Raw genomic sequence first — 72,089 nt, forward strand, 5'->3', positions numbered from 1 at the left:
TCCAACCATGTTTAATTGAGCGAAAACGTTTGTAGTTTCTTCGGATTTTCATCCCTTATGGTTAAATAATTACATTACATCTTAGATAAAATGAACATTTCGACTGTTAATTTATGAGTTAAATAAATGATCACAAATGTAACTTTTATTATTATTACTACAAATTTTGTATTTACAAACATAACATGGTCGATTGAGAGGTAGATTATAATTGTACAAAAGAGTAACAGGCACCTCTCATATTTTATGTTGGGATTACATCATGTTTAATGTTCTTCCTTAACCAGTCAAGGTCGTGTTGATGGCAGTTAACCAAGGCATTTTTCAAAACATAACAACATGCATTAATAAAAAAAGCGAAAATTTTACTTTCCTGAACTTATTTTTACAGTTAATTCTGTCCTGAAGTTTATCCTTCTGATGTTTATAATATCGTCTTGTATTTTTAAAAATGTAAAAAAAAAAAATAATAAAATTACTACATACATCAGAACACTTAAATTAAATGGGTTGAATTAGTGTCCAATCTTGAGGAGTCTACCGACCAGTTCCATTTTAAAAGATAAAAATGATTGATTGGTCAGTCGATTGAAAAGCGCACAAGAATATTTAGTTAATTTACTCGCAACCAAAATAAACAAAACATGTACATACAAATCAAATGAATAAGCAAATCAGTGTTCAATTCGCGAATAGTCGCGAAACTGTAATGGATTTAATGAGCAAAGTTTCGCGTTGTATCGTGCAAAAAGGTGTAATGAACATAAATGTGTTCGATGGCCTTAATTAACTTTAAAAATAATATTAACGATTATTATATAGATTGCAGTGATGTTCCCAGTGTAATTTTTTTTTCGATAATTCACACTGTGAGATGAAGTCGGTAATTTCACTCTCGCGCTTTCTCCCGCCAAATCGTCACAACGAGTTCCGCACACTCGTTAAATACAGGAGTTTTCGACACTCGTGATCATATTTTGGTTATTCACTCTTTCCAATTAATTATCCTATTAATATAAGCTTTGATTCTCTAGGCACTGTTATATAACAATAAGTCTAGAGATCTCAGGTTCCCTTTATGGTATGGATTTCCTCAAACCTTTATGCTATGAATTTGCGGAACAACTCTTAATTTCGTTATTATAATAACCCGTATACCATTAGACAAATTCATGAAAACTTGGGAGTACTTACCCGTGAAAGATGGCTCTTATAGAGCTGACGAAACGAGTTTGTCATGTCACCTCGAGTAGTATAAATTAGTGAAAAGATATTTATAACGATAAAATTAATTCTGCCACCATAGTTGAAATATTTTTCTTCAAAATTTCGATCTTTAGATTTTATATCAGCTTTCATATAATTTGTGGAATGGTTGATCTAACCACGAAGCTACATACATTATATTAACCAACCCTTACAGCATACATTTTAGAGGCAACGCTAAAGATCTCGTCACTTTGGCAAGTCCCAATGATAAAAATACAACTGAAGACATGAAATTTCAACGAAAAAAAACTGTGATCAAAGCTCACTTGCTGATACCCCCGTTCCCCTCCACAGAAACAAAAAATAAAAATCATTTAAGTTATTCAAATATATATAAGACATATAAACAATTATTATGTGACACACATTTTTGTGAAAGCTCTAACATCATAGTCTATTCAGCGTTAAATTACGGTTTAGATATAATTAGTGAAGATATTTATAACGATTAAATTAATTCTGCCATCATAATTGAAATAGTGTTTTTTAAATTTCAATATTTAGATTTCATATCAGCTCTCATATAATTTGTGGAATGTTCAGAAGACCCATTCGGACGACCTTTGACAAAGTTTTGCATCAGAAAACAAAGATCAAGAAGAAAAATTCACTCGTCAAAGCATTTGTTCATAATTTTACTCGTAAGTGGGTCCTTATCCCTGAGTAAAGTAGTTAAGCAGTCTACAGCCTACATAATGTCTTTTAGTAATTCACTAGTATACATATACATACACTGCTGTATTAGTATCGAAATATTTTTTTTTACAAACGATGTGCTGTAAAACAGATTTTATTGAACTTTTAAAACGATATGTGACAATGAAAGATTTTATTCTACTGAAAATACCGTTCGTTAGTTGGACGTTCTTGCAAACATGACAATAAGTTGTCGATTAGAAATACTTCCATTTAACTACTTTTTTACGATGCCTTTTTTAATTGACCTTGTACTTTTGCAAAGAGAAATACTTTAGGTTTTACACCAGCTGTGAAACAATATTTAGGATGCCTCTTTGATTTAAACATTGATTTATTTAATTAATAAGTCAATTAATTATTAATTTTTTCAAGAGTAATCAAGGAAACCAAGGTTATAGCGGTAATCAAAGAGTAATCAAGGAAACCAAGGTTATAGCGGTAATCAAGGAGTAATCAAAGGAAACCAAGGTTATAGCGGTAATCAAAGAGTAATCAAGGGAACCAAGGTTATAGCGGTAATCAAGGAGTAATTAAGGAAATCAAGGTTATAGCGGTAATCAAGGAGTAATCAAGGGAACCAAGGTTATAGCGGTAATCAAAAGAATGTAATCCAGGGACAACGACCAGACATGGAAAACAGACATACACAACAAAGAACATAAAGTAACTAAAATCATACATACAAAGTAACAAAAGTAAATAATCAACTCGGACTCCACTAAGAACTGGGAGCATGGACCAGGTGCGGTAGGGCAAGAGTCAAGAGTTTAAAATGAAATATTTTAAATCGTATTTGCGTTAATGTGTGCACTGAATGATGTAATGCGACTGATTTATCTGACAGTCGTTCTTTCATCTCCTAATTACTAACATTAACTGCATTTTTTTATTATATATACAAAATCATATCAAATTCAGACACTGTCAATTGTAAACGTTTTTAAGGTGTAGGAAAAACACCAAACACTTGATGTTTACCGGTCTACATACGCCATATCATAACGTATCTATATCGTTTTCTCTCTAAAGAAATGTGTAGTTTGGAGTAAATTATACATTCCCACTCTCTGAAATCAACTAAACTAAGAACAACAACTGTTTCTATGTACCAGTTGCATAACCTAACCATATACATTTATTTTCACGATAGTGCAGAAATCAAATGACAAATTCGGGCTGTTCATGCTGTGTGTAAATGCTTCTTTAAGTGAAATAAAAGGGAATTTGTGGTTGTGTGCAATAATACTTCACATCATATCTAATATTTACAAAGACGAATTCAAAAACTTGATATTTTTTTTTTATTTTTGTCGAAGATAGGATACCATTGGTCCATTATCTAACTTTCTATTTTTGCCTTCCTCCTGAATGTTCTGCTTCGTCATAAAACTATAACACCATTAAGTACGTGCATTATAGTTAATGCATATTATACATTTCAAGATTTTTATACTTCTCCCTATTAACTTCATATTACAATTTAGATGAACACTACGCAATGAATTATTGCGTTGTTACAATGTAAATACGTAGAAATTTAATTCGGTAGATGCAATTTATTGTGCAGCTGCTGACGGAAGATTCGCGGAAATTGTCCTTGACGTTTTTTTTTTCTCTTGGTCCTTTCCTAGTCTTTACTCCTTCAGAACATATATTTAGTATGTTATAAATTATAAAAAAGACTTAAACCCTTGCTTACATAACATACAAGGAACAGTAAAATGTAATTTATATCTTTTGTGTCGGCCATTTGCCATTGTGCGATCAAAAAGAACACATTTACTAGGTTAACCAATCCGTATTTAATAAAATGTTACAAGTGTTTGGATATATTAATCATGAAACAACACATTTGTCTTAAGAAAATGCATGTTTATTATTTTTCTGAATGTCCTTTATGATAACTGTTATCTGTCTTTTACGAACCCTTTTTCCTTTGTTTTTCAGCACCGCGAATGAACTTTCCTGAATATGCTTCTAAGTCAAAGGTTTACATTAGTTTTATTTTCATTACTACAAACGTCTACATTTTGTCATCACAATTCGGGGGACCGAAATAAGGGCAATATTTCTTTATATATCTAGTTCAAAATCACCCGACACTTAGCAGATATTATTCTCTTATAATGTGACAAGGCTGGACAAGTTATCGGTCTAAAGCACCTGATGTCATCCCAATTGTTAGGACGTTTATATTGCAAGTGCTTTAGTTTCTTTTTTTTTTTTTGTTATTGTACTGTAATATGTCATCTTCATTGTGTATATAGATTGTCTCTGTTTCCTTTCATATAATTGATTTTTAAGTAGCTGTCTTTGTAAGAATCATGCATAATCTGAAAATGTGATACACTCCAAAAAAAAGCTTCATATTTTTATTTTTGTAATTAAGTTGTCTTATGGGTCTATATTATGAAATGTGTAATTATTCATTCCAATCTGTCTGCTCTTAGGAGATAATCAACACTGAATTTCCAATGGATTCCATTGTATTTGAGTGTCATTTAGAGAGTTATCTCCCTTAATTTTGAAATCTACAGTGCATTCTATCTAATTTTTATCTAGTAAGAACACGGGTTATATGAAAAACCGAATGTTAATTTCTGTTTAATATGGCAATTTAAACAAAATATCAAAAATTAAAAAATGTAGGCTTTTCACTCATGAATCACATTTTGCATGATTCTTAACTGCAGTGCTACTTAATTGTCTCCAGGTAAAAGTGTACCAGTGTAAACGGGTGTCCAGGTAAAACCAGGCACTGGCTGGCACATTACAAATTTTAATTTTAAAAATTGTTCAACCATTTCATATCATAAATGCACCCTATCTCAAAAATGAATGTTAATTTTGGATTAACCTCAACGATAAAAGAGAAATTAATTGCACAGAAAGCATTGAAATTAATTGAAAAAAATATCTCTTTAATTTGAGCAAAATATTATGCTTTGCAATGAAACTTTTAAATCATTTCCTGATCAATCCATTGTCGATTTAAAACAAACGTCATACTTTTGACATGCATACGGTACATTCATTACATTGAACCAAACAATCAATGAGACATAATTTATGCTGTGCCTGTGTCATCTATGTTGCAAAAGTCAATTGACAATTTTTGACTGCCATTTTAAGGATGGGGGGATTACCTTATAACTTTGCCTGCTGTATTTTCCAATAAACGCCATGTCGTCATATGTTTAACATCGTTTGTATTATGTGATTCTTTAAATTGACAATTATGTCGTTTTCGAGTACCCGAGTACACCCCGTATGATATATGCTGTTGTTTTTATTCATTTGTTTTTGTTTTATTTAGACTTTGTTTTATCATTCTTTTGTAACTCCAGTATTGCTTCTGTTTTTTATTCTATCTACGACGTGTTGTTACACAAACTGTACAATATTCTGATAATGTTTCGGCGATGTAATATGGTTAATCTTGGAACTGTCTTTCAAATTTTCAGTAGTATACAAAGTTAGTGTTGTATTTCTAAAAAGTAACAAAGTCAGGTTAAGCGTACGCTAATCATAAAACATAAAACTTGAACCCTAGCATAACCGAATCCTGAATAAACCGAAAACTTGTCTGAACCAGAGACTTTTAAATGTTTTTAAATCGTGGTTAACCATAAGCCTTTTTAACCAAACCCTTGTTAAAGTCCGAAATTTGGGTGTTGCACAATCGGATTTACTCACTTACAATCTCGGATGCTGACAGAGGTAATTCGATTCAGCAAGTGGTGTTAAAAGGATATTTATAGAAAGACAAAAAGGTTATTGTTTAACATACCAACCTGTTTGAACTATACTATGAAAGTATTGTTGTTCGTGGGGTACCAATTTTCGTAGTTTTCGTGGGTAGGCCAAACCACGAAATTTGGTTTCCATCGACAAGGAGATTTCCATTGAAATGTATACTGATAACCCCAAAACCACGATTTCAGGAATCCACGAACTTGTTTTTCTTACCTAATCCACGAAATTGGTATTCTTTCACAGTAATTCTGAAATGGGACTGGTCAAATTCTGGACAGATTTTCTTGCCTTTATTCATACAGGGTTTATAAATAAAGAACAAATCAATGCTAATAATCAATTCCAGTTAATACTGATTATACAAAAATCTTTTCTTTTTTCATACCTACAGAGTACGAGAAATTTGTGGACACCCACAGCACGAAATGCCAAACGGACAAAAAAAAAAGGAAAAAGAAACCAAAAAGTGCACACCGAGAAGAGTAAATAGTTCCAGTTTCTCGCTCATGTTTAAAAGGAAAATGTCTAATGTACGTTAATATTTTTTTCGTGCACACTGGTGGCATACGAACTTGTAATTATCTAAGTATTTCTCATATAACGCACAGACTACACATGTAGGCAGTATGTATCGACAATATCTCAATATTGTTATCCTACAATCGAAAAGCGATAAAATGGTTGTTTTTGTAATATAGACAGATATTTGATTTATCATGGTTATTCTTATTGTGTCCCGCTTAATTGGTTTCATTTTGAAAACCCACATGAATGGCAAATCCCCGGCTCCATAGTAATTTCAAAAAATGACTGGAGTGGCATTAAAATAGAGACAAAAATAACATGCACACAAAGTGCAGCATAGATGAATTTAGCACCTTGTATAAGTAGACGATAACTGCAGGATAATATGATATAGTAATTTTATTCTACGTTTTTTTTTTAATTGGACTTTTATGCATCAGTATTGTGGTTAAGGTTTCTTTGTGAAAGTACATATATGATAGACAAATCATATAAACCACCGAATATAAGACACGACTTATGTAAACGAAACAAAAATCAACCTAAGAATACACATATTTCTATTCATAGAAATGGCAAATTTTCAATTCTGTGAAAATGAAAATGAAAGGTGTAGTACACTGCCCGTGGCGATATCTATAAATCATTTGATAACAAGGCCACAACAAAGTGACAGGTACAGAAGATAAACACATACTTTCTGCTTGGGAAAGGGAATCCCTTAGTGAAGGTGATTCCCTGGATAGTAAACCTACTTTTAAATTTTAAAAATAGACATTTTTGACTGCCATTTTAAGGATGGGGGGATTACCTTATAACTTTGCCTGCTGTATTTTGCAATAAACGCCATGTCGTCATATGTTTAACATCGTTTGTATTATGTGATTCTTTAAATTCTATTGTATCATGACAATAAAATTACTTAAAGTTAATACTTTTATCCTAATGGTTTTTATATAATTATTAAAAATGCGATACATGTGATTAATGTAAATTCATCATACAATCAATCCGATTTAAACTCTGATTTTAATTGCATTACACATGGAACTCATTTTATCATATTATTTGTATAATGTAGTGGTAAAACCTCATCAACAGAATCTAATGGTTGGCATAAAATCTCACTATTTCTTTTGTTGTGTCTTCTTTTTTATTATAGTCGCTCTTCACTGGCAAACCTTACGTTGACAGTGAAACAGTTTTACAAAATCAATGCTTCATTCTTTCTAGATAAATACTGCGTAACGCAGACAAAATGAAATAACAAACATTAATATAGCATTTAAGAGTGTGTCCATTCCTGGATCAACCATTTGGTACATTCGTTCATGTTAAATGTTCTTTTTTTATGAACTGCTACCATAAAAGAAAAAAAATAAATTACATAAAAAACATTTAAGTGGATTGAAAAAGGGAGATGACTTTTTTGTGCGATTTGTAGTTCTTTGTTAGGAAATTTTAGATTCCTTCAAAAGACATCCATTGTGGATTAAAATAATTTCTTTTGTATAGTGTACACATTACATTAGAACCAAAATTTCACTGAATGTTTGAGGACGCTTACCCTACCGGTGCACCTGGTCCATGCTCCCAGTTTTTAGTGGAGTCCGATTTGCTCATTTGCTTTTGTTACTTTGCTCGTATGATTTTAGTTACTTTATGTTCTTTGTTGTGTATGTCGGTTTTCCATGTCTGGTCTTTGTCCCTGGATTACATTCTTTTGATTACCGCTATAACATTGGTTCCCTTGATTACTCTATGCCACTCATATCATAGAATTTGTTTTATTTTTATATAGACAACCTCTTAAATGGACTCCATGTCAATGTATTATTTCCTCTGATTAACATTTGTCAACATAAGTGTCAGCTACTTTTGAATTTCAATTAATGTTTAAGAAAACAAGCTTTCACGAAATGCATGTTACCAAGGAGTCACATAAAACGTGCTATTGTTGCAGAGTTTTTATAATCCGTTTTGAAAACGCTATTTTACAATGCATTAATTAAATTTGTCTCTGGTACAAAATCTTTGAAAAAAAATTGTTTAGGAAATTAAACTTTTAAAATGTTGAAATATTTCAGATAAAAAACAAATAAAAGCAAAGTGCTCGTATAATTGTTGGGGCGCAACCCCTTGAACATATGAAATATTTAGAACAAATAGAAATGGAAAACAATGTTCCAAAAGTTCGTCTTCGGTGAGGACTGAAATGTAAAGATTCAACTCCGTACAAAAAAGCACTCTCTTTAAACCCTCTTTTAATGCCCCTTACAGTTGGTAGAATAAGCGTTATCTCAGCTTAATTCAAATACAATGACCAATTCCTTACGAAATGACCATCTGTGTCAACTTTTCTGGTTAGTAAGTCTCAACATTTAAATTTAAAAGTGTGTTCAACTTTGATGATCTAAACACTTTTTTTAACGTATGAAATTCTGTTGTCCAAAGGAAGTTCGGTTCAGACAGGTTGACCGTACATACAGAAGAACAACATCTTATACTGTTTTAGTGTCAGTCTCTGTTAGAACCAGGCAGTGGTTGAAACATGACACGAAAACAAATACCATTTTGTATGTGCGATGGATCGTTACGGTGTATCCATCTGCGACATAAAAACTTATTTTTTCAACGTGTCATAGTTTTTCTTTCCTCTTTCGTCTACCACGGACTTGATATTTTTATGAGCAACTCGGTTATAGCGGTAATCAAAAGAATGTAATCCAGGGACAAAGACCAGACTACGAAAACAGACATACACAACAAAGAACATAAAGTAACTAAAATCATACATACAAAGTAACAAAAGCAAATGAGCAACCTGCACTCCACTAAAAACTGGGAGCATGGACCAGGTGCACCGGTGGGGTAAACGTCCTCTGCTTTTCTAGAAACACCCGCCGAGTTGTTCATAAAAGGTGAAGTCCGGGGTAGACGAAAGAGGAAAGGAAAACTATGACACGTTGATGGATACACCGTAACGATCCACGAGTTCATGATGACGACCATAAATCTTTTGTTGTGATGACTTCAATCTTGTAGCAACATAACTCTGTTCCAGAAGCGTATTTGTTAGAATTATAGTGAGATACAAAAAGTCTGCGTAGTTTTGGCAAGCTCTGGCATAACGCATGAGTTGTGATATGAACACTTCATACGCAGGTGCTGAAGGGATGTTGCCACAGATGAAAGGAAAGTTAACAATTCTGAATGGAAATTCATCACGTTTGTTGCAAAGTTTGGTCAAAAGTGTACCTTTACCATCGATTTCTTAGTGTATGTCAAGATATGAGGCTGAATGCACAGTGTCTGTAGTATCCTTTATCTCAAGTTCCCGAAATTAGGATTGTTTAAAGATAATATGTCATCTATATAGAGGAAACTGAGATTATAGGATCTAGCTAAACGATATTCTTTCTTCCAGATCAGATCAGCTATAACGTAAGCCTCATAAGAGTGAAGTAATAGGTCAACAAGTAGAGGAGCACAATTTGTTCCCATTGGAATGCAAACCGATTGTTGAAAAACGCGTCCGCAACACACTACAAAAATATATTGTCGATTGAAAATTCCAGCATCCTCTTCTGTATATTACGATGACTGTTTGTACCATAAGAATCAAGAAAAAAGACAAGAGTTTTGTAAACTGAGTTATAATTTCATTGAAATGCACTAAGATGAATCTTTCAGAGCAGACAACTCTGTCGGAAACCTCATTTTTCTAACTTTCTATTGAAAAAAATCTGAGCAAATACAATGACTCAGAGATCAAATAATGGTAGTTCAAACACAGAAAGCATTATTGGGTGAAATGATATTGTCACATCACTGAGGTTGTGACATTTTCTCATTTTGCCTGAATCTTACAAATACTTACATATTAAAAGTGAATAGAATATTTTGATTTTTTAACCTGATAAACAGTTATTGTTAAAATAGAATCAATCACAACTTCACGTTATTTTTTTTTCAATACAAAAATATTCTAATTATAACAGGTGTTGACAGCTTATTGAAAGAGTTATACTGTAATATCATAATTATAAGACTTTTATTTTTGTAGGCGATTTAATAATGCTACTGGCAATGTCACGGACTTCTTTAAAACACAAGCTTTCAAAGTAGACTAAAAAAGACTTAGAGGTATAGGTATCAGCATTGGCGACGATAATTAAGTCACTGCTATGCTTAAACATTATGGATTTTTAGAGATATTTAAAATTTTGGCTGCTTTAAAGATTTAATTTCCGTTTTTCCAAACGAAAAAAAAATCAATAATAAAAATATAAAATTCTGATAAATTATGTCTCTTGTTCGTAAGTTAATTTTACTGACTCTTTCATAGTATTCTTGTCATTCCGGCATCATTCAAGGACAATGTGTTATGTCTTATCTCACATTGATTGCCAGCGATTCAGAAAGTCCATCAGCGGATGCCCGACCGGTTGACCATCCAGACCATCTTCATTACTAGAGTTACTAAGAGCATCATTAACTCAAATACTTTGAAGACCTACCAGACTGCATGAGAGTCACTTCATTTCGAACACTTTATTGCTTAGAAAATATTTGGCCTATTTCCAATTCACATTATCTTACATGACATTTCATATCTATCGAACTTAAATAATGATACTTCTACAATAGTTATCTTCATTTATGCTATTAGTCTATGCACAAGATACAAATTAAAAATACAAATTTGGAAGTGGTTGATAAAGCTAAATCTTTTCATTTTAAGAACTAGATAGAGGGAAACAATTGAACAACCTCTTAATTCAGACAAGCGCATGTTTACCTCTTTTTGTTTACAGAAGCAGCTAATTCCTTTTCTCGATTTTTGTGTTATCGAAATTAAATTGTCGACGTTTTTCTTCATTTATCTACTTGTTCTTAATTTTTCAGTTCATTTCAGAATGTTACTGAATCATGATTTTGTTCGTGCTGATTTTCATTTTTAACGTTACAGCAGTTTCTCAACAAATCTTTCACCTTTTCATGAATACACAGCTAGTTGCTCTTTGTATTTTTATCTTACCTACATTAATATTAGTATATGTTTTTATGAACAAACCTCCTAATCTTTTTTTAAATAAAGTATATCTCATAATTAGCTAGCATCATGGATGATGCAAAAATATTAGTTTTTTAAGATAATTATTTTATGAATTGGCAGATAGTTATATTTATTTATATTCGTACATTTCAACATACTTCGGTTGTCAAGATGTCATCTTAAAAGTAAACAAGGTCATTCTGTATATTTTTAATGTAGGTTTATATACGTTTGTTCTCCCCTTCCTGGTTCCCCTAACTTCACAGCTATTTTTAGATAGACATGCACAAGCCACATGACCTACGCATGATGTCATGGAATATTTTAGGCTGAAGCAGCTGGACCCCAAACAAATTTCAGTGAATTTCACTTGATGGAAAGTAGCTTTCCAAACTTCATATTTATTGGACTTCAATAGCCGTTGTTTTACTTTTATTTTGTGCATCTATTCATAGCATGTGTTACGGAAATCACGTAACAGTTTTATTATAACACACGAACGATGCCTCCGAAGGCAAGCAACAGGGGTCGCAGTGTGCATCGTTATTTACCGTATAATTTATCATTACCAGAAAATGGGACTGCTGGTCAGCTTAAAACAGAAATTTCAAACCTTCGAATAAATTTTCCTGAGAACGCGCGCCGATCCCATTTGATTTCATTGTATAAACAATATGGTCATACACGGGAGGTAATTATAACTGCTGAAGATATTGGAACGGCTGAAACTATACCTGTGAAGCCGTCAGATAGAACAGCTGAGATAATCATGGCCAGAACGGAACTTCCGGTAGTGCATGGAAAGAAAAATGATATAAACAATGAACTTCTCAGTGTAATTCGAGAATCGTAAGTCAACGCATTAAAGAAGGACATGAAATCTGTTACGACTGACATTCAAAGGTTAAAAGGCACCAGACACGTGTCAACGGCTGCAGGAAGCCCAGATCTGGCGGTGACCACAGAGCTAAGCTTAAGGACAAACATGACTATACAGCTCCGAAGAACTCCAAGAAGACACAACACGTAGCAGAGCATATTTAAATCTTAACTGTACAGACAATTCAAATCTTACCAACACACAGTACACAAATCCTAATCAACTCGTCAAAACACAGTTCAGATTTGTAAAGGAATCCTTGCCTTTTGTGGAAACAGTATCACTTCTGTTACGCAAAGTGTACTAGAAGGTAAGGATGTTAATTTGGCAACATTGCACATACCACATTTTAGTTACTTTAAAGAAAGACAATAAATGTCCCGACCCCAGGCTAAATAAACAATTCTCAATAGCAGAATTTGTTAACTCTTTCGGGATACACAAGAGCATTAATGTGTGAGGTTTTTCCACATAGGCGTGCTGAGCTTGATCTTCATGACAGAGACATTATAGAAATGGCAAGCCGGTATGTTGGTAATGGATTTTATGAGTACCATAAGCTTTTTAGTGCTAGTGTTGCAGCCCACCTCAAATATCAAGGATTGTCAGTAGATTTGTCTGTCAGAAATAATACATTATTCTGCAATATATTTGCATATGAAGCCAAACATTTGTTTAAATTGTCAGAGTATAAACCATTCAGTAGCCTTTCGCCCTAACAATGTTAGGAATTCTATTTTTTCTATGATTGCACAGCCAATTTATAGAGATTCCAACAAAGTTCTGAATGACTATAGGCATACCGATGCTTATGGAGACTTAAGATTACTCATGGTGGTTTAGAAATTTGTAATAACTTTAATGCAGAGAAATGATGTACCCAACCAAGGTGTAACAATTTACATGTATGTGCTATATATGTAAGAAAGCCGAACACGGGAAATCACAATGTCTCCATTCATAAAACTTGATAGCTCCAAGTGCCATTCAAACCTTAGACACAAAAGGCCCAATGTCTACTGCTTTAAATATTGACAATTTAAAAAAAAAAAACTATTATGCAACCATCCAGATAGGGAATTTGTGCAAACTTAGTGACAGGTGTAAACTATGGCTTTGATAGTGGTATTTCTCCATTACCGTCTTCCTCAGTTATATGTAAAACAACTGTTATCAGCTAGATGTCAACCGGATATCACTTCAAAATATATTCAGTCTGAATTAGACAAAGGTTTCATCTATGGTCCATTTATTGATATACATTACGACTTATACCGCATTAATCCAATAGGCATCGTCGAAGGGAAATATCCCGAAAAGAAAAATAAAATGGTAGTGGATTTATCGGCACCCCATGATGATTTCGATAACCTTAGTTTAAATGACCTAATTGATAAAAAAAGATTTGCTCTGCAGTATGTTACTATTGACCATGCCATCCATATTATTAAAATGTGGGATAGGTAGTTGGCTATGCAAAACCGATATTTCTGATGCATTTTAGCAGAACATTTATGGTCATTTCACGATATTCATTGGGAGAATAAATATTACTTTTATTCTAGATTAGTCTATGTTAGTCGGTCAAGTCCGAAAATGATATTTGACCAAATATCTCTTGCAATATGCTGGATAGCTGAGAATGTATTCAAAGTGAATAACATTTTACATTTTTAGATGACTTCCTTACAATTGACCCACCAAATTACGAAGCTGATAGAAGTATGGCAATATTAAATTATATTCAGGTAGTTGAATATTTCAATTGCACCCCATAAGACTGTTACACCGACTCATTGTTTGGAATATTTGAGTGTAATAATAGATACGCAATATATAGAAGCTCGGTTACCCAAGGAGAATCGAAAGGATTTATGAAATCATGGAGAAATTTCTGACATTAAAATTATGTACAAAGAGGCAATTACTCATTTTCTTTTCGGGTCATCTACATTTTGTATGCAGAGTAATTTATCCTGGACGTTCATTTATTTCGTATCTAATTAAGTTTTTCACAACTGTTAAAAACTGCATCTCCACATTTATCTTACCAAAGATTGTAGATTGGATATACTAATGTGGCTGACATTTCTGTTTAGATGGCATGGCGTTTCTTTCTTTCTAAATTATAATCTTACTCTAACATCTGATTTGCATTTATTCACTGATGCTACAGACTGCACTTTTGGGGGTATTTATGGTACCGTGTGGTTTCAAGGGAGGTTTCCGTCACAGATTCTGCACAACAAAGAAGCTTCTAGGGTCTTATTTGAGTTGTATCCCATAGCTATGGCTATAGCATTGTGGGGTAGTACAATGTACTTTGGGCTAGGCATAGAACTGTGTTTCATTGCGACAACATGTCTACAGTAGCGATTATAAATAAAGACTGCAAAGTTTCGACAGCTAGCACCATGGGCTGATCAATTTCAAACACCTTGTATTCAGTGGAAAGATTTTATGATACATGTATGAGGGAACTGTTATGGAACGCTTGTATTACATCAAATACCACAGCAGCTTAGAAGACTGGTTTTGAACTTTCTGCCAATTTGTCACCTTGTATGGTATAGCTAACCAACCAGGAGACCTGCCTACTATAGATGAAGAGTTGTTAATTAACTTCGTTACATACTGTTATCAAGCCTTAGATCTCAAATTAGCCACTTGAAGATTTATCTATCTAGAGTTAGGCTTTTGTACTTTAGAAAAGGTAGAAAAGATCCACTCATGTATAATAATAGGTCAGAATGTATATTGAGAGGTATCAAAAGAATTCAAGGTTCTGATTTACATGTAGCTTTAAAGAAAAGACTTCCAGTAACTCTATTTTTTTGACAGACAGTGATTTGTAAAAATTATTTAAAAAAGGGTTTTGCCCCCTTTCAGACAGGGTGTAAATATTTATATCTTGAATCTAAAAGTATCAAATGAAACCTGTACAATGTATGAAATAGTTCATTGAACGTAGGAAGAAACAAGTGCAGCTAGTTCATCACCTCTTTTTATAGACTGTAAAGGAGCACCATTGAGTAGAAACAAGTTTATTGACTTTTTTAGACATGCATTATCTTCATTAGGTATTGATGATTCCAAATACAGTGGTCATTCCTTTTCGTATAGGGGCAGCTACTACTGCAGCAGCTGCAGGAATCGAAGATCATTTGATTCAACCTTTAGGTCGATGGTCATCAATCTGTTACACTAGGTACATTAGGACTTCAGTAGCTACAATTATGCATGCACGAATCAAATGAATATTTCCATCCGGTGTTTATTGTTGACTATAGTGGGTTACAGCACCTACATTTAAATGTACAATTCATATTAACAGTGGAGCAATCTCCTTGGGGGCACTTCTTATACTCATTTTGGCGTTTTCAATTCCATTTTCTGGAATTATAATCCCAGGTACAAAGATAAGATTGTAGGCGTGTCTGCTGGGCTACCCCCAGACACTAAGATTTAGGATGTAGGCGTGCCTGCTGGGCTCCCCCAGGTACTAAGATAAGGTTGTAGATGTGTCTGCTGGGCTCCCCCTAGACACTAAGATTTAGGATGCAGGTGTGCCTGCTGGGCTCCCCCAGGTACTAAGATTAGACAAAATTTATACAGTATCTGCCGGGCTCCCCCCAGATACAATGTACTTTTGTTTTCTTTCATTTTTTAGCTCACATGTATTTTCATTTTTTACATCTTTCATGTATCTGCTGGGGCTCTCGCCAGACACAGATTTCTAAAATAAGTTTGTTTTCTACGAGTAGCTCCCAGATTGCCAAATTATGTTTTATGTTTTTTTTATTATTGAGTATTGTGTTTATGTAAATAATTTGTACCGTTGTTTTACTTATTTTAAATGTACATGTAGTTATTTTAATAGATTTTTTTAATTTCATGTGTTTGCGTTTACAAAGATGTTATAGGTTTTGACTATATACACTCACTATCTTGTTAACTTGTAAGATACGAATGTACATTAAGATAAGATGCACGCACACATGTACATGTTTTTACTACATGTAGTTTTTTTTTCAATTCCATGAAACTTACACAGAGGTGTTGTCAGCAAAATGATGGAAAAGATGTGACAGAAGTTTGATATGTGTTGAGCTTGCATAAACGGGCACCTTAGGAAGTGTTCCTCTGCTAAGTATGAATTTGGTTTCTCGGTATGATAAAATGCATACAGATGTACAGAATAATTGAATGCGTTTCATGGTTAAGACTGCATTTGGGAAGCTGTGTATCATGTTCTTGAGAGTATATAAGAGAAATAAAAATGAAAATGTCCATGCCATGTTAATTCTGATGAAAATGTACCTTTAACTCGGATAAATACATATTGTGGCTGGTGTCAGGGGGAAACGAACAAACGAATAAAGAGGCTGGGTATGTTCAGTTGAGTAATTTTGTAGTCTAGCATAACTTCCATGCTTCCAGTTTTTAGTGGAGTCCGAGTTGCTCATTTACTTTTGTTACTTTTTATGTATGATTTTAGTTACTGTATGTTCTTTGTTGTGTATGTCTGTTTTCCATGTCGGGTCTTTGTCCCTGGATTACATTCTTTTGATTACCGCTATAATCTTGGTTTCCTTGATTACTCTTTCGATTTACTTAAACATAGTGCTATACATATAAAAATTGATATGTTTAGTTGATCACTTATATTCTCACTATTGCATTGCATGATATTCTAAACACTCTTTGCCTTGACATCTGTTAGCACTTGTATTTTCTGCCATCAAGTAAAATACACTAAACACAAAACATGATCATAAAATCATTCTCCTAGGCAAAAAACACAGAATGCCACGGACGACTTCGGAGTTCACTTTAAAATTAAACTTTTAAAAAATCATCAGAATTATAAGTCGACCATGGCGAGAGATAAATTGACAATAACATTTCATTGGCTTGAAACTAACAAAATATACGGAGTAAAACGCAAAGCTTTGCCGAGCGTTTCCCGGTTCGTACCAAATTCGTATATTGTTTTTATTTCTAGTAAAAATGCTGTCATTGTTTTATAATACAATACTAATTATTTTCACATTTAGTTTAAATTTTCATCCGACGTGCTCATTATATTTTCTTTAGCGACGCTACAATAAACAGGCAGTTCATACAAGGTAGGAAAGAATCGGAGCCAAAGTGTTATATGTACTGTCAGTGACTGCATATTATCAATAAATACACTGTCCATGCATTGTGGTTACTCAAATTGAACGATTGCAGTATGAATAAAGTTTGGGCGTACTCTGTCTTTATACATCATCTATTTACAAACTTCCGTTGTTTACTCGCCATTTGTTTGGGTTTTTTTTGTTGTTGCGCTATAGTTACAATTTTCAGTTTCTTCTACTCGACCAGTCGTATATATAATTAGACAGATGTAGTATCCCTGGCAACACTGTTTGTGACAACCATCTAAGGATTTTGAACCTATTGATGTCAAAGTGATTTGCGTGTGTGTGTTTTTTTTAAGAAACAGGAACAAATGTATGAGTCACAAGCTCTTTGAAGCAGAGTCAATAATATCAACTCTTTTGAAATGCTAAGTTACTTCTAACTTTTTGTATTAAAATGTGTTAGAAATTCTATTTTACTGATGACATGTGTTTTTGTTTAAATTATTCAACATGACCGTTTTTGCAATAACATATTATGTTATCTTGGACTTTCCAAAAGCCTTTGTCAATTAGCAAGTGATTTTTTTTATATATTTTCAACATGTACTGTCTACTTAATTATTCTGCATTGTTTATGACTCTTTGAAATGCAAGTCATGTATAAGAAAGTGAGACAAAATAACATAGCTACATGTTTACGGCCTTGAACTTATCATGAATGCAGAATCGAAATGAACAAATCATTATCGAGTGGTTAACTTCATTAACAAATATACCAATTTATGATTAAATACCGTATTTTTAAAAAGTCATATAAGCATTATAATTATCTCGAACACAATCAAAATCTGTAATGAAGGAAAAGTGGACTTGCGAAGATTTTTGTTTTTTCTTCTTCTTTTTAATATTGATTGGATTGAAAAAAAAGTCCTTTTTGTGTACCAACCAATTTGATCAGTGTGTCAAGTCAAACTTGTACACTTTTAGTGACTTATTGCCTGTTGCCTAGACTGTGTTTTCGAATTGAATTGTATTGCTCGTTGAAAATGATGCTATGGAATTCGTTTTGTTTTTATTTATTGCATTTTAGAGCATTTTTGTTGTCGTGAAACAGCATTAAAGCATGCTTCAAATATCAAAAAAATAGATATCTTGTAATACAGATTAACTACAGGGAAATAATTAAAAAGTCACTAAGAGATGATTTCATATATGTACCTACCAATATGCTTAAATTTGACTGGAATATTAATTCCACGCGCATTCAACCAATACAAGTGTCCCAAGTCTGGAATTTCTGGCCTATGTATATTTTTTTCGTTTTCACTTTTAGTATACGTTTATTTTTCTGGATGATAAAAGGCATCATTTCGCCGTACCTGTGCATAATGTGGCTTTGGGATCTGCTGAAGCCTACACAGTGGGATGAGGGTTTCCTCGTCGTTGATTGAATACCCATGGGTAGTTTTGCGCTGATATTTTTCATTTTGGTAGGGTTGCTGGCTCTTTCACCATATCCATTCTCCTTATATGTATAACGTACTCATATTGCCGACACACTAATATAGTTGAAGTCTTAAATCTAATACTGTATATTTTTTTTTTAAAGATAAAACTCTACAATATGTCGCGAAGATTATTAATTATTATCAAAATATCTCTCATCCTCGCAATTTTGAATGAAGACCTTCGTTAAATACACGGTTTATTCAAACTAGAACAAAATCATTGGATACTATTGTCTGATGATATTGAAATTACATTTGAACAAACTAATGACAAAAGACCAATGAAAACCGACGCACAGACATTCCGAAAGCAGGATTTTAAATTTTACCGAATAAGGATTCAAAAGCAGAGGTAATGCATTATGATAAAATTATATACATATATATATGTGGATACTTATGTTTAACGGTAATTGCACTTGGCAAATTGATCTGACGACAAATGATTATTGGGTCATTTTGCAATAGACAGACTCTACTAAATTTCTTATGCAGCGAAATATTCATTTTAAAGAGTAATCACGGGAACCAAGGTTATAATGTAATCTAGGGACCAGACACGGTAAACAGACATACAAAACAAAGGACACAAAGTAACTAAATGAGCAACTTGGACTCCACTAAAAACAGGGAGCATGGACCAGGTGCACCGGTAGGGTAAGCGTCCTCTGCTTTTCTTTAAACACCCGCCGAGTTGCTCATAAAAGTCAAGTCTGGGGTAGACAGACGAGGAAAGGAAAACTATGAACCGTTGAATAAATCAGTTTTCATGGTGCAGATGGGTACACCATAACGATCAACGAGTTCATGATGACGACCATAAGACTTCTGTAGTGATGACCTTAATCTTGTAACAACATAACCCTGTTCCAGAAGCCTATTAGAGTTCTAGCGCGATACAAAAAGTCTGCGTAGTTTCGGCAAGCTTTGGCATAACGTATGAGTTGTGATATGAACACTCCATACGCAGATGCTGAAGGGGTGTTGCCACAGATGAAAGGAAAGTTGACAATTCTGAATGAAAAGTCATCACGTTTGTCGTAAAGTTTGGTCAATAGCTTTGCTTTACCATCGATTTCTAAGTGTAGGTCAAGATATGAGGCTGACATTACAGTGTCTGTAGTATCCTGTATCTCAAGTTCTTTGGGGTAGATGCGATGTATCAAATCCCCGAAATTAGGATTGTTTAAAGATAATACATCATCTATATGGCGGAAACTGTTAAAGGAAGCATTTAGTTCATACAGTAGAAACTAACTTACTCGCGGAACATTCACTTCACTGTTGGTGCGATACTTTAAATGGATCTTCATCAAATCAATCATCTTGCATCAAATAAAAATAGTTTGTATTAAGGGTTTTCTTAATAAGGTTTTCTATTCATCCCTATATTGAAAAAAAAATGTTAACAATGATTAAGTCACAATCAAAACAAAAAATATTTATTCAACTTACACATGTCTAAAGTTCATTATGTCAAAGATAGATATATAACACTTCTTTCAACGACTTGTTGGTCTCTATGTAGTCATTCGTGAAGGAATGTGGTACATGTAAATGGTTAAATCAAATTTGTTTAAAGTTGAGGTGAGCACCTTTTTGGAATATCAGACAATAAAATGATATATAAGGACAAAACCAAACACTTTGATCAATGAGAGCGCTAATAGACAAATGGTTCTCTTAAAGCCGGATGACATACTAAGAAATCCTATAAGCGAAACGCTTCGGAAAATGTTTCTTGTGATACACCAAAACGACATTTTACACACGGTCTTGTTTACTTTGTTGCTATCAATGAATTAACATGTGTCTTCCTGGTTGACGACTGTCACTCAGTGCAATGCCTTCTTATCTCACTGACAATAGTACTATAATAAAATTACATGTAGGTTGAATTACGTCTAAAATAAGCTCAAATCACTTCAAATAGGTTAAAACTTGTAAATCACACATAATATAAAATAATGTTAAATTTCGCAGACTTTTTGTACCACACCTTTTAATTACTGAGAACAAAATTTGGTAACTCTAGGTATATGTTACTTACCAGAATTTAAATATATATAAATGTTTATAAAAAAAACAATGAAATTTTTAACCATATGATAAATTATAAGTAATGACGCGTACAAGAATAATGCATATTGTTATATCGCGTTATAGTCCTTCACAGGTGATATTAGCTCATATTCCCTGTCAGTATTATGCCATGAGGTATAGAATAGTTACAGACAATATGATAATAAACCCACAATGAATATCTTGTCAAGTAAGTAAGTTTGACCGGATTATTTTTTCTATTAATTTTTAAAAAAAACTTTTTGTATTTATCCAAAGCAAGTACTTTAACGTCGAAGAAATCTATGGCATCAACGCCTACACTCTAGTCCAACGCTCTGTGTCACTCTAGGCTACATAAAAATATAGCTTTTGTTAACCGAGTGATACTTCATTGTTATTAAATCTAGAGTGCAAACATTAGCACATGACGTAACTGAATAGGACAACCTCTAATGGTATCGAGTAAGACAGTAGAGGTTCTGTAAATTATATAAATACAGCCACACCAAGTATATAATATATATAAGCAGTCTAATGGGATGTGCAAATTTCACCATCTTACTTGCTTACTTGCCAGTGCGTTACTATTTAGATACACAGCATGCACGGCGAGGATCAACATAGAATGTCATATAAAGAAAAATATCATAGATAATAACAACAACTGGTCAAAAAGCAAAATATTGTCTCGAAAAAGCTTTTGGATGAAAAATTACAAACAATTTCCCCAGATGGAATAAACGAGAAAATTCATTGTTAGGTCCTGGTCTAAAGCTGGTACAGCAATATATGAAATACATCAATACGCTGTACTACTATAATTTGTCTTTTCTTAATTGTTTTCCACATTTAATTCATTTCTCCTTCTCATTCGGATTCCTTATCATTTGCTTCCGTGTGCCTTTGATAAAGGTACAATCACCTACAGTGTGATTCAGCTTCAGAATATTCTTTGATCTTGAACTTTGCAAGTTTTATGCTGACGAAGGATATCTTTTATCCGAAATATTGAATGTAAATTTTACCATCATTTGGTGATATTGAACATATTTAAACGTTTATCAAGTCTAAGGTACACCACGACTCTAGAATCGATGCAGGGTTGCAAATTTGCGGTACAAATTTGGTCGCTCCCTCAAAGGGATTTGAACCCCTTCTCATCTCCGATATGCCCCGTGCAGGTCCGGGTGTTAAAAGAATAGGCCTGAAGCAGCGCTAAGCTTGTCGTAAAAGGCGACTAAATAGTGCTCAGAAACCTAGCCGGGGGCTAGGCGCTCTGCCCACAGAGCAACTGGGATGTGTGCCCCAGGTGGTGGAATGGGGTACCCCTGGCGTGTTACATGCTGGGGTTGTCAGGCTATAATACGGAAAACCTGACCGCAAACCATAGTGGTGCGCCGTGTTGGGAAAGATGCCACGTTCCTCGCACGTTAAAGAACCCTGCTGTGGTATTCGATAGGAGTAGGAACCTTTGCGCTCCGCCACAGGAGGCTAAATTGTCCGACCTTACCCATCCCCCTTTTTCCAGTGGCAATCAAAATTTGTCGACCCTATTATCCTTGTGACCCATCCTTTTTTTCATTTCATGTTCATTTTATCATCCATTTCATGTTCATTGTCTGAATATAGCTGAAATATTGCTGCTCGGACGTTAAACCCCAACAAACAGTCGACAAATTTTGCCACTGGAAATAGGGAGAGGTGGGTAGGGTCGGACAATTTAGCCTCCTGCGGCGGAGCCCTATGGTTCCTACTCCGGGAGAATACCACAGTAGGGTTCTTTAACGTGCGAGGAACGTGGCATCTTTCCCAACAAGGTGCACCACTATGGTTTGCGGTCAGGTCGACAAATTTTGCCACTGGAAATAGGGAGAGGTGGGTAGGGTCGGGCAATTTAGCCTCCATACCACAGTAGGGTTCTTTAACGTGCGAGGAACGTGGCATCTTTCCCAACAAGGTGCACCACTATGGTTTGCGGTCAGGTTTTCCGTATTATAGCCTGACAACCCCAGCATGTAACACGCCAGGTGTACCCCATTCCACCACCTGGGGCACACATCCCAGTTGCTCTGTGGACAGAGCGCCTAGCCCCCGGCAAGGGTTCTGAGCACTATTTAGTCGCCTTTTACGACAAGCTTAGCGCTGCTGCAGGCCTATTCTTTTAACACCCGGACCTGGACGGGACAATAATATTCTCAGACATGAGTATTTCTTAACTCTTGTGGTCCTTGGTCTTGTACCTGGTTTTTCTTGCATTATTTTATCATTCATGTATTCTATGCTACCATACTACCATTGTTTCTTTGGAGACATTAATAGGGATAGTAAATTGTCAATATGTTTGTGATACAGATGTTTGTATAATTATTGATATGTTCAGCCGAACAAGTTCAAATCTCGACATTTAAATACTCCTCTGTCTAAGAATCAGGCAAAATATGTATAAGGTGTGGCGCATGAAGAAAAAATACACAGAGATTTTATTGCATTATCCAAGTATTTATACCTCATAACCCCCAAAAAATTAATGTCAAAGTGTTTGTAAAATTTGCCTTTTTAACATATGAATAGGTTAAATTTATTTGTAATAAACTATGGAAAAATGGCGGGAAATTTTTCCCGCACCTTTTCCCTATATAAGCATTAACAAAATATGTCACAGATGCTTCAGGATAAATTTAAATAGCTGTTTAGTTGTTTTCTAGATGTATTAAATATGTTTAAGGCAAAAAAAAAAGACCAAACTGAAAATTATGATGTGCCAACCATTGCCTAATTCTTACACAGAATGGTACTTAAATGTACTACAAAACAGTTTAATTGATACAAGACAACATGTACTTTTGAAAAATTGTCACGTATTGTATTGTATTGATTGGTTTAGATATTTGTTTCACTCAGTACTAGTGGTGACGCTGCAATGCCACGCTTGTGTCTACAATATCGGTTCTTTATGAGATGACGAAAAGTAATATTTTAACCGCAGTGTTTCCCAAAGTAAACAAATGTTGAGGAAACAGCACAAGTTAGTAAATAGATAAAACATAGACAGTAAACGTTTTGTTCCTGATGTGAAGGTGTTCGTGTACTTCCTCATTCTCTGGTCTATTTGTTTTCGTTTTTTTGTTTTTTTGTTATTAATGATGTTGATTTTTGCATTTATTTCATCTGTACAATGCTTGAATGGAAAAAAATCCCATTCTATGGTATATGGAGGATGGGGAATAGGGACATGTGGAAAGGGGATAGGCAATAGGAATAGTGTACAGGAGGGTTGAGAAATTACTTTTTAAAATTTATTGTTATGAAAAAAAATGTATAAGATTTAATAAAGATAACAGGTATTTTTTTTGTTGTTGAATAATTCAAAAATATAAAATTCAATTTGATTATGTAAAAAATGCAAAGGTTATTTTATGAGGATAGGGATTCTTTTCATTTGGGGAAGGGGGATTCTCAATGGGGAATTGTGGAGGACGGAATATGATGTAAGTGGAAGGGTAGTATAATAATATTTCTTATTTCATTCTTTTTTAAATGATTATCACTAGTGTTTTATGTGATTTTATAAGTATTCTACCATGATGACATGTAATATAGTCAGAGGCTGGCTAAGAAATGCAAAAAAAAAACAAAAACAAAAACAAAAACAAAAAACACAAAATGTCAAAAGTACCTGAAATGATAAGTATGAATGAAATAAATATTAATAATCTAGGTGACCGACGAACATTTCCTGTGTACATAGGAATCTCTGCTCTCTTAGAAATACGAATTACACCCTTTTTGATTTAAGTATGGGTCGGTTTAAAAAAATGACAGGGGTGAATCATCATATCTCAAGATAATCGTTGAAACTGTTAAAAACAATTAGTTATGGCCTCAAAAACAAAGGATATTGTTTTTATTTCTTTGGATCTTCCATATACCCTGAAATGCTTTTTGACAGAATAGTGTATACTGTACTTTTCTGTAATAGAAAGCAACTAAGTGTTATGTGTTTAAAACATCTTCACTAAGCAACTGCAATTTTGACTGTAATTGTCGAATGCAGTTTTTTTTTAGGCCTGAAGGATTTCCAATCAACACAATTTTGAGATTGAGAAATGCATGAATCACTAATCATACACTTCTGCCTAGTTTTAAGCAGAGCTGTACTTAACTGACCACCTTCGTCTTGCTTTATGTTCGCTGCGTGATAGAAAGTTGTTTGTCCTCGCAATCATAAAAGTTATGAATTTTTCAACATAGCTGAAACGAAATCTCGTTCAAAAATTGATAGTTCTAAAACAAATGTATGAACTAAAAGGTTTAAAACATTATATTACTTGTTTTCATCTAGTATACAGTCAATCTAGTCAAGAAGGAATGAAAGGTTAAAGGCCAATTGTTTTCCAACAATGTAAAGGTCTATCCCGTTAAGAACCCGTCTTTCCGTCACAGAGATGCTCTTAAAGGATACAATTATATAAGCTATGATAAGTAAAAACTTCTTTATAGGCAAGGTGGAGTCTTAGTGCAAGTGAAATACAAATAAAAGTGATTAAACGAAAAAAGAAGGCCCAAATTTGTATTTAGTTCCTTATTTACCGTTTTAAAGATGATTACTTTTTACTTATTTATTATTCATGTGTATGGATAGCTATTGTGAAAAACAATTGTTCGTGGGGTACCAATTTTCGTGGTTTTCGTGGGTTGACCAAACCACGTAGTTTGGTCCCAACGAAAATGAGATTTCCATTGATGTGTATACTGAAAACTTCAAAACCTCGAATTCAAGAGTCCGCGAACTTGTGTTTCTTCCATAATCCATGAAAATTGGTAACCACGAATTATAGTACTTTCACAGTATACAACGTAACAAATTTTATTATAATTAATGAACTGCATATGCTGCCTGGTGCAAAAACATCACCATTTAAAATACTTTTTTGCCACACATATCAAATGACCACTACTTTCGACCTTTAACCTTGATTATCACAGCAATTAGGAATGTTTCATTCACGAAACATGTGTGTTAAGTCAATTAAATATTGGTCTGGGGCACAAACTTACCGGGTAGAAAATACAAAATGGAAACCTATAATTTCTCGTAGATTTTGCTATACTGAATATATTTGTTATTTGTATTCCTCTGTCTATAATAGTTGTATATAAGCAAACAAAAACACATCAAAACATAAATTAACTCTGAAAAGCGTCATCAAACTGTTACAAATAACCACACTGAATGTAGGTCTAACCAAGATGCACAATAGAGTGTCCAACATTTTTCATTCTATTACCATTGTTTGGTTACAAGGCAATGTAAAATTTCAATGTTACCGATGACCTTTAATCTTGACGTTTAAAGTTTACAAGTTTTAATACGACCAAACCAACCGACACCGTTTCGTTTATGGCCCAAAAATCGCATAATCAGGGAGGTTTGGAATTTTATCTAAATCATATAAAGACATTACTGTCTGTTTCTAATCAAAATGCGGCTTTCAGTTTTTGTGGACATGTCACGGTTTGCGATATTTTTACGGACGGAAAAATTTTTGATGTTTGGGAGATAACTTCCTCCCCCAATTAGCATCGTTTTACTGGGTCAGTGTCAAAAAGTCCGTCATATTTTTATTCAGTAAACAAATATCTCAAAAAATTAATCAGAAAAAAATACAAGGTTATCTTGATACGGGAAAGAACTTAAAAAGCAGACAAAAAATGAAGCAACGGGTAAGAACGCAAACGGGACAAAAATTAAAAACTCAAAAAGAACAAACTGTAAAGAAAAGGATTAAATTAATGCGAAATAGAAGTATGAAATGTGATCAAAGGAAAGATAAATGTTCTTTTCTTTGCATATGGGTTTTACTTTAAGCTGTCGTTAGTAATGATATTTACATGTAATATAGGTGCATGAAATAGCATAATTAAGATGTAGCATTCCAAATATTTATTGCTCTTTGTTTGGTTGGGCTAGTGCTATTGGAAACAGGGACATTCATATGCAAACATATTACGTTTCATATTGCATATACAAATTAGTTTTAATCACTTATTGCACTGTAAACACTTAATCGATTTTCATTTAAACTGTATTCGTAGTTGGGGGCCTTTTTTAAGAATAGATTATGTTAATTATCGTTCTATAGATATCTGTCCTGTTCGTGTATTGTTTAGGTTGTTGCTATAGTAAATATTGAGTTTCTTGTATACTTCCTGATTCTAATATTTTGATAAACAAAATATGGTTAAAATATACTTTGACTGAAAGCTTAGATTTCTTCCTCATATATAGCCCTCTTTATATCAACTCAATTAATGTTTCTTGACTACTGTCTGTAAATATTTTGTTTTCCTATTATATTTGTGATTTTATTCTTTGCACATATATAATGAAAAGTTAACTTAAATGTTATTTTTGTATTGCCAACTGTTTTTTTAACAGGAAACGATATAAGTTTGGATAATTATGCGCTTCACTGATATTACATGAAAGGAAAATGATAACTAAACAACTAGATATACTAAATCATCCTAAGTTATATCAAGCAAATGAAAAACATAAAGGCATAGTGCAAGCAGAAATGGATATAAAAAAATGTTTAAAAGATGTTAAATTGAATAATATAGAATTCATGAAAACCAATCGTCGCCTTATAAAAATTGCAGAAAAGTGTAGAGGCAGTAATTAGATATCAGAAAAATATGGGGATTTGGAAGTTGTGCGTTTATGTATCGGTACAGGACTATGCAGAATACTTACCCGATGGTTTTGTACCAGAAAAAAATATTGAGAAATAAAAATTGGGCGATTGTGTAGAGGAATGAAAGTATAGGGCAGTAGGAGTTGAGTGTTGTATAGTAACGCAACTACAAGAAAGTTGGAGTTGTTTTAATAATTTGATAAATACATACAAGGGTAAAAAAAATAATAAGATACAATTGGGTTGGGACTTGGTATTTGTCTGGAAGCACTTGTGCGTGGTAAAAATTTCGCCTCCTTACCAAGAAGTAAAGTAGGTTAAGTTGAAAAAATAAGAATAGAAAAAAGTAAAAAGATATAAAAATGCAGACAGAACTTGATTACGCGTAACAGTAAATTTTCAGGCAATTTTCTTAACTTAAATCACATGGTTTTATAAGTTTCAATTTTTAAGTATTGACAAGTAATATTAGCGCCGATAGTAAATTTAACATAAAACGTATGTAGTTTTCGGGTAAAGTATAAGGGAAGATATTGTATGAATACATTTTCTTTTCTAGCTAGTACATATATAGTGCAGTGTTCAATATAACCCATCGCTTTTTCGCTCTTTTATAAAAGTTTATAAAGCAAATGAATATATGTAAATATATACCTTAAATTTAGTTGTGTGCTCATTGAATTGGTCAATTTATGTTTGTATTTGTTTATAATTTCTTTATTGTGAATATATTTTATAATTTTGACTTTTAAAACTTTAATTGTATGGCAAAATTTCTGTCGTCTCCTTAGTTCCTACAATATGAGTTTCTCATGAGATATAAGGTCTGATATGGTAATTTATCAAACAGCATCTTTTTCACATTTTAATATATTTGCATTTTTTTTAAATTGAGAAATTGTGTCAACTCTCATTTCAGACGCGGTATTTACACGAGAAAAAAAAACGTAAATATGGAAGTACATAACACATTTACTGGTATTATTGTCCGTAGTTTCGAAAATAATATGCTCTTCAGTTGTATGAAAATCGGCCAACCGCGATTCTAGAAAAAAAAGATTTTTTTTCATTTTTGTCTCCACAACGACAAAAATGCTTTTATCTTCGAATATACATGGATGTTATTTTCGATATACATCAGAAAAAGACATGAACAAATGTATAGTGATATTCATAGAACAAAAAACAGCTGATGCTTTTTCTTCTAAAAAACTTTAGAAGTTTCAAGTTTAAATTAAATCCATCTAGTTCAGGATCTCTTGTATATTTTCTGTACTCCATCTTTTAGATGGAGTAATCAAGGGAACCAAGGTTATAGCGGTAATCAAGAAGTAATCAAGGGAACCAAGGTTATAGCGGTAATCAAGGAGTAATCAAGGGAACCAAGGTTATAGCGGTAATCAAAGAATGTAATCCAGGGACAAAGACCAGACATGGACAAAGACCAGACATGGACAAAGACCAGGAATGGAAAACAGACATACAGAACAAAGAACATAAAGTAACTTGTATTTCATAAATATTTAAGTAGAATATTACCTTACAATGTTTAAAATGACACAGGTAATTACTGCTCAAAACAGTACGATGTATGCTTTTCTTCCGTGTACCTCAATAGTTCCAAGGCCAATATCTGTCAACGATATAGTGTCGCATTTGCAATCTTTATAAGTATATATGTAAACTGCGATTTATGTTGATGGCAAACCGTCAAATTTCCCATGTCGAGTATTGATTTCCATTACTTAGACTTTGCAGATCGTCATATTTGATTCAGGTTTGGAATCGACTGACCTAAGGCACCGACCATTTTTTATATTGAAGGGGGGGGGGGGGTCGCTGGGATTTTCAATGTTGCTAAATAATTTTTTTCTGCTCTTCTTAAAATTATTCAATTTTTTTTCAATTTTTTTTATGGCATTTTGTTTATTTTGATAGTCCAATTTACGATAAACAATAAATGGAAAATATTATACACATTTTGTAAATATCAAGGGAGGACATATGAAATTTAAAACTCGGATAATCAGATATTTTATTCTTGTTAAGACCAAATAAAATTAATTAATTGGTTTACATCCCCTTCCGCTCTAAAAAACGACATTTATTTTTAATAGGACGGGATTTTCAAAATCAGGAATTTTTTTTTACGTCAGCTTCTTGTATTTAGGCAATATAATACACAAATCTTTCAATGTTTGGTGACCAAAATAATGTTTCTTCTCTGAAACTGGTGTGGCTATGGAATTAGAACATGTCTATATACCAAAAGGACAAAATTAGGTCAGCAAATATCTGGCAAGGAGTAAAAAATTAAAAAAATAAAATCATCCAGACCACCCCATGTTATTGGTGAGGGTTGGATGAAATTTACTTGGCCTAAACAAGATATGGCTTTGTCTGTAGCCAGGATTTGACGAGGAGTTGCTTCTTTTTTCTAAACCATACAGAGCGCGAGAAAGTCTAAGACGTCACAATCAATTATGCATAGCCAATGTAGAGTCTATAGCCCTTTAGCATTCCAAAATATATCAATTAGGCAAGAAGCAATCTATGAGTAAATTCGTGATTGTACATTATATCTAACTAAAGTTCTTGCACACTTGTATAGAAAATAAGAGGTGACAGGAGACAACCTTGGCGTTTTTATTGTATGTTCATTGAAAGATGGTGAGAGTGTTGAATTGTGGATGACTTGGCAATTGGTTTTGTTTTTGTAGAGTTCTTGGATAATCTTTACAATTTGACAGGGATTCCATAGTGTCGTAGTACCTTCAAAAGTGTATCTCTAAGTGAAGCTTAAACTCCACTCCTCAGGGATTTACACTGTTTCCCAGATGTTTTCAAACAGCTCATGCAAGGTGCTGAAGAGCCCCGTGCAGGTCCGAGTGGCAAAGGAATAGGTGAATTATTGCTACTCGGGCGTTTAACCCCAACAATCAATCAGTCATTCGAGATGTTGTAAGTTTTTTTCCGGATTGATCTTCAAGGCCTCAGGTGGAAATTTAGTTCGGTCCTTGGACTTTTCCAGTCCTTATTCCTAGGGCTTTTATGATCTTGTCCTTCGAGATTGGGCCAGTATCAACATCAAGGTCTTCTCCAGGAGGTAGATCAGGAACTTCTGATAGATCTTCTCCATATAAAAATGGTCGATTTAGGTTTGTTATGACATTGAAAATCCAAGTTCTTTTTGGCATGTGGTGTTATGTGTGGATTTTACTCTTTCCCATTGTTTGTCTATTGCTTATGTTATACTTCCGCCTTCTAATCTGATCTTGTCTAGTTGTCATTGCTATCTTGATATTAAAATTAGCAAACCACAAGTTGATGATCGGATGCTATATCAGCACCTCGATAAGCTCTAACGGCTGTCATGCTCTTTCTCCATCTCCTGGCGACTGTAATGTAGTCTATCTGGTTTCTAGTTTTCATCTCTGGTGATACCCAGGTTGTTATGTATATATCCTTGTGAGAGAGTTGGAATGTCGTACCTCCTATGACTAGATCGTTCTGGGATCTGGTCATGGGAGCAAAAATCTGCATTCTGAGTTCTCCATTTTCGTTGATGTTACCCATTCATTCATTCCTCTTGATGAGTTCTCTCCCTGTGTTATCTTTTCAGATGCCCCAAGTTAAATCTAGGGTTGCTTAGAGCTGGTTTTAAAACTTTTCTTTGTCTTCTTCCTCTGCTACATTAGTAGGAGAAGCATTGAATGAGTGTTACGTTTGTGTCTTTGATATAAACCTTGCCACGATAAATATTTCACTCACAGGATTCCATTCGATGAATAATGATTTGGCCTTCATGTTGATTGAGATTTCTAATCCATGTTGATGGTTACCATCCTCGTTTGGCGGTCCAGAGTTCAGTAGAGTTTGCCCTGAAGATAGCATGACCGCTCCAGATAATGTCCATCTAACTTCGTCTCAAAATACCTAGGTTGTTGTGCTCCATTTCTATAGCAGCCTGAACAACTTTTCCAGTTTCGTATAATGTCTCCAGGCCCCAGCTTGCAATCATTGAGGCAGTCTTAAGGGGGAGCTTGCAATTATTGTGGCAGTCTTAAGGGAGAAAAGTTTCATCGGTAGATGAAAAATTATAGTTCAAGTGAAATCGAATGTATTTTTTATACATATACACATATCACAAGTATGTTTCAGGAATGTTGCATTGGCTTCAGATCATATAGTGAAAATATTAATTAGTTCCGTAATAAAATGTATTATGTAAAGGATGCATATGTAAAGAACGGTATATACAAGTGATGATTTTATCTTCAACAGATAAAAAAGTGCTATGGAGTAATATTTATAGTTTAATTGTTCATTATAAAGGTTTGACCTGAGCCTGCTTTAGTGGTGGTTTTAATAGTTGAGAGCATTCATGGTGGGTCATCAATTATGCAAGACCAGTGTTTTTGTAACAGATACGATATTGTGTGTAATGTTGGATATATTTTGTTACAAATGTTAATAACTTTTTATTATTATTTTTTTTAATTGACTTTAAGTCTGAGAGCACATGCTCTGCTAGTGGGCAGCACAAGCTGTATAATTTGCAGTCGAGTAACTTTTTAATGAATTAAAACTTTTGAGATTGTGCATTAGGCACATTGGACTACTATTAAGTCTTAAGTGTCGTAAGGTTTCACCCTATTCCATTTGGATTTAATTGCACTTCCTCTAAGAAATTTACTGAGGACTTAGATAACATATAAGTAAATTTGAGTAGTTCGGGTTCTTATTAGCAATGTTTAGCAAATCATTATATTAGAAGTAAGTTCTCATTGCTCAAAAGTAAATCATAGACCTCTTTTTTCATTTCAAAGTGAACGTTTTCAGCCGCCCTGATTACTGAACATGCTTGTATATATGCTTGTCATGTCATAAGTACATAGAAAATTTGTTGTCATTTAGAAACTGTATCAGTTCCGAGCTGTCTCGGTCATACGTTCCTTGGTCTTTAACTATAGGTAGCAAAAAAATAGTCAAGAAGTCTGCGCAATTTCCACAATGGGAAATAATCGGACGGCATGGTATTCCTATCTTTTCCCTATTGTGGAGATAAGATCTAAATTGGTTATAATGTTTACAGCTCCCCCCACCTCAATATAAAAATGGTCGGTGCCTTACTGTCACCAGACAGAACAAAAAAGAGGGAAAGCAAAACAACACAAAACACAAATCATAGAAACATTACAGTGAGTCACATTTTCTTTTTGACAGTGGTCAAGTTAAAGTGTAATCATTCATAGTTAACAATTGAACTTTATTCAATTGTCTTTTATATATTTATTTGGTTATTTTATATTCTTTGTTATGTGTAACTTTTTCCATATCTGGTCTTTGTCCCTGGATTTAATTCTTTTTATTAATGATAGAAAGTGTCCTCCCTAGTTTACTTTTTTCAAAACTATTGATCTTCATATGTTAAGGTTATCTTTCAATAAAATAAACGAAAGGGGATCGAAAAACAGTACCAACCAAACCAGTTCTTATGAAGTTTACAGATGTACATACAGTAAGTCTTAATTGATAAATGTGTCACGTAAACGCAATAATATAATTTAAAAATTCATCTATTCTAAGGTAAATTCGGAGTTGTGTAAATGAAATAAGAATTAAATAGATCACAATTCTTCACTGTCCCCATCCCCATTCCCTATTGAGAATTATACATTCCCATAGCAAAAGACCGAATTTCCATAGAAATTCCCCATCCCCTATAGAATTCCAATTGCATTTTACTTTATGAAATAGTTTAAAATACTTAAAATGGTTTTTTTAATTAAATTGTATATAAAATGCATATAAATGAATACTTAAAAACTTTTATCCTCACCTTCCCCCATACACTATCCTCACTCCGAATCCCCATTTTCCAACTCCACATTCCCCATCCCCCAAATACCATAGAATGGGATTCGAAGCCTTCACCATAAAGTACTGTAGAAGAATATAACAAATCAATATGAATCAAAAATACGGTACATAATAGTAATATTACGAGTGGATAATGGATAACAAAGATTCTTATGTCAAAATCGTATGGTAGTTTTTCAATGCAATCATGTGGTTGGGTAATATCGTGCAATGAATCAAATTCCATAGTGAACAAGTGAACAAATGTATTGAGAATTTGTTAGTAGAAGTCTTTGTAAGAATCATGCAATTTTGTAATAGGTGATAGACCCCAAAGATATTTTTAAGTTGTTTACCATGTCTATATTATGAAATGTATAATTATTCATTCCACTTTGTCTGCTCTTAGGAGATAATTTACATTGAAAATCCAATAGTTTCTCTAGTTTGTTTGGGCAGTATGCAAAGATTGAACAAACTTACGGAAACAATAAAATCAAAGATCTCCTTTTTATTGTTAGTAATTTATTTATCAGTAAAGTTTTCTATGGTATTGCACGTTTCATTCATTTGTACTTTGTCGATATTTTATTTTAGGTCTTCTTTTTTTTACTCTGCATCGAAAGTTTTGAGTGTTGAAAATAGCGTTAACTATGAATACCAATACTTTAGGAAGCAACAGAAATAGAAATACAGCTTTTATAATAAATTATACAAATGAATATGATTATATAAAATTTTATAAGAAATAAACATTGAAAGCACGGACTAAATACATGCACGATAAAAGCCTCTTTTACCAATGTAGAACCCCCTCCCTGACTAAGTTGCAACAGTGATGTACGGTTTCATGTGTACTAAGAAACTCATCCTTGTGTGTGACATAGACAAGTAGTATACATCGATATTCAAGATATAACAAAAATGGATATGGTGAATATGTCAAAAAGACAACAACACCACTGAGATGACAATTGTAAGCTCTAGGTCTCCCATGGATCTTTTTTGAATGACAAGAAAACCCTAACAACGCAGAACAGTCTGAGTCGTCGACAATCAGGAACAGTGGAACACATAATTGTACTTCCGTCAAGGTTCTTTGTTGTCTACTTTCTTTATCGCGTGTTTACAAACCAATTGACTGCGAGTTATTATGTTAAAAATGGGGGTTTTCTTTGCTTGCACGTCTTTCTAAGAATCGGGCAATGATTCGGGCTAGTTATGCCCTAAGAATTATTCTTTTCAATATTATGTTCATAACTACCTTCAAAAATATATTTTTCAAATATTGACTAAAGTTCTAATAGTAATTTCTATGGTTCAGATAGTAAAATTACAATATCAATATGTGTCGGGTTTGTCCATGTCCATGTTTCACCCTTTTGCCTCATTTATACATCGGGTTGTGTTTACATAATTTTAGCCTTATTCAAAGTCATATATCTAAGAGGGTGGTTCTCGCTTCCTCATTCTTTGTGTATTTTACAATAATTCAATAGATTACATTTTATTTCTTTGATGAAATTCTTTGATCAGCACATGTTAATCTTGTAGAACTATAAGTAGATGTTTGCTCATGCACTTTTGTTGTATACACTGTGATAAGATTATGGTCTTGATTGTTAGTACTCGTTAGATCCTAATTGTATTATTCTTTTTCGATAAAGTTCTTCATATGTATTTGGTTCGAATGCTGCTGATAAGACAACACACCGCATTTTGCAATAGCAGCTGTGGCGGGCATACAGGGACAAAGAGAAAAACCCGACGGCCCTTTAAGAAGACACGTGTGACCCAAAGAAAGTTAGACCACTGACTGGAAGTTAATAACTCCATCATCTTCGGGAAACATGAAATAGTTGATGATGGGGAAGCATGTCTTACCTTTCTTGAAACACTCACCGATTGCGCATGGCATGTCCTGTGAAGGAACTATTGTCAAATAGCGGCTGACCGATGAAATAACTTAACATCAACCAAACTCGTTTTGATATTGACCACACTTACGTCGCATTTTATCATGCATATACGTGTATACAATAAAACATATTTGTTGAAAGACTTTCATCTACAACAATGAATGAATACAATGAAAACAAAATAAATGTGACATTCTTTAAACAGCGAAATGTTTACAAAAATAAAATTTAAATACAAATTTCGAGCACCTAGAAATTTACATCGTATTTAAAGTTCATGCTTCTTGTGTTCATAACTTACCGAATTTAAAAGAAACTTAAAGATATGTATTCAAATGCATGAAAAAAGTAGTAAACCTTAATGCTAAAATCTAATAAATCACAACTCAGTACATTTTATTACCTTTTATTAAATCAATTATCAATATATAAGAATACACTTTTTAAATTGTTGAATTGTAAATAAATTGTAGGTTGTTAATGTGTCCATGTCAAGAACGCGGTAATCAATGTTTGTCTTCCTCATTCCTGCGCTCTGTACTACGGTATATATTTCGAAAGGTAAAGAAGTGCAATATACCCTTTTGTGGTAAGTTAATGAGCATCATGCTCAGTATACACTTCCGCAAGGTAGGGCTGGGGTAGAACAAAAGAATTTTCGTCGCGGAAATGTGTATTAAGCATGCTCTGCGCATGTTCATCGAGTAGTCTACAGTTAGTACAAAAGGGTCTATATTAATGGTTTGTTTATTTGTTTATTTGTTTGTTTGTTTGTTTTCGGGGGTTGTTTATTAAAAAACTCTTGTAGAGAAACATGAAGTATGTATAAGAGAATAAATATGAGCTTATAATAATCTGAAAATAAAAACGTATTTGAATAAGAAACAAATAATACTTTATATAAAACTGATGCCATCTGCAGAATAATGAACACATTTAATGAATCTGAAGAGTATCGTAAATTATACAGTAGATATTATATTATTTCTATACTGCTGATAAAATGACCACACTTATCAGCTAGTTGTCTAGTAGGTCAAACACATGTAAGCTTAAGGTTACTACTTTGAACTATATGACTGGGGTAATAGTATACATAGGCTGCCCACATATCTCAGATCGCAAGAATTATAATAAATATAACCCCGCATATCGGTTCGTGCAAATATATATTAACTGCATATGAACAACATATAAGAGTGCACATGACACATTACTATAGATGGAGGACGAAAACTTATAAACATATATTCAATTCGAGAAATTATCCAAGCAGTCAATTCATAATCGGTACTTTCTTCTATATTTAAGAATATTTTAAACCGCTTGTCCGATATCGATAAGAATTCGGATTAGACAGTTTCACTGTAATTATGAATTAGAGATCTAAAGTAAATCTAAAAAGAAAACCAAAAAAAAATGTTTGTAATCCTTCGTGATAAATAAGTTAATGATGGCAAATCTGATCTTCAATTCCACACAAACTTCATATTGTTAAATTGGCCTAGGAAATAACTGTTGTTATACCAGATATTTTGTGAATAATTAACGTATAATGTTCAGTGAATTCGTGCTATTATACAAAAACATATACTCATAAACCTGGCAGAGTGAAATATTTATTAGTAATAAAAATATATTGATATTCAAAATCTACTCCTAATTGATTATATATTCATGCTAGTTTATCAGACGAAGCTTACAAAAACTCATGCTTTAAATATATTAATGATCATTAAATTTTGCTCTCATGCATGTAACGCATTCTCAATTTACTGATCAATGGATTTTAAACAATACGACGGAAAATTTGATAAACAAAATTTTAACTAAATTATCGTATTGTTTACACTTTAAAGCAACTCGGCGTTGTTTTAATTTTTTTTCTCTAAAAAAGCAAAGGACGCTACCCTACCGGTGCATCTGATCCATACTTCAAACTTTTACGAATGTCAGGCTGCTCATTTAATTTTAATCCTTTGTATTTTCTTTTGGTTATTTCATGGTTCGTATCTGTTGTGCGTATCTGTTTTTCCTGTCATGTCTTTATCGTTGGAAGAACAATCAAGGGAAGCAAGATTAATATATTATTTTGATTAACGCTCGAATTTCGGTTCCCTTGTTGTTTAAAGAGTGCACATAGATTTAACGACTTCGGCAAATTCTTATAATATGTTAGAATGCACGCAATACATGTACATCTCCAGTAACATAGCTTTCTCAATATTCAAAATCATATTATTTCATTTTTAAGAAATATAACAAAATTGTAGAATGTAGACGATTTGCTTGTTTGTTTGTTTTTTTTTCTTTTCATAAATGAATTTGATAATGTCACCATTTCATCAAATCTGAAACCGCACAGTAACGGAAGGGAAGTAACCTCATTTGAATGTGCGGTACGACACATGCTTACTAATGATACCATTGTATAGAGAAAGAGAATTTGGTAGCTTGTAGTCCATCGGCAATAATAATTGCTGAAGTTCTGTCTTGGAAATTGGACCTTCAAACTTAAAATAATCTTAAGATCTGATAATATTCTTATATTCCCAATATAATGGTCGAGTCTTCGAGTTTTAAACACTGACGTCATGATTTCGTACATCAGCACTCCGTATTAAGAGCAAAGTAGCTTTTAAAATTATCGAAAACGCATGAACCAGCTAAAGAACGAATTCAAATACGATAGATAGAAGAATAGTATAAATACCTTCCCCAATGAATTAGTTCGTTTCACCAGTTATCACAATTAAAACAACAATACGAGAAACTTTTTTTAAATTATTTGAATTTTATCAAAACAAAAATTTGAAAATAAAATGTGTTTTCAGTTGTTATGCTGCAATATGATATTGCTCAAAATACTAATAATTGTTTTTTTTCTGATTTAGACATCCGGAATGAGAAGTATTTTAGATGGTATATGATGTAATTGTAAACTTTGTTACAAATTTAAACTGTAACTAGAATCAAGCAAAAGTATGAAAAGAACAGTTAGTAAGGGACAAAATGGGTCATGGATATATAGAACAACAAACAATATCGGACAACACGATGCTATAAAGAGCTACTTAATTGACAAGCGTAATAAAGGTGAACCAAGGTTATAGCGGTAATCAAAAGAATGTAATCCAGGGACAAAGACCCGACATGTAAAACAGACAAACACAACAAAGAACATACAGTAACTAAAATCATACATACAAAGTAACAAAAGCAAATGAGCAACTCGGACTCTGGGAGCATGGGCCAGGTGCACCGGTAGGGTAAGCGTCCTCTGCTTTTCTATAAACACCCGCCGATTTGCTCATAAAAAGTCAAGTCCGGGGTAGACAAACGAGGAAAGGAAAACTATGACCCGTTGAATAAATCAGTTTTCTTGGTGCAGATGGATACACCATAATGATCCACGAGTTCATGATGACGACCATCTGTAGTGATGACTTCAATCTTGTAGCAACATAACCCTGTTCCAGAAGCCTAATTGTTATTTTCCTATGAGTTCTAGTGCGATACAAAAAGTCTGCGCAGTTTCGGCAAGCTCTGGCATAACGTATGAGTTGTGATATGAACACTCCATACGCAGGTGCTGAAGGGATATTGCCACAGATGAAAGGAAAGTTGACAATTCTGAATGAAAAGTCATCACGTTTGTCGTACAGTTTGGTCAATAGTTTTCTTTTACCATCGATTTCTAAGTGTAGGTCATGATAAGAGGCTGACTTCACAGTGTCTGAAGTATCCTTTATCTCAAGTTCTTTTGGGTAGATGCAATGCATCAAATCCCCGAAATTAGGATTGTTTAAAGATAAAACGTCATCTATATAGTGGAAACTGAGATTGAAGGATCTAGCCAAATGATATTATACTCATTAGATACGTGAACATGTACTATCTTTAAAAATAGATCGCCGACGCAGTAAAATTTGTTCTTTTTACTTATAATCAGGACATAACGCATGGCATGCATTTTCAATTTCCTTTTTCGAACCCCACTAAGTTATCAATATTTGGCCCATCTGAAAACAGAATTTTGATCAGATGACTTGCGTTTCCATGGAAGAGCGTCTTTAAGGTCAAAGGGTAAAAAGCGAAACTATAATGACTGCGTCGGAAAAAAAAGGTCAGGGTAATATCATAGGGTTCAACCACTGGCATCTCCGTAGACTCTCGAATAATAACTGGTGTGAATCTACAATTTGTTCGAATATCTAAAATGGGTCAAACTGCGTGTAAAGTACCTATATGAAACACATTCGAACAGTGTTGGAAAGTTCGCGTCTTTTAAATCAAAGTGTCAAATTATCTAAAGTTACCAGTTGTTAATTTATCGACAAGTTATAAATCAAGTCATTTAAACTAAATTTATGAAAGTTATCAAAATATGTGCCAAAGTGTAATTTATAAGCTGACAAATATAGATTTTATATAAAGAGGTTTCATTCCCTTTCTAAAAGTCTAAAATCAGAATTTTACCTCAGTTATCTTGAACATTTCCCTTGCCTATTTAATACGATCATATGTCTCTATTGTAGATTCGAATATAAAGACGCTTACAAAATAATCAGTACGAGGCATTCATTGAAATAAGACCAAAATGAATACAAATCGTCTCAGTATCGTATTAATTTTCCCATAGACTTCTATAATGAAGTGCATATTTTTAGGATTTTTTTAAAAAATATGTAAATTGATTCAATAAAACTTCACTTATGTAGCATTTCTAAGGACATGTGACAAAATAATTTCCCACGAAGAAAATAGGGTGAGTCCACGAAGATCGGACAGAAAAGTAGCCTTGAACTATAAATAGCTATTTTCCCTACTTTCACTTTCGTTTTGCACTCACCAAGCCAACCTTTTCAGTGGAACATTTTTATGTTATTATGTTAGATTTTCTTTTAAAAAAGTTCTTCATCTTACAGTGTGATGTTTGCTCTATTTTATAAGTCATTGTTCATATCTTTTGACGAAACATTAGTTTGTAGAGAGGCAAAAAGAAAATGCACTATATTTTTATAGCATCCATGTTTTGACGTACGCCCGCTCAGGGATATGCAATACGATACTGGTACCAAAAAAAACTGTTCCTGCACACAAAAAAAGCAAAACAAAACAAAACAAAGCAAAGTCAAGTAAGCAATCCCAAACAATTATAAATAGACAGATACAAAATACTCTCAAAATAAAATGTCAAAAATACTATACGCCAAAACGAAAAGAGGCGAATTTTTCAAAATGACCTTATCACATTTTATACCCCTCCAATTTTTAAAATGAAATACGATTTATCCCTTGTGATGTGCGTGGTTTTAAAGTAACTTTTTAAGTGCAATACGTACGATGGACTTAATGTTAGTTACTGCATACTGCAAATTCAAAACGCATCTTACCAATTCTCAAATAAGAGTCCTCGGGTTTTTGCTACAGCTTGTCGGATTCCCTGAACCTTTCGCAATGTTCTACAAGTATCTTTTAATTGGTCGACTAGGAATCATAATAATGTGTCTAAGTGGGGTGATATGCTTTTCTCCGGATTGTTGCTTCTGCTAGCAATTACATGGCTCAGTGTGTTGTAAAAGTACATTGCATATAGAACATTAAACCTGAAATAACTACACTTCAACTTCTGCTGTTGCTTTGTAACAAGAATAACGCTGGTGTCTACTTCCTAGATGATAAAGATCATTATCCAATATATCTAGGCAACTCTGATCATCTGTGGTACAGAACATTATGCATTAATATCATTTTGATACTTGTACAACAGTTATACGGTTAAGTAGTGGTCTTTGTAAGAATCATGCAAAATCTGAAAAATGTGATACTCTGAAAAAGGCTACATATTTTGGTTTTGTAATGAAGTAGTTGTATGGGTCTATACTATGAAATGTGTAATTATTCATTCAAAGCTGCCTGCTCTTAGGAGATAGTCAACATTGAAAATCCAATAGATTCTATTGTATTTGAGTGTCATTTACAGAGTTATCTCCCTTAATTTTGAAATCTCCAGTGCATTCTATATAATATTTATCTCCTAAGAACACGGGATATACGAAAAAATGAATGTTACTTTCTGTTCATTATGGCAATTCAAACAAAATATCACGAATCACATTTTGCATGATTCTTAGCTGGAGTGCTACATAACTTTCATGAAATGCGTGATTTTGACCCCTATGTGACTCATTATTTAAAAACGTAAAACCCATAACCCGTATATGAAGTCAATATGGACGCATCTTTTGTCGTTTGAGACTTGGTTGTAAAACTCGACTGGTATTCAGGTTACGGAAGGAGATCCATTTGTGTACCGAGGACGACGACTCAGACGACGCGATTGAAGAAAGTGCCATACCATTACAAATATTTTAACCTAATTCTGTAGGTTTGATAATAAAATGCTGAGTGTGATTTTTCATTTTCGTAAATTCCCGATCTTGTTTCTTTCTTTCTTTCTTTCTTTACATTGGAAATTCTGGAAAGGAAAATGATACTAGAACAAGACTTACAAGTACAGGTACATTAATATCGATTCATTGAAGTACAAGACATAGCTCCTTTTTGAAGAACATGACAAGAAATGACAGTTAAATCCTTCATAAAACCCTAGCCTTAGAGCGTCAAACTGTTGTTTCAATTAAAATCAATTATCAACCAATACACTTTTCATAATTCAAGTTCTTTTTACTGTTTTTTTTTTCAACTAACATGTTATAAGTACTAAAACTTTGACCTGCTAGTCAATAACTGTTAATTTACTTAAAATCGATGATCAACCAATAAGCTCGACACAAATAAAGTTATTTTACTCATATTGTCAGCCAATAACATACCATTACCTTTTTTTTTTTTTAATAATTTTAATAAATTTATCACTTTTTAGTAATCTGTTCAACTTTTCTGGCGCTGGTGCCTGTAGACATGTTTCATTCTATCCATCATAACCTAACACTTGACAGCCAATCGTTATCTGTATCAATACACTTACCTTTTGGCAATTATTTAAAAATACGAAGATAATTTATTTAGATCTTTCATCTCTAAACACCAACTTGATCAAGGGCTTCAACTAGAATAAAGTATATTGGTTAGTTCAGTGGGCGAGGGGTTCCCTGTAATTGACACTGAACCGGAAATTTTGTTTTTATTTCATCGTTTTTTTCCTTAATACAAATTGCAAATCTTTGTTTTGATTTCTTCTTATAAATGAAATCATTTTTTTTCATCTCTACCTAACGTTTACAGTTTATATATTTGTACCAATTAAGATGACAATTGACAGAATAAACAGGATGTCATTTCGCTAAAATAGGGGGGAGAGTCTGTACCATTTATCGTGTAGATGTCATATGCCCTTGCATAAAAAATATACCAGTGAAAACCGACGCTGTAAAATGTTACGAAAGGAATCAATGATATCCAGTGTAATGTATTAACAAGAGGAGCCCGAATCGCTCACCTGGTTAAATGCTTGCCTTTCAAAGGCAATAACTCTAACAAGAAGTTGTCTTGACTCAATGAAGACTTTGTCAGGACTAATTAATATGAGGAGCATTTCATCGATTTAAAGTTTCTTTTTATTATAGTTTTCAAGATATTGGCTTAGAACAGCTAAAAACATCTTTTTTTTTCCTTTCAATGGCAACATATTTAACAATGAGTCGTCCGACAACGTTGATAAGGATCATTTCGGCAATTCAAAGAATTCGGCTAAACCTGGCAGTTTTGGAGAAGTATGAGAAAACTTCTGTCCCCTTTCTTCTATTTTTAGTACCGTGGCCATGTTTTGTTTCCATGGATTAAAAATCCCCACATCAAATCTGTGCAGAAACCCCTAAGGAATTTTCATACAAAGTTTGGTTTTAATTGTTCGGGTTATTTTTGACGAGAAATTCTTTGAAAAAAAAAATAACATTAAAAATAGGACAAAAAGGTCAAAACAGGCAATAACTCCATCATGGCTATACATACAACGTAAACTTGACCACAACAAAATATATCTCATCGTGCTGAACATTTTTACCCTTATGAGAATTTGGCTAAATCTAACGCTTTTTGGAGATATATGCGAAAAAGTTCCGTATAACCCCTTCGTTTCTTTAAAGTAACAGTTGCAACGTTTTTCGACGGAGCACAAATCCCCAAATTAGTTCTATGCAGAATAACCTAAGGAACATTCATACCGAATTTGGTTCCAAACGGTCAAGTAATGTTACCGGGGTATTTTTGAAAGAAGAATGAAAATAGGAAAAATAAACTCCAACATCGCTAAACAGATTAAAACGAAAATTCAACCACATATAGATCTCATCGTGCTGAATACTTTTACCCGTGTCACAATGTGGCTAAATCTAACGGTTTTGGAAAAATATGTGAAAAACCGTTTTTTTTTTTTTTTTTTTTTTAGTAACAGCAGTCATGTTTTTCAAAGGATCAAAAATCCCAACATCAGTTCTATGCAGGATATCCCATGGAACATTCATACTAAATCAGGTTTTAATTGGTCAAGTAGTGTCAGAGGAGATGAGTTTTGATTTTTTTTTACGGAGGGACGACGAAGGACATAATGGCAATAGCTCACATGGCCTTTGGTCAGTTGAGCTGAAAAAATGAACTCAATTATTCTTGTTTAATGTAAATCAAATCAATTAAAGTTGTCTTTTTTTAGTATGATCATTACTGTTCAATTTATAATGACCTTTATGTGTAAGCGCGTACGTAAAAAGAAAAGAAAAGGTATAATTTTATTTTTAAACGTATGCACAATCATTCAATTGTTAAATCATTGTTACTGCCGTGTAACTAAATGTTCATTATTATACCACAACCTCGCCTCTTTAACCTAATAAAATAAAGCACTTGCAAAATTGATCTGGGTCCAATCGATATGATTTGTGCATGTTGGGTGTATTCTGTATTCTGATCAAAGGAGTAGGAAAGAAGTACCTGCCAGGTGAATTCGTTCAAATCCATAATAATGAAATGATGAACGAGTGATGTATGAGTTAAAGCACAATCATCTACACAAAATCAAAATTGTAGACCTACTAAATGTGCTAGGTGCAAATCTAAGTTTTGATTCATTGCGGTGAGAGTTGGTGCTTACCATTAAGCATAGTAAAAAGTACATTTGGCAGGATAAGCTTTTTTAAATCATCTGAAAATGATTAAGTACATATAATAAAATAATGGATAAAGTTGGAGTGATATAAAGAGAAGATGTTGGTGTCCTTCATATCTCAAACACATTAAATGGGATTTCTTTCAAAGGTACCGTTTTGTGCAAACTGACTTCAATTTAATAGCTTGAAATTTCATTATCATGTGACATGTAATGAGGGGCTTATATATAATATGATCGCACAAAAATCTTTGGTGTTCAAGATTTGCATCAATATAAAAAAAAAACATATTTTCCTTATGGGGACATCACTAATGCGAAACAGTTGTAGTAACCATGCATGAATATTCAATTTAAAAAGTCCCATACCTAGTCATGTTCCCAGAAGCGAAATATAGATTACTACTGACTTTACTTACTAGTAAATTTCAGAAACAGTGAAGTGTGAATAGAAATATTCAATGTTTATGATTTTCTTTATTAATTTGAGCTAAATCAAATGTAAACTTGGCCTTAATACTAGGACACAATTATATAAGTTAACAAAATGCTTCAATATGCTAACACGAATTATTCTAAAAATACCATAACCTAAGTTTCATGCAAACAACTTTTATTATGGGTATGAAGTACTAACAGAAACAGAATATACAATCAGTCTGGTATAAGTGTGAATTTCAATGAACAGTGCCTACTGCTGTACTTGCCTCTTTAAGTCTATCTGTTTGAAGTCACTGTGGTTGTCATAAGATTCAAAGTGAAAAAGGACAGTGAACACTAAAATGTAAAATTATAGGTGTCCATTTATAATCAACGTTGACATGCATTTCATGGTCCAAATTAGTGTGGTAAAATGTTAATTGTCAAATCTTTAATCGTTTACCCAAACCAGAAGTGAGACATGCAAGTATGACGATAAATTAACCTCTAGGACTGACGGTCATGGGGTATAACGACAGAGGAAACCTAAAAACTTGAACAATCATTGACAGAAATCTAAAGAAAACGTCAAAGACTTATCACATTCTCCTGCTTATACCTTCCTTTATTTTGCCCAAGGGAGCATAGTACACAAATACTTGTGATAATCGTTTTTCCTCACCCTACATCAATACCCATGTCAAACACTCTAACCGCCTAATCATGTGGCCATGAACCGTCTTTTGTTCACTTTAATAACATGGTATTATGTCGGGATCATTTATAACATAGTTATATTCATTGAAAGTTCATGCTTATTCTAAATAGATTGTAATTCTTTGACTACTGAGCATATGTAAAGATTCAGACTAGTTATACAACCAATATTTAAATATCAAAACTTAAACTTAGGTAGCACTCCATATAAGGGTCGTGTAAAATGTGATACATAGTTGGAAAGCCTACATATTTTAATTTTTTATATTTTGTTTTAAATTTTATATTATAAATAAACAGAAATTAGCATGTGGCTTTTCATATAGCCTTTGATATAAATTATATAGAATGTATTGTAGATTTCAAAATTAAGGGAGATAACTCTGTAAAAGCCACTGAAATTCAATAGGGACTGTTGGATATTCAAGGTGAACTACCAAACGGATTAGAATGAATAATTATGCATTTCATCACACAGACACATACAGGAACTCAATAAGAAAAATAAAAATGCATAGCCCTTCATTGGGAATGTATCACATACAACAGAATTTGAATTATTGTTACAAAGACTGCTGCTTAAAGATCATTTATATTGTAAATACATGAAGTTACAAGAAAATTTCAAAATATCAGAAACATCATTTATATATATCTTTTCCAAAAATAGATTATTCCATACTATAGTAATTTTTAAATTTAAGTAAATTTCGTTACTAGAATTTAATTTTGTATATATCACAAATATCTATGTTAGCTTACATGACCCTTATTCCAACATGCATACAATTGATGAAGCAAAAAAAAATCATTAAAGTGAAGACTGATTTTTTTTCTAATACAAAATAAAGTGACATATACATTCCACTACCTAATGAGATGGTTCCTATTTTTAAATGGTGATTCTAATCAATATCCATGCATTTTATGATTGCTTAAAAAAAATACAACACAAAGGTGTAAAACGTAAATTATGCATGGAGATGTGAAAATAAGAAAACAATTTCAATTCTGTAGATAATTAACGAAAATGAATTTCAAAATAATTACTAGTGACAAAGAACTCTGTGATTTTAAACAAGAGTTTGACAAGAGATAAATCTGTATCAGTCATCTATGAAATTCATTATCTAAAGACTCCATTATTCTATTTATTACATAAATGAATATAAAATAAATTGCAATTATTTTTAATTATTTTATAATTTATAATTTAGCATAAGGAAATATAATACCAATGATAAACAAGATATGTGAACGGAGAGTGAGCATTGTGTGAACGCTTCAATATTGCTATTTTTTAAGTGAAATATCAGATTTATTTCTGATGGATATGTGGATAAATCACTACCTGTATGATTTTTTTTGTTTGTGTAACAATTCCAAATTTTCATTGATTCTCAGATTTTTCAATGTATGTATTCAAAAGTATGGTCTTCTTAACCCTAAACTTTTATTACTGACCTTTAGAGTTATTGACCTGACATTAATTATTTTCCTTCTTGCACATCAACATATGATTGCATCAAAGTAAATCAAATGGTTAAGGAGCAGTTGCAATGAATATACAGACAAAAATGTGGTTCAATATTCTATATATATGGAATTTTTTTGCAGGGTATTGCCATGATTTTCTGTGTCAAACATTTCGCTTAGGTTTTTTTTAGTTGCACATCTGTTGTCTTCACAAAATTCTCCAGAAGGATATTGTGCAACCCTAAATGTAGTGAAAATTATCCCCTAGCAAAAATTTCTATATTTACAGCATACTCCTCCCAAACTTTCTTTGTGAGAGGTGTAACAAGTTCTACTGTAATCTATATTTAAAACAGATAAATAGAACAAAAAAACAAAAATTCCTACTGGTTTACAAGCATACAATGTTGAAATAAATAATTTATAATATCAGATGTCTCATGATTATAATCTATGTAAACCTGATTATCTTTGATGTAAAAACACCTGAGAATAAGTCAAACAATAAAGACTTTGTGCTGTAAATTCAGAGTTGATTCACCACAATTCAACTGCTTTTTTTTAACCTGTGATTATAAATAATAAAATATTAAATTATGTAACCTTTATGTATGACCATTAATTTAGCTAGAACTAATCTGAACAAAAAAAAGAAGACAAACCAATAATGTTTCTGAATTGACAGCACATTATAGTGATTGCACATACTTCTGAGGATACTATGTGATTTATAAATTTTGATATTCGTGCAAATCGACCATAACAAAATTATCCATGATAAATTTAAAGTTGTTAACTTAACAAAAAAGACCTACCAACCAGCTCTGATACAATTAAAGAAAGCATAGATAAATCATTATACCTACGATTAATTTTACACTTATCAACTTTTCTTCTGACTGATGTACATGTAATTAATACATTGCTATACTGTAAGCCAAGAAACTAATGCTTTATCTTTGGTTTGATTGGATAGGCAAAACAATATCTAAATTTGTAAATATCATTGTTACCTTATTTGAAACAAAACTGAAGTCAAAAGTTGTCTTGTTGTATAATCAAGAATGAAAACTAGAAAAACAAATAAAAACCTCGAATACCAGGCAACCAATTTCATACTTAGGGGGGGCTTGATATTATTTTGAAAAAAAAATAAAATGATACCTAATTTGAGTATAACAATTTTGTTTACTCTGCCATGGACAGAAAAAAAAATATTCAATATTTCCCCTTTTACTTAACAATGTAGATTTTGCCTACATTTGAAATGCAAACATCAGTTTCTTTACTAACAATATTTATGATCATATTTGTACACGTGTATATTACTTATTTTTAAGATGTATGAAATGTACAAAAATTGTAATAACTCAAAAATAAATAGTATTACATGCATTCTACTATAAATAATGATGACTTAGCAACTTAAAAAATATCTGATACATCTACTTGTGCTTAGCACAAAAAAAAATACAACTAAAAATAGAAATCTATAGCACTTTAAATTACCGGTAAAATATACTTTTATCTCATTGTTGTTACATGCAAGTATGGCTCTAATTCCCAATCAGAGCATTCTATCTTGCAATAGGGTATGTAAATCTCATCATGTAAATCCGTGATTTCACAAGAATGGGTCCTAGTCTACCATTCAAAAGCATGGGGATTTGTCATTTAGAGAGCACTGAGATGAGTGTTAAGGGAAAAACATCTTTTTGTGTAAAAATACAGATAAAAAATGACAAATATCTATTTCTAAATGATAGAGGTATTCCGAAAAAAAAAAAAACAGATAATAGAGGATTTTGCAATGTTACAAAGCATTTCAATACCCGGAAGTAGACAATAAAATGGAGATTGGTCTTCAGTTTTCAATACTTCCTACATCGGAAATTTCGGTAAAGAAAATGAAACCAAGAATTGCATAGCATATAAATGATAAGCACTTTAATCCACACTTTAAAACAAGTGTATATTCAGCAAAACATTGATTGACAGCATATTTTTCTTGCATTAAAAAGTGAAAAAAAAGCTCCTACAATTTTTAAAGAAAATTGCAGAAAAGAAATGTGGACAGGACAGAAAAAGCCAAATACAGTCTATGGGCCTTCCATGAACTGGAAGAAACTTCACATTATGTTTTAATTAATATTAAACAGTTATTGAGAAGTTTGAATAACTTTCATGTATCTGTAATTTAAAAAAAGCAACAATACAATTAACACTTATACTCATAAACAGACAAATGCTGACAGCAAAACAAAGAAAAAAAAACATTGACAGTTTGAAAAAAAGGAAACCAACGTGTACTGAGATTTCCTTGTACATTACGAAATAAGCAAAAAGCCAAGGCATCATCTCATATTATCATAGATTTCCTAGTAAATTACAAAAATGAGTAAGAGGCCAAGGATTCCTTTTATATCTTGTTAGTATGGACATAAAGCAGTAGATACCGTACGAACCAATCCATCAAACTATAATTGTCATGGACGATTTACAGATCAGTCCTCAATCTGCCAAACCAATATGTTATAACAACACAGGACTACTGACAAGTTTGTTAAGTGTAAATATTTGTAAGAATCAGGCAAAATATAATTCAAAACACGAATTTAATATTTATAATTCAAAATAAAAATTCAATACCTTTTGATATGATTCGTTGCAATGAAATTTCTGAAACTTATATGATACAATCCTCTGCAAACCATGATCACGTCACCAGCCTTCAGTAACTGTTTGTTCATACAGTTAAATGGATCCATTGGGAACTATTCTACATGTATTTTACTTGTACTAAGTTAAATTTAATGAGCTGTATAAAAAAACCCTAAATCCTCTTGAATTAAATACTTTGAATGTTTACTGTAACTATTCACCATACTATTTAGAAGGCAATTTCCACTGGTGCAAAATTTCATGATTTACTCTAAGAATGGGGGTATTAAAGGTTTGCAGTCTTTATTTTTCATGCTTCAGATTTAGTGGAATGGAAATTATAAAATACATATCTCATCAAAAATTTTGTAAACTTTTATTTTTGCAATTTTTTACCAACCTCTTGAATGTAGAACTTAAAATCAAAATTAGAACTTAGCAGAAAAATTCCCGCTTAATGGTATTATACATTTTATGAAAAAAATTGGTTAGTAAAAACATCTTAGGATATGTTGAAATATTTTCCAATATTTACAATTCATTTAGTTGGTTAATCATTGTACGGTTCAGTTTAGAAATAAAAGCATTTGTACAAAAGGGGCAAAAGAAGGGTTCAGTTTTAAGCCTATCAAAGCAAGCATATTCACAGCAAGCTATTGCACAAAAAACAAATTTACATTAAAGATTTTAAGTAAAATATTGTAATGTATAACAAAGCCAAAATTTTGCCACAGCATTTTATATCTTAAAACTTAAAATTGTCTTAATTACATAAGTTATAAAATATTGGGTCACATTATAAGAGCACTTGTTAAACTGTCAACTTCTTTATTTTCTTATATCAAAAATTTGCATTCAGTGAAAGTATTTTTATTCATGGATACTAATTTTCGAGGGAAAAATTATCAGTTCATAAATTCTAGAATTTGTGGATTTGACAAAACTTATCATACAAACAAATGGGAAATTTCCTTCTTGTTAGGAACCAAATTTTGTGGTTTACTAAACTCACAAAAATTATCAAAATTAGTACCAAACAAACAATAATACTTTCACTGTAATCTAAAATAATGTCTTTTTAACTGGTCTACATGATCTTTGCAGCAAATAAAACTGAAACAGTGTATAGCCAGTAATTTTAGGTTTTTAATGTAACAATTCTTAACATGAAGTATGTTCTTTTATTGCAAAAAATTATAGCTTTCATGTTTGCACTCCTGAAAACAAGTGCTTACTATACTGGAAGACTTATAATTATGAGTCAGCACATAGAAGATACAACACCATATTCCTGAATGGATTTTTTTTTGGATAATAGAAAACAATAGTTCATAATGTTGTTATTTTTTATGTTAAAAGTTTTCCCCATTTCCATTAAAAAGCTATGACTATAACTACTAGTGGTTAAGTGTTCTCCTCTGTCCATTAAAGCACTATGCTTTGCTTTGCAACAATTTTTTTAACAGTGCTATCCGAAATTAAGTTGAACTATAATGCAAAATGGGGGGTGTTCTATAATAAGAGAGAAAAACCCAAAAAGCTGTGCATAAAACACTAAGCACTGTGTGATTTCATATTCGTAAGGATAACACTTGCAGTTAAGGAGGTAGACCTAGGGTAAGGGACATAACTCTTAAAATTAGTGACATGTTTGTGTCATATTCAATTTCATCAAAGCCTTTTAAGCTTTTCTTTGGTGCTTACATGAGATTGATGTAAAATGCTTAATACAAACGTTCCAATGATTTGTAAGAGTTGTGTCCCTTACCCTAGGTCTACGTCCTTAATGTTACTATTTTTTTCCATTTAAAAATACCAAAGATATATGAATAACATTTAGATAGTTGATCAAATATTTGTGACCATAAAAAATCTCCAATATGTCAGCGTCAATCTTCCTGATATTGTAGACAAATCTCCCTGATGCTGACCAGAACCACCATACATAGTGTATACGCAAAGAACAATATCTTCTCTGCATTGAAACATAACTGAAGTTCTTGGTTAAACAGATTGTATTGTAGCTCTTATTAATTATAATCATAGTGTCCTATTACATTCCTGACATGTTAATGCCATGTCTTATATAGATATACACCAAGAGCAGAGACAATACCAAGTCCTACTACAAATCTAAACTGGTTTTGTGGTGTCCCAAAATATTCTACTATGGCATCCTAAAATTTAAAAAAAAAACATTCATGGTATGGCAAGGATTTTTTTCTATGATAATATATCTTCTTTTGAAATTAAATAACAGTAAGATTTTTGTTTTTGTTTTGTTTTTATTTTTTTGTTTTTTGTTTTTTTTTTTATTTCATCTTATTTTAGTGGTTAAATCTGAGACAAATTTCTTGCCCTATTCAAGATGAGTCATGTTTCCAGGGTAAATACAGATGGTTGACAATATATGATCTAAATTCAGGATAACCAAAATCTCATCTAGATACTTTGATATTTCTAAAATGGATATATCTGATGTAACATAGTGTGTTTTGAATTTTGACAAGAACAGTATCTTAATACAGCTTACTTAAATTAATGAAAATTTATAAAAAAAAAATAAAATCTTTTTTTATGTAAATAGATGCCTTCTTTACTTCAACTCTATCTGTAGAAACATTACAAAATAAATTTTATCATTATATATATACAGCAGTGTTTTATCGAATGTTCCCAGTGTAATAAATTTCGATAATTCACAATGGGAAATAAATACAGGAATTTCACTCTCGGACTTTCTCCTGCCAACACGTCAAAACTCTGATATCAATCTGCCAATCACAGAACTTAAAATACATATTGAAAATATCGATAAATTATGAAGAAAATCTAAATCTATATAATAAATATGATAATCGATTGGTTATTGTGGATAATCGATTGGTTATCGTGAATAACCAAAATATGATCACTCGTGCCAAGAACACTTAAGGATTTAACTTGTGCACAAGTTCTGCCCACTCGTTAAATCTAAACATTCTTTGGCACTCATGATAATATTTTGGTTATTCACTCTTTCCAATTAATTATCCTATTACTATCATTTTTTAATATTGAAATAAAAAATTGAGTAATTGAGTTCTTCTAAGAGAAACAACGAAGAGCCCAAGAAATAAGGAACTATTTCTATTTGGCCTCACAAGTAGAACGGTGACTTACCCATCCACCTCTCTCTATAATCCAAGGAGCTACATAATCTGTTATGAAGTTGACAACCCAGTTTATAATGGCTCGTATCAATGCTATCTTATTCAATGCCTGAACAAAGAAAGATAACTCTTGTTAGGATTACGAGAGAATTCTTAGAAGCTCAATTATCAATGAGACTTAAAAGTGTTGATCAGAGATATTTAGTCAAGAAGACAGTTGGTATAATTAGCGGTGTGACTATATTTAGGTTGATTTGAGGGTGTACATGCTACATTGAAGCTATACTTATTTTATGGTTATAATTTTGTTTGGTTCTGTTTTAAACTTTAGATAGGATATTGTATTTCTCATTGTTTTTTGTAGATACGTGTAGTTGATCCATGTAGAAGTTGAAATTATTGAAATTTGGTGCTGAGATATCTTATGTGTGCAACAATTTAGTAAATGAAACTGGTCATTTTGCATGACTTATCTTGTATATTCAGTTAGTTTTGTTATTGTGAGTTATCATGAAAAAATGGTAGGGCATTCTAATTTAAATACTTAATACTTGGTTGAACAAAGCCAATAAAATAAAACCAAATTTCTATTCTACTAGCACACATGATTTTACACTGGAGGGGAAAGTGGCAAAATCAGAAGTAAATACATAATGAAATAAACTGCGATGGTAAAAATCCAAGTCTGAAAACTTTATGGGAAAATCCGCTAAAAAAATCATTCTGACTTATGTGTATTTCAGCATCATGACTTACTTTCATGACCATTTTATAAGCAAAATAAAACAAGCTGCCAACTCTTCCCCAGTTATATACACCATCAGAGAAAAAACTCTTGGCAACATTGAGGAATGTTTCTGATGAGGCCTCAGGTGATACTTGGGAACACAGGCTACAAAGAGATAATTAATTATTAGTTTGTCTATTACTACAAAGTGGAGTTGTTCAATGTTTACTATTAGTGTATTTTTACATTTGTGTTGCTAAATGCTTCTTCTCCCATTCTAAGCTGGTGATCCAAAATACATGTGACTTTTTAACCATGGGACAGTGATTAAATTTCTGCAAGAGTTTTCTTGTAATTTATATTTCTAAATTTTCTATAGATTTCATGGGGGAAACCAATTCTCCTTCAGTCTATTCTTGATTTAAATTCTTTCTCCACTCTCTATGGTAAAATCAAGATTTTATCATACTTACTAAAACTTGCAAGTTGAAAATTTTTCTTTTACCATCTCGACTCAAGAAATAATTTAAACCACTCACTACTGAAGGAAAAATCTGTACCTATTATTCCTCAAATCCAGAATAATATTCATAAAAAGGGTAATAACAAAATATCCGAACTGAGTTAGTAGTCAAAAAGGAACAATCAAAAGGAAAGTCTTCATTAGAAATGGCATTATCAGGATAAACACCAGAAAGTGGGAAACCACCGCAATGGTCTTGACTTGGTACAGGCATTTTCAAAATCAAAGGAGGGTTAAACCAGGTTTTATACATGCTAATCCTCTCACTTCCATTACGGTTCATTGTTTCCAGTATATTTCAACACATATTGGTGGCATAAAATTGCCACCAGTCAAAATGGGTCATATCAGAAGTCAAAACAGTACAGTATACATGAACAATAAATAACTGAAAAACTAAATATAAATAAAAATTAAGTAAACCAAAGACACAAACTTCAAAATAGGTCATGAACTTTGTTGGGAAGGTATGACTATTCAATTTAAAATTTCAAAAACATAATCAATCGATTAAACCCTTAAATTAAAGGGTTTTAGTCCATGCGAGACTCTAGCTGCGAAACGTACCTCTAACTATTTTTTTGTATTTTTTAAATGCTTGATTGCAAAATTAAAAAAAAAAAGATCAAGAGCTATGATTTCACAGCTAGTGAGACTCATAATGATAAAGAGTAGTCAAAGACATTAAAACCTCCATTGTTGTCACTTTCATGGAAGGTCGTGGACATCTATGGTTCACTTGTGGAAAACCAATAGTTTCGATAAAGTGTCAGGGAAAAGGGTTAAAGGTCCAGGACACATGAAAATAAAATTTCATAGTCCTCGGTCAGAGGTCATGGGCCATGGGCCTGAGAACCACAGAAAAATTTTTTTCTTTATAAAATTCGTCAGACTGATAACATGATAAACAGATCATTTATGAAGACATGTGTGAGTTTGCTGGACCAAAATTTCAATAATTATTGTGACAAAAATTTGTTTTTTTCTGCAATGAAAACTGAACATTAACAAAAGCTAAAACTTACTTCTGAATATTTTCACTTTTGTCGAGCTCATCTCCAATACATCGTAAAGCTCTGCCTATTTCTTGCATGTGTTCCAATGGAGGGCCTGATAAAAAGATAAACAAATATTCCTCCATAACTTTATAAAACATATTGACCACTGAATTTGCAGGTTTCATTCTGTTAAATATGAAATATCACTTACTATTTGGACTAAAGGAAAGTATAAGAATATCTTCGTGACCTTGACATTATACAATGCAGATACTTGACTAGCTACGAAATCGTAGCTCTTGATCTTTTTTTTTTTTTTTTTGATTCTGCGATCTAACGTTAAGGAAATACAAAAAAACAGTTAGAGCTACATTTCGCAGCTAATATTTGACAAGTACAGAGCTGGACGGGTGTCCACATAGTTAAATCATACTAAATAGTGTTACAGTTACATGTATAGAATTTTATATCTAAAATACCAAATTAAAATTGATATATGGTAATATCTACTTTCGTGAGCTTAGTTTCCTGAATCTACAAACAGCAATGAAAGTTTGTTTTTTATCGTTTGCTAAACTATGATCTTGTTTTGTCGACTTGAGAAATATACGATGAGTCTGTCCATTCACCAATAAATTGTACATATCCCCATGTAGGTGTGAATAAAAGAATCATTTCAATTGCTTATTTGTTTACAAATTAAAGATAAATATATTTTGAGTATTTTTACAATCACTTTTCATTCACAAATTTGTATCAATAAAGTTACAGGGAAATGTTTTCATCAGTTGATTTTTTCTTGGTTTTTAGCAAATTTTCTTTTGTTTTATCATTTAGCCTAATTCTACTTTCATTATACAACAGATGTGACATTGCATGAAAACATAGGCCATGGGGACTTTAGTTTCACAACTGTAATTGAAAAAAAAGATGAAAAAAAAATTGAAATCCAAAATCTACCTTTAAATTAATCTGCTAACTATTTGTATGTTTGCAAAGCAGTCAAAAGACTTTTGCAGGAATTAATTTTTTTTTCAAAAAATACAAAAAATCTATACAAATTGAAATTTAAAAAAACTTAAGCTTGCCAACATGACTACATGCTTGGAGTTAAATTGTAATTTCCAAACTAATTCCATTCTTGTTATTTCTTAATTATGCAAAGTACATGACAAAATTCCAAGATAAACAAGTCAAGCAAGTTAAATTAATGGCATGCTTTAACAGCACTCTAAACAGACCTCCCTGGATATTAACTATAGAATGTAGTGATCACTGATACCTCCACATCCCAAAACATATGAAATGAAATGAAAAAAGTGTCCTAACAGAAAAATAACTGTAATATACTATAAACCTGATTGTAAAATGTCAATAAACAAAGTCGAAATTGGCATAATCAGAAGTAAATACACTTAGTAAAAAATACTTAACCGATTGGAAAAACAGAATTCCAATTCAAAGAAGAAGAAATTCAGATCTTATACATGTACATGCAACAGTACATATATAGTAATACATGTACAGGTCCGTTGGTGGATCATGGAGGGTTCCAAGGGTTTGAACCCCAGCCTTTTGGAGAAAAATTGTTAGTTTTGTGTAAAATTTTGCCCCCCCCCCCCAACCCCCCCAAAAAACAAAAAAAAAAACATCAAACTCCCTATTTTGAAAATCACAATCCACACAGATATGCAAAAGTTTAATAAAATTTTGTAAAACAATTATTAATATATAAACATGAATATGAATTATAACTTGAAAACTCAAAGTGTAACTGGCCAATGAACAAACATCAGCCTGATCTCATGAGGTCAACAAAACAACATCGAACATGACAAACAAAGAAGCAGTCTGCAAATCAGAAATAGTTACAAAGTAAAAAAAGGTTTAGTTGAAAAAAAAAATGGATCTGAAAAGCAGACAACAATCTCATCCGAGTCATCTGACACATGTACAAGTCCTTACTCCCAATTTCAAACAGACAACAATCAAACGACACATGTACATGTATTTACTCTGAACACCTCAAAATGGAGTAACAGAATTAATGTATTTGTGAAATGGATTTTGTTGGCAACAACTTTTGCATTCCCAGTTGGATCCACAATTAAAATTACTCATTCAATAGTAAAATTAGTGACATTCCAGGAAATCTGATCCATAATTAATTACTTGTACAATCTAAATGAATCAATTGGGACAACTCTATTTGTTAATATAAATATACACTAACACAATTTGTTATGTTTCATGAGGGTGCACTCACATTACTAAGACTTTAAATTCAAAAAGCATCTTTTAAGCCTAAGCCATTATTCAGAAATAAAACAAAACCCAGACATGCCAAAACATCACTCAGTTCTTACACATCGGTTCATTCTGATCTGGACTACTACATTCCCTCCCCATAAAGTCTTTGAGGTTGCTAACACATCCAGTACCTGTGGGAGTTCCAGGTTCCTGTAGTTCCTCTGAAGAGGGTACCTGATCTGTGTCTAGTTCTCTGGAAATCCTATCGTAAATGAACTGGTTTAAAAGCACTCTAGCTTGCATGCCAATATCATCTTTACTTAACTGTCTTTTGTAGTCTTTCGGCATTTTTTCTGAAATTCAAAGAAAAAACTGAAACCCTTTACACATTGTTTTGTGTTCATTAAAAACGCTTGATATGAGCATTCATTTAAATGCAAGATATGAGTGTTTGTATTTCATGAATTTAAACGATGGTGAAATGGGACTACACAGCCCTTATTCCCCTCAACATGCTGTTTTTGACAATACAACGTGCTGATGTTCCCCTTTTCAGGACCTGCATCCTGCCTGCTTTAAAAATCTGAGCTAGAACACTGTTAAATATACATTAGACAAGTTTTTTTCATGAAAAAGTTGTTTTTATGAATATACAACAGTGACCCAACAAAAGTCTGTAAAAAATCAATATGGCATCGGAAAGGCATGTGACTTATTTCAAAGCACTGTTTTCATATTGATTATTATCAACTTGGTACCTAGAAAGTGTTTTAAATTTTTCTTCTGTTTTTGTAAAAATCTATTTTACAGACTTTCGCTGTGTGGTTAGAATGTGTTGGAATATTCATGAAAAACTTATTTCAAGTATGTTTAAATAACAAATAAAGCAATAATATCACCCAAAACATGTTTTCTAGATGTTTTCAGATATACATGTATATATAGGCTAAAAACCACTAATTCCACTTTCCATAGGCTTCTATGCTAATTTCACAATATTCAATGGCTTCTCTGGACTTTACCTTAACTTTAACCTGCAGAGGACTATATATCAGCATGATTCTACATATGTCAGCTCACAATCCTCAGAATGGCATGTGGGGTTAGCAGACTTGCAGTGCAGTACTGGTCACCGGAAGTGAAGGGTCTATAAATAGCATGGGAAATCCCAGTGTTTTCACAAGATAGGGGTATATTTAAAAATCATTATGGAGATTAGGCTTCACATCATAAGAAGCAAAATGCACCTATAAAATGTACAGAAATGTTTTTCCTTTCAGAAACTGTTTAAATTTTTTAAATAAGACGAGAACTTTTTTCACAGCACTATGAGGAACAGGGGTAATTTCTGCGTAGGACTATTTTTGCGTACGTTCCGAATGCTCATTGGTTGAATTGGTGGTCTGTAACCTAAAGAGTCACTTTTTGTCTTAGAAAAAATAAATAACTATACAGGTATCTTCCTACACACATACTGAATGCATTTGCAAAGTTTCAGTGAAATGTGACAAGCACTTTTTTAAATATTTGATTTTTAAATATAGGGTAACCAAGTTGTGCGAGCAAAAAAGTGACAATATTCTACCATACTTAAATGCATTAAATATTTGCAAAGAACTTTTTCTGACTTTTCAAATAAAAAATATCAATCTGAACTTGTTTTTTAACAATATTAATGAAGAAATAGTTTTAAAAGTAATCATTTTCTGAGAAATTGGTCTATTTTTAAAAAAATATTTCTGACATGCCTCCCCCTTTTTCTTGATCACATGTCAAAAATCCTAAATCTTTAAATTTTCACAAAAGGTGATATATTTGGCTTTAAATTTGTAAATACAGTGTTTTCACATTAAAACATGACCAGTAAAGGGCACTTAAAGCAAAAAAAGGACTCAATAATGGATTTTCCATGTTGCCATAGGGGAATGTTGATATGGCCTTAACCGCAGTAATGAAAGTGAGTTTTTCCTCATTTCTAACCTAATTTTTGCTCAAATCTACACAAAACTTGATTTCAAGTGCTTATTACCACCATATTTAGGTAAATATAGCCCTCAAAGTTTAATATTTGATATTTTTACTAAATTTTCTACACTTTTTACAAGATAGGACATAAAAATCAGCCAAAAAGACCAATTTTCCATAATTTGGACCTATAACTTAAAAAATGCATATTTTGAAGGATTTTTGTAGTGTATTCCTCTCATGGCAAAGTTAACAAGATCTTCAAGTAGTTTAAAGCTATTTCAAGAAACTTTTCATTTTGCCATGGCTTCAGCTTAAGGCTAAAAACCACTAATGCCACTTTCCATAGGCTTCTATGCTAATTTCACAATATTCAATGGCTTCTCTGGACTTTACCTTAACTTTAACCTGCAGAGGACTATATATCAGCATGATTCTACATATGTCAGCTCACAATCCTCAGAATGGCATGTGGGGTTAGCAGACTTGCAGTGCAGTACTGGTCACCGGAAGTGAAGGGTCTATAAATAGCATGGGAAATCCCAGTGTTTTCACAAGATAGGGGTATATTTAAAAATCATTATGGAGATTAGGCTTCACATCATAAGGAGCAAAATGTACCTATAAAATGTACAGAAATGTTTTTCCTTTCAGAAACTGTTTAAATTTTTTAAATAAGATGAGAACTTTTTTCACAGCACTATGAGGAACAGGGGTAATTTCTGCGTAGGACTATTTTTGTGTACGTTCCGAATGCTCATTGGTCGAATTGGTGGTCTGTAACCTATATACACCTGGTTTTCGGTTATTCAAGCTCCCTGCAGGGCATGCTTGTAGGCAGGTGAGGTATAATGGCAGCTAAGTCTGGATGAACTCAAGCAATGCAATATTTTACCACCCTCGTTCTAGTACATATTACAGTATTAACAGTTTCAGTATTGAACAAAGCAGAAAAAGAGATCATTTTGGTGTAGGACATGTGTACTGCTGAGAGGGTAGTGAACACTCGTCTATGACTTCCTGCGACAAATAGAAACATTGATTGTTCTTCGAAACGTACTCGACAGTAAAGGATTGTATGTGCCTTGGGCCGCAGCCATTGAAATAATCTTTTTATCGTCTGTTATTCTTTTAAATAAGCTCTCTAATTCTTTAAATCGGTTATGTTGGAATAACCTTCATTGTATACTTCCGGTAAAACTTCCCTGCCTGAAAACCGACCACAATTTTTAAAACAAAGCACAAGCACGGTCATTTTTGTTCAGCATTGCCTAAGGCCTGAATGTGTTTTTCAGAAAATAATACCTAACAAATCATAACATTAATGTAATTTTATCGATATGAAAGCTATGTTTTTTTCCTCAATGAATTTGTAAAAATAGATTATCATGCCCACTACATGTATCTCAGCAACTTCAAGCAAAAGAGATTACTCAATTAAGCAAATCGTTTCTTTTTTTTTCAATATAATTGTGGCAGGACGGCCTACCTGCGTTGTAGTAGGTAGTGAGATTTGAATAGCAGTTAGCTGACTTGGAAAAAGAATTCATTCTTTAGCCGAATCGGTTTGTCGCTGGCTTGCCACTGAGCGGTCTACGGTTCGATCCTCACTGGCGGAGTATAATTTTGTGAGTCAAATCATGCTCTCCCGTTATATGATCTATTGGGTGTACATCCGTCATTTAGGAAAAGATGAACTTCTGAACCAACAATATATTACAACTCGTGATTATTGAACTTTTTTCGGACTTTTACGAAAAACTTTTTAATTTTATTTTTGAAAAATAGCACAGTCATAACGGAGTCTTAGGCATTAAAGCATTATATATAAATGAGACAAACAAGATCCAAAATACTATCGCCCTATCCCAAACAAAAGTTGTCTGGGAAAATTATTTATCGCAATATTATTCAAAAGACTTACTGCATCCTCAGAAAAAACAACTTATTGAAATTAAAGAAAATCAGTAAACGAAGAATAAATGTGTCAAATGTTGTATTTATCTATTTGATAAGATGGTTCTATGGGTGAGAAATCTGGGGTTTTGAAAACAGAATGCTGGAAATAATACAGCTTAAATACTATAGGTTACAGACCACCAATTCAACCAATGAGCATTTGGAACGTACGCAAAAATAGTCCTACGCAGAAATTACCCCTGTTCCTCATAGTGCTGTGAAAAAAGTTCTCATCTCATTTAAAAAATTTAAACAGTTTCTGAAAGGAAAAACATTTCGGTACATTTTATAGGTGCATTTTGCTTCTTGTGATGTGAAGCCTAATCTCCATAATGATTTCTAAATATACCCCTATCTTGTGAAAACACTGGGATTTCCCATGCTATTTATAGACACTTCACTTCCGGTGACCAGTACTGCACTGCAAGTCTGCTAACCCCACATGCCATTCTGAGGATTGTGAGCTGACATATGTAGAATCATGCTGATATATAGTCCTCTGCAGGTTAAAGTTAAGGTAAAGTCCAGAGAAGCCATTGAATATTGTGAAATTAGCATAGAAGCCTATGGGAAGTGGAATTAGTGGTTTTTAGCCTTAATATATACTACAGCTGGGTTTAAACCCGCAACTATACGGTGATTTAGGACACTCTTTAAGTTTTTATTTTTGTTTTTTGTTTTTTTTGTTTTTTGTTTTTTTTATATAAAAGTAAGAATTATCTCATGCTAGATCGAGAAAAACATTAACAGGGAAAGGATGTGAGATGAACTAACATTATTTACAATTTATTGCGCATATTATCTTCTGAAAACATCAGCCCGTCAAAGTGGCTCCACCTATATTTTGAAAAACCAGGGATGACCCTCTGAACTATGACGTAAACATCATGTAGAAAAGACAGAGAAATTTATAAATAGTAAATATCACAACAACTGCAATATAATAATATTTAAAAATCTGATTAATATTCAAAATAAGTCGTCAACGAGGAAACTGTGTCAACGTTGTAAATAAAGAGGTGAATTCTGACGAATACACTTACATGTAACGTTTCTCCATCTGTTGCTTTAAAAACTAATTTAAATACAACCATTTTATCGTTTTCCTTAATGTCATATATCAACATTATCTTTTTTATCGTATTTTTATAAGTTACACGTATATGCATGTTTTGTGTACCATATATTTTTATCATTACTCCATGTAACCTCTGTCTGGTCTCATTTCATATGTCTTGACAAATATGTGGTCTGAATACCATTGTTCTACAATGGTTCATTAGAAACAAAAGTATATAGACCACGAAAAAAAAAAAACAAAAACAAAAAAGAATAAAGAAAGTAAATAAACCATTTCGCATTCAGACAATGCTAACAAATGCTATCAATTGAACAGCGCGAAAATTTGGATAAAAAAGTTTTCGCGCGAATTTTGGTCATTTTTCGGTAATGCATGATAAAGACACCCTACTCTTATTATATTATATGGTAGCATTTAGAAGAAAACAGTTTTTAATGGAATTACCATTACTTTTCATCATAAGAAGGGCCTTAGTTTAGAAATTAAAACAAAGCAATCAAACGAAGAAACACGACAGAAGTCAATATTCTAGTATATACAGACTATATATAACTCTGACAAAATTTACGAAGAAAGCATATTCAAACTCATTTAGTCTGATTAAAATGAACAAATTTTACGAATCGGAAGCGGTCAATGAATCAACGTAGGATGTACCGATTGCATTTATCAAAACTTACAGCTTTGACTTTTGAAAGCCACACTGTTGAGGTTAATCGTTTTGATATAACGTAGTGCACATCTTTGGCAAGTTAGGCATTTATTAAATCACTTAACATACTTTAAGGAATGACTGTGTCCTTTTTACGTTTTACTCAAAAATAAACAAAACCACAGACTTTCAGTTGTAGTGCAGACCTATATATATGACTATTATTTTTTTTTTAAAGAATATTGTCAATAAAACGTGACACTGGTTTATGTCTCTCCGTGGAAGTCAAGGTCCTGAATATTGTTTCCAGATCACCCCGGGCGACAAACGCATGACGAAAGGGAGCAAAATCAACTTAAACAGTTCGAATAAGCTTGTAACTTAATTGATTTTTTTGTCTTTGACATGAAACAATGATTAACACTCATAGGAACACATGAATGTTATAATAGCGATAGTACATTAATTAGTCCTGGCTTGATCTTATCAGGAACAAGACAAAATGGACAATTCTTGTTTACATGTTCATTAACAAATACCATTGTATTAATTATAGACCGAAATGCGCATTTTTTTCTAACAGTAATTACATGCAAAAATCAGTAGACAATTTTCTCACGACCGGTTAGGTCGGACTGAGTATGGCCATCGGAGCGCGTCTTGGTTATATTCTTTTGGTTCTGTTTTCAATAGTTTTGCAGTCTTTATCTGCACCTGGGAGATCTAATAGAAGTATAAGTAAGTAAATTAGTTTTCAACCATTTTGAACAAGTATAAATCTTACATGTTAGATGTATAACTCTGATACGAAATCGAAATATGACGTCATTTATTTAAGATATTTTACCACCGCGCGTTTTTTTAGTAATAAGTATGATAATTATAATGAATTCATGATCAAATAAATTATTACAGCATTCTGCTGCAGTTTCGCATTTAATAATGCGAATGTAACTCGAGTTTTTTTTTCTTTTACAACATTGAATCTGACAAGTTCATAACTTGAGCAATAAAGTGAACAATAATTGAAAACAACAAGAGTAAAATACAGAATAATGCACGGATTCCGTTGAAAGAAAATTAATGTAAAATTACATGAAACATTTTCAACGGGGAATTTCTTTGTAAATCGTCTTTAGCTTAATACTTAGAAATGTTAAACACGAAAATGTATAAGATACATTATTCGTAGTTATATTCACCTTGGTTCCCTTGATTACTCTTTATTTTGTATCCCTGTGATAACAGTTATCTTATTTGTAAATCTATTTCCGGTTTTACAGTTGTCTCTTGCTACATCGACAAATACGTCGTTTTTCTATAATTAAGGATTCTTATTTCAGACATGTTAACAAACAAAAACGAAAGGCATGAAACTAAAAAAGAAAGAAGAAAAGCGAAAAGAAAATGAAACAAATAATAATAATAATAATAATTTGATTGTCATGAGAGACACATTAAATCAAACTAATGATTATCATTTTAATAATCTTAAGATCGTTATTTTTGAAGGTAGTTAAAACGTATCTGAATGATTGATTATTACAGATGCCGTAATGTTTACTAATTCTTTAACTAAGGAGGGGTTTACCTATATTTCACGAGGAGTTAAGAAAAAAAAAACAAAACAAAACAAAACAAAAACATAAAAACCAGCAACAACAACAAAGAATCTTATCAATCGTTCATTTCTTTCGTATTTATGTATACATTGAATTGAATCAAAGAAAGATGATATAATTTTGTGCAAAGAAAATAGAAATAATCTTGTCAAAAAAATCCAAATACTGTCAAGTTAATATTGTTTATCTTTAAATTGCTTATTTAAACGATATGCATTTGTATATTATAGAAATAGCACTGAAAATTTCAAAGTAAATATATATATATATATAGAAAGGTCTGAAAATTTTCCAACGATGCTAGAACTGTCAAATTTGCGATGCAAATTTTTGGTCGTTCCCTCCGCGGGACTCGAACTCCCTATATGTAGGTCAAACTGATAATATATGACATGATAACACCCTTAAGGATATTAAGCAAATCATAACATGACACATTTAACATAATTGGTCAATTGTCCAGAAATAAAAAAATCATGTACATACTTATTGTCTGTAATTGAATCACGTGGTATGTTCCTTTCCATGTATTTCAATCGAAATTCCATCACTACTTATACCAAATTTACAAACATCAACATTGTTTTGCAATTAGAACAGATACAACACATAATATATATATATATATATATATATATATATATATATATATATATATATATATATATATATATATATTTAACAGTTTAACAAGTGATTAGTTAAATAATTTGCAGTTGTGTATAATAAAAACATGTAAAACTACAAATCGTAAACTAATTTTTTTTATTTATGATGAAAACATTTTATAAATCACTTATAAATCACTTATTATCATTCTCATTTTATAAATACAGAAAACGCAAAATTCATTGGTACATTTAAAATATCAAAAAACGAGATGAGTGTTAATAAAATTATTTTTGTATTATTTTTATAAATGCTATATATTTATCTCTTTCCTTTAGGATGTAGAACATTACTTGATTTGATAGTGGTTGTTGATGGATCCGACAGTATTTCTGCAAAAGATTTTATAACATTGAAAACTTCATTAGCTGACTACCAAGATGCTCTTAACCTTGCTGATGATCAAGCTAAATTTGGATTGGTATTGTATAGTACAGACGTAGCGGCTAGAATTCCTTTATCGTCAGATAAAAGTCAGTTGAGAAGGGACATCCTGGCCTTACGCCACCCTAGAGATGGAACAAGAACAGATTTAGGTACAAGATTTTATTAAATGAATATGATGAAAACATGATAATTGATAGAAACGGATTCTTTTTGTTATACGAATGACATTATAAATCCATTTTAAAATACATCTATGGATGTGAATATAAAACATCAATAAGAAATGCTAACATGATACATGATTATTTTAAAATTATAAACTTTAGTATGTTTACCCTTGAAATATGATTTATATTATTTTTTAGGAATCAAGGCAATGCGAGAAATGTTTCAAAAGACAGGCAGGAGAGATGTACCAAAAGTTGGAATAGTTATCACAGACGGCATTTCCAAAGACCCGGAAAAGACAGCCAAGCAGGCAATCTTGACAAAAAACTATGGGGTAACAATATTTGCAGTTGGTGTTTCACAACTCATAGAACGAGAGGAATTAAACTCAATAGCTTCAAGTGCTGATAAAGTTCTGTCTATAAGCACTTTCGATCAGCTCCGGTCTGTAGTAAAATCCCTTGTCAAAGAAGTCTGCCCAACAACCACAACAACGACAACAACAACCACTACAACAACGACGACTACGACACCGACGACTACAACGACAACAACTACTACTACACCGACACCATCGACGACAACAACAGCAATGACGACAACAAAAGACTGGGGTAAACGACTTATTTTAAGCTCAATTTAATTAATTTTTAAGACTGCCCATATGTAGTGCTTAATCGTCTCCAGTCCACCCACAAAAATGCAACATAAAGTGGGATTAATCTACTTATGTCATATCTGGATGAAATAACATGATGTTATACGATAGTATACATATTTTTTGGTCGTTTTGATAAAGCTTGCGTCTTGCATATACTGTAGAAATCGAAATATACTTGGTGTTTTTTATTGATCAACTTTGTACAACCTAAAACTGTTATTTTTTTACAATTTATTTTCCCTGAGGTTTAAAGGAGGCACATCTTTAAGTAACAAACAAAAACTTATTTCTATTTTCTGATTTTAGATCCTTGTGATGGATGCAAGATGAGAAATGGGGCAGGGTTTAACAGTCATCCGACCGACTGTAGTAAATTTGTTCAGTGTTACTTTGGCAACGCCGGTATCAAAGCGGCGGTGATAGTAGAATGTCCTTGGGGAAATTTCTGGAGTCAGGAATCACTCACATGCCAACCTGCAGGAATGGTGCAGTGTCCGAATGGTAGGCAACAACTGCAACTCAAATTGTTACATCGCTTGATTAGCTTGCGTTATCGGAAGCATAATTTCTTGTTTCCTTCTCTACACAACCATAACTTCGGATCTAGAAATCCATTCAGCTTTTTGATGCAAAACTTTTTTGATGGAGAGGATGATGATCGCTAATTATTGTATTCAGTGTATATAATTGGCAAACTTTTTCTGGGTTATAGATTGGTGTTATGCTCAATCGTTGTTTTATATTGGGAAGTGGAAACTTAAAGTTTCTTTGATATGAACAAATAAGGACATAAATCACTACTTTAGATATCTGCACACTTGTGTTGAAATCGGATGTATACTTTTCACTTTTAGCGTTATTTCTTATGCTCTCTTTGAATCAGTCGATCATAAAGAAACCGCTACTTGAACTCTCAGATGAAATACAGTAATTGGAGTCACTAGTATTTGCAAACTGAACCATAATTGTTACTGTTTAGTGTTATTTCTACAAATAATTTGTTTTTGTATATTTACCCACAGAAATGGCGAAAATGTTGTTTTTTTTTATCTTTTTAATCATTTCAAGAACTATTTGAAATGTTCAGACTATCCAATTTTGTATGCTTTACTTTTTTTCTAAAAATCTACCTCAGTATAGATGATTATAAATAAATACTAAATACTCAATCAAAGGCGTTTTCTTCAACCCATGTTTATTAAGGAGACATAAGAAGCAAGAATTAACCACCACTTTTTATTTTGTATGAACATTTCAAATAGATTGTGAAAAAAAAATATATGTACTGAAACATATGTGATCGATCTTGCCTGGTCGTCCAGTATAAAACTTTTCATTTTTTTCGACATTTTACACTTCTTTCAATAATTCTTGCAGACAGATGTCTCCTTGACCAAACACTTTATACCTACGAGTCCCTCTCGGGCAACTGTGGCTCATTTTGGGCATGCGAGGCCAACCAGTCCTATCCGATGTGTTGCCCGTCAAACTATAGATATAGAAGAGGGATCGGATGTGTACCTGATGATACATGTAAAGATGCCTGTCCTCCGCGACAAGCTTCATTTTTATCGCCGGACAAAGAAGAAAGAGAAAGAATACCCAAGGGAGATACAATAAATGAACATCTAGAAAAGATGCCGAAACGAATTCTCGTCAAACAAAGTAAGTTCTTTGAGTTGATGCATTGTATTATCAGCTGTTTTATTTTATTTTTGTGATATGTGTGGTTTCATAACGGAACCAATCTACTTCTTCGTTACCATTGACATTATTAAGCATAATAACTAGAACCTTTTTTTTAAAAACTTCCTTCTGAATGTGAAATAGAGAATAATGGTTCCTAATACTACAATATGATGTTTTCACCATGCAGAACCTTTGCAATTCACAAAGAAAGCTGTATTCAAAGTTGTTTTTGTATCAATTGAGAATTGATTGTGTATCATCATGCTATTTATTTAAAACGGTGTTTTTTTTTCTTTGTGTTTTATTTATTTTTTTTTTCTTTAGAACATTATCAATTTCTTATTCACAAAACAATTAACATGTATGTTTTTTCAACAGAATGCGACAAAAAGCCAGTCCTAGACGACCCAGACTTCTTTGAACAATACGTAGAGTATAGTGGTTGGGTGAAAATGCCATGCGCTCCGGGTACCCATTTTAATGCCAAAGATTGCCACTGTACAGTTATGGCAGAATTCAACAAAACAGTTGGTAAGTACACATTCGTTATACAAATAACGACATGAATGAGTTATATTAAAAATTACTTTTGGAAAGATCTCATTCAAAAGGTCCTCATACGTGTAATAAAACAGCAATATAACGCACTAAACGCCAACAGATCAAAGGCAATTTTCCAACAAAAGCATGTCTTTATCTAAGTAGCAGTCCACATAAAATTCAGGCACTGCCAATGGTAAAGTGATTCATGGAAACGAAAAACCCACCAAACAAACGATGCTTTTCCAGTCTACGTATACTATACTTCTACATAACAATAATCATTTCTGCATTCAGATCTGTACTTTTTAGAAAATCATACATTCATCTCCAACATAATTCATCCAAATGAAACAAAATCATAAAAGATAACTCTTACAAAGTGCTAATTTCATGTACTATCTTTATAATTTGTATCCCAAAAGCGCAACAACCAAATGGAAAACCAGGACTGGTTATGTGATCAGTATCTTTTTTCTGAAAGAGAAATAAAACTGAATTCGGTGGGTTTTTTGACTTGCATGAATCACCTTCTGTCTGATATTTTCGATAGACAGCTACTTAAGTAGAAAAACAATTAATTTCTGTTATAAAATGTCCGTCAAGAGTAAAAAAAAATATATAAATTGTCTATAGGGTCTGGGTTTCATGATTAAATCTAAAACATCAAATTTCATCAAATCCCTCCATTTTGTTTTAAATCTACAAAAAAGAAAGAAAGAAGAAAAAAAAAATATTCCAAGATTTAAATATTTCACAGCCATGGACGGAAGAAAATTATGATGCAAAAATATTTGTTTGCAAATATTTGTTCTCAATTAACAAAAAATCTCATCTCCATCTGTCTTTGCCTAAGAACGATTTGGCTTTCCTGTCATAATTTGAGTCGAGGAATGAGTTGAAGTAGATTTCAGTTTCATTTCTATATTCAAAAAGATATAATGTATGAAGTTATAAGTTTTACTGTTAATCAAGCACGCACTATCAATATGAACAGGAATTTGAATGGATTGTTTTTGTTTTTGTTTTTTGTTTTTGTATTTCGTGATTTTATTTTATAATTGTGATTTACAGGTGATGTTGTCCCGACAGGTAGACTACGTTTTGTATTGTCTCTTGCTTCTCTAACTTGATGCCACTGTTTTGAATACGTTCTAACCTTCCTGTTAAAGCCTTCCTGTCCTTATATACTGTGAATGACTACAAAGACTCTTATTCAATCAATTTTATCGTGCGTTTTTTTTACAATCATTTCAAAATCCAAAGCTCCCACAATATATTAAGTGCAAGTTAGCTCATTCTTTGTTAAATAGCTGTCTTTGTAAGAATCATGCAAAATCTGAAAAATGTGATACACTCCAAAATAGACTACATACTTTTATTTTTGTAATGAAGTTGTTCTATGGGTCGATATTATGAAATGTGTAATTATTCATTCAAATCTGCCTGCTCTTAGGAGATAATTAATATTGAAAATCCAATAGATTCTATTGTATTTAAGTGTCATTTACAGAGTAACCTCCCTTAATTTTGAAATCTGCAATGCATTCTGTAGAATGGTTTTCTCATAAGAACATAGGTTATATGACAAATCGAATGTTGATTTCTGTTTACTATGATAATTCAAACAAAATATCCCCCCAAAAATACATAGGCTTTTCATCCATGAATCACATTTTGCATGATTCTTAGTTGGTGTGCTATTTAATTACATGTATGTACAAAAGACTCTTTGTAGTCCTTCATAATATAAATTCCCGGTAGATGGGTTTGTTCCTTTTATGCAATGTCGTTGCTGTTACTTAATTCAAAATTTGTTGGGTTTTAGTTTTCGAGTAATGTAATAAATTCAATGATTCACTATATAGAATAATAAGATCATGAAAAAATAAATAAACGAAACATAAGTAACCATTACACATTTTAGTGACTGAATCTTTACAGAATGTTGTAATTTTTGCAATACTTTGTTGATCTATTTAGATAATATTTGTAAAAAATTAACATGTTATCAAAATATTTGCTAAAGCAATGAGCCTTAATTGCCCAATACAACAACAGTTCTTATTTCATACCGAATTTATTTCAGGTTGTAAGTCGAAAGTTAAGCTCGACTTCGGAAAGAATTTCGACGGAGCTCAGAACCCAGTATATGTCGTAAACCAGAACGTCAATGTTAGCAACGGCATTGCGAAATTTGACGGCAAAAGCCTGCTACGAGTACCACAATTGTCCAACGTTGATCTCGGTGGAACGGTGGTCCTCAGGCTGAGGATCAAGGAGAAACGCCGAAAGAAGCATGATAAGAGGTCGACAAGGCCACAGGCAATTATTAGCAATGGAGATTGTGGTAGCAATGCGTCATTACTAGTTGCAAAGGAGGAAGACGCTATCATCTTTGGTGCACAAGCTGATGGTGGCCATTTTACAAGCTTCACTATTCCAACACCAGTATGACCATTTAAAAATATACGCATTTGTTTTATTTAGTTTTATTTGATTTTAAGGAGGTAGACCTAGGCTAAGGGACATAACTCTTGAAATCAGTGATATGTTTGTATCATACACAATTTCACCAAAGCCTTTAAAGCTTTTCTTTGAAACAGAATGTAACCAGACCAAGTTACTTTTAAGCTTACATGAGATTGATGTAAAATGGTGAATACAAACATTCCAATGATTTGTAAGAGTTGCGTCCCTTACCCAAGGTCGACCTCAACTTTCTAGACGAGTGGAAATGTAATTTCTATTTATTTTGACCTCTTTATTTTACCAAATAATCATGTCATTCAGACAAATTAAAGAGGATACGAAAAGTTGGTAGTTATATTTATCGATTGTTAATGAAATCGTCGATGTAATAGGCTTCTTACATTGTTTCTTTCTTTTAACGTTGTGACATGATTCAGTCTACTGTATGTCCCATTAGCGTTCTTTTATGTTTATGAATATAATTTTAAAGGAAGAAGACGACTGGAAAGATATTATATACAAATATTCTGGTGGTAAACTAGAAGGGCAAGTCAACAACGTCAAATACTCGAAGTATACAGACGGTTTAGGTAAACAGTATTCATAATCATGAGTATAACCTTGGGCTTTTTTGGCCATAAGTATTAATATAACGACAATTGCATGATGACATTTTTAGCAGTCTAATTGTATTACAATATACAGGAAGTAATACAGGAGGTTTAGCGCTATATAATCCTGGATTACGCATCATTTTCATTGTCAACATTATAGTCTTTATCTAAATATTGTCATTTGTTATATG

At 32.6% G+C, this 72,089-nt stretch overlaps 2 protein-coding genes and 1 long non-coding RNA gene across 4 annotated transcripts in view; 2 read left to right on the forward strand and 1 right to left on the reverse strand.

The window, feature by feature from the left end:
• The first annotated feature begins 11,558 nt into the window (after positions 1 to 11,558).
• LOC148610211 (uncharacterized) lies at positions 11,559 to 16,083 on the forward strand. The gene is made up of 2 exons (XR_015914764.1): positions 11,559 to 12,498; positions 13,866 to 16,083. It is a non-coding gene; the product is annotated as an uncharacterized LOC148610211 (long non-coding RNA).
• Positions 16,084 to 44,105: 28,022 nt separating this feature from the next.
• On the reverse strand, positions 44,106 to 60,598 carry LOC148610212 (apoptosis regulator BAX-like). 2 transcript variants are annotated; one of them, XM_088542452.1, is made up of 6 exons: positions 60,445 to 60,598; positions 57,611 to 57,772; positions 55,197 to 55,281; positions 53,678 to 53,813; positions 52,932 to 53,030; positions 44,106 to 51,946 (listed from the first exon to the last, which is right to left on the reverse strand). In XM_088542452.1, exons 1-6 carry the CDS (start codon positions 60,482 to 60,484, stop codon positions 51,839 to 51,841), a joined length of 630 nt encoding a protein of 209 aa, XP_088398578.1. In that variant the 5' UTR covers positions 60,485 to 60,598; the 3' UTR covers positions 44,106 to 51,838. The 2 variants fall into 2 exon arrangements, with proteins under 2 accessions (XP_088398578.1, XP_088398577.1); XM_088542451.1 differs by having other exon boundaries at positions 57,536 to 57,772.
• Positions 60,599 to 63,666: 3,068 nt separating this feature from the next.
• The window catches only part of LOC148610213 (protein PIF-like), a 10,931-nt gene continuing 2,508 nt past the window's right edge, over positions 63,667 to 72,089 (forward strand). Inside the window, exons 1-9 of the mRNA XM_088542442.1 lie at positions 63,667 to 63,814; positions 65,646 to 65,903; positions 66,120 to 66,536; positions 66,890 to 67,084; positions 67,961 to 68,248; positions 68,651 to 68,803; positions 69,887 to 69,904; positions 70,902 to 71,263; positions 71,775 to 71,874. Of these exons, the coding sequence (XP_088398568.1) occupies positions 63,718 to 63,814; positions 65,646 to 65,903; positions 66,120 to 66,536; positions 66,890 to 67,084; positions 67,961 to 68,248; positions 68,651 to 68,803; positions 69,887 to 69,904; positions 70,902 to 71,263; positions 71,775 to 71,874 (1,888 nt within the window). The 5' untranslated portion in view covers positions 63,667 to 63,717. The remainder of the gene's footprint in view (positions 63,815 to 65,645; positions 65,904 to 66,119; positions 66,537 to 66,889; positions 67,085 to 67,960; positions 68,249 to 68,650; positions 68,804 to 69,886; positions 69,905 to 70,901; positions 71,264 to 71,774; positions 71,875 to 72,089) is intronic.

Source organism: Perna viridis, chromosome 8 (assembly GCF_037379345.1).
Source record: "Perna viridis isolate PV_CMFRI_1.1 ecotype Kerala chromosome 8, ASM3737934v1, whole genome shotgun sequence".
Lineage (NCBI taxonomy): Eukaryota > Metazoa > Mollusca > Bivalvia > Mytilida > Mytilidae > Perna > Perna viridis.

Bases quoted from the DNA above. Each gene is read 5' to 3' on its own strand.
- LOC148610212 (XM_088542451.1), bottom strand. From the start codon at position 60,484: ATGGCTGCGGCCCAAGGCACATACAATCCTTTACTGTCGA. The intron at 57,773-60,444 runs GTACGTTTCGAA...TTTGAATTTCAG, and splicing joins ATACAATCCTTTACTGTCGA to AAAAAATGCCGAAAGACTAC. The intron at 51,947-52,931 runs GTAAGTCACCGT...TTTAAATTTTAG, and splicing joins TTATAGAGAGAGGTGGATGG to GATGCCATAGTAGAATATTT.